At 48.9% G+C, this 72,089-nt stretch overlaps 1 protein-coding gene across 1 annotated transcript; it reads left to right on the forward strand.

Annotated features, from left to right (window-relative positions):
• The first annotated feature begins 4,568 nt into the window (after positions 1-4,568).
• On the forward strand, positions 4,569-17,031 carry LOC149360983 (membrane metallo-endopeptidase-like 1). Its single transcript, XM_089567967.1, has 3 exons — positions 4,569-4,941; positions 13,735-13,856; positions 14,926-17,031. Exons 1-3 carry the CDS (start codon positions 4,569-4,571, stop codon positions 17,029-17,031), a joined length of 2,601 nt encoding a protein of 866 aa, XP_089424093.1.
• The last annotated feature ends 55,058 nt before the right edge of the window (positions 17,032-72,089 follow it).

Consider the following 72,089-nt stretch of genomic DNA (forward strand, 5'->3'; position numbering starts at 1 on the left):
AATGCTTGTAGTGTGATGGGTGAATAAAATTCGTTGCCGGCGCGAATGGCCGGCGTGCTCAAACACCGCGATGAACCCACGAGCTCCATCCCATCTCCCCTTCGTTGCACACGTATGGATTCGTCCGTGTCTGTCATCAGAGCCGTTGGCCGCCGCCGCTGGCTTGCGGGCACTTCATTTTGAAAGCTGGGTAAAGGTCGGCTCGACAAGAGGTGGCTTACATTTAGTTCCGAGTGGTTCGTTCATGAATCCCGCTCACGCGTGCACAGATTTCTAGAATACCATTTGCGCGAGAGGCAAAGTATGTGTTTCTGATTTCAGACTGCTACGTTACGACAGCGCCGATGTGACTCGCCGCTTATTTGCGCCTAAAATTAAATTAAGCTCTCGTGTTATTACAGCTGCGCCTTTTGAAGGCGTTAATTATTTCATTGAAGTACTTCTACTTTGAGCACGTTCAATGTTTTCGCTGATTTTTCTAGCAGCGTTGGGTTAGGCTGCCTCCATGCAAGAAACACACCTCTTTACTGTGCTGTTGGAGCTGCACTTGAAGGAAAAACTAAGTGAATTTTAGACGGTATTCTATCGTGACAGTAATTTGCTGTCTCAACCTCGCGACTGCTTTTGAAACGGCGCAGCTGCAGCCTCTGTGTGCTGTATTAATTTTCTGAATAATGAGCGCGGCATGGAAGCGCTGCGACCCGCTTGTTTCTAAGAGCGCGCGCAGATGTACGAGTATGCTCTTCCGTCTTCGTGCTTCAAGTTATAGGCGCAAATCTGTGGTGAACTGGTTGCTTCTGCCTGCTGGTTTTGTATAGCTTGTGCCCGTTTGAGTATCGGCTTACGTACACTCGGCCAAATCTTTAACTGGCTTAGGTGTTGCATCGCTAAATGCACCTTGTAAAAAGGTGCCTTTTCGCTACACTGCTGGCATATTCATGTTGTAATTTGACGCGTGAGATGGCATTTCATAGTTTCTTTTTGTTAATATAATGTTTGAGTGGAGTACTTGCATGTTTAGATCAAAGTTATCAGAAATATTCATCGTCTGCCGCTACGAAGAGCCGAAACAAGCGGAATACGCAGCAATGGTTCTGGTGGCGCATTTGCACTAATCTGGGTAAACGACTTCTCCGCCATGAAAGGAGTGGTACTTTACCCAGAGGATGAGGCCATATTGTCCAGATCCATTGCTGCGTATGCCGCTTGTTTCAGCTGTTCGTAGTGGCAGACGAATGTTTCTGATAACGTTGATCTAAACACGCAAGTACTGCACTCAAACATTATATGAAAAAAAAAGGAACCACGAAATGACATTTCACTCGTTAAATTACAGCATGAATATGCCAGCAGTGTAGCCGAAAGGCACCCTTTTTCCAAGGTGCATTTAGCGATGCACACCCGAGCCAGTTAAAAATTTGGCCGGGTGTACCAGGCTTAATTCACACAGGGTATTCTGAAGCGCTTGTTCTATTGCGGTTATAAGAATAAATGCTGCAATATTCTCCTTTTTGGATCCCTCTGTAAGGTGCACTGAATCTGTATTTTATGGAGGTGGCATTCTTAACAGCTCCTTGCGAGTGAATGCAGATATGTGGCACAATTGTTCGAAGTCTTCTGTTACAAATAGTGTAAAAGGATTGCCACAAAGAGATCAATATTGGCTGTAACAGTATTGCCATACAGAAATCAATATCAGTACTGGATTCAGAGTAGAGTGCTCCAGGGATTAGGACTCTGTTACAATGTTTTATGACGACACTTATAATCTGACGTGTATTTACTGAAATGATTGAGCCGGCGTGATAGCTCAGTGGCTGTCATGTTCGTATGGCGACCTGAAAGATGCAGGTTCGATTCCGGCCTAAGAGGTCGCATGTTAATAGAGGCAAAATGCTAAAGGCCTGTGTACTCTGCACAGGTGACCGAAATTATTCCCCAGCCTTTCACTTCAGCGTCTCGTAGCCTGTGTCGCCTTGGGTCTTTGAACCCCATAAAACCAAACCAAAAGATCAAGATTGCCTTTCTAGAATGGCATAGCCAGGATATGCCTTACATTGTAAAGCACATGTGTAGAGATGGAATGGGAATTTTTTTTTCAGTTATTCTTATATTATTTTTTTCATTTGTGCTGTACAGGTGAACATGCCCGGATGATTTACTGCAGACAACAGGCCACAAGAATGCTTCTGAGGAAACTAGCCGGACTGTTACTTTCAACTTTTATATTACTGTGGTGCATTCGTATGGTGCATGTACTGCATGGATAGCTGGGAAATAAACTAAATTTGTAAGTATATTGATTTTTTCATGTGTGAACTCTGTCTGGCGACCTTTTTCAATGATTGTGGACAGTCTATAGGCAGTCTATAGATAATGATCTACTAATAGTTTAGTAGACAGAGGTCTATAGACTGTCTATAGACAAAGATCTATAGCACTGCCAGGCCACACACCTATGGAATGTCTATAGACAGTCTATAGACATATGTCTACTGGACCAGTACTTTTGTCTGTAGACTGTCTATAGACAGTATTCTACAGGAAGTCTATGGCCATAAGTCTATAGGTCGCATATAGTCCGTCTATAGACAAGTGTCTATAGACTGTCTATAGACGGCTCTATAGGAAATGTATGACCATAAGTCTATAGATCGTCTATAGACTGTCTATAGACCTGTGTCTATAGACTTCCTATAGACCTATAGACTTTCAGTAGACATTTGTCTATAGACTGTCTATAGACAAAAGTCTACTAAACGTGTATGGCCATAAATCTATAGACTGTCTATAGACCAGTCTAAAGGATTTGTCTGTAGACAGTCTATAGACTTCATAGACTAAAGTCTATAGACAGTCTATGGACTGTCTATAGAAATTTTTATAAGGGACAGCACTCCTGGCGTAGAGTGGCAGGAGGCCTTTGACTGCGCACGGCGGTGGCGTAGGTCATGGCCTGGGGTTCTGTGGCCATTGGAGTGGGGGTGCGAAGTTCCTGGTGCACTCGTTCCCGTACCACATTCATGAGAATCGCTGCGTGCTGCTGTGGGCAGGATGGTAGCAATCATCGTAGCTCTTCGTGGACTATCTCATGAATGTTCTCCCGTAGGCTGTCATTTGTGGTCGTTGAGGTGTCCGCATGGCTCATTCAGAAGGCTAGTTGGTGGTGTCTGGTCGTACGGTCGAGCCCGGATATCGAGGCTCTTCCCGATTGCAGACACTTCGGCTGCGAACTTGGCAACGGCCTTGGGTGGGTTTCGGACTAATCCGGAGTAAAATTCCTCTCTTATACCGCGCATCTAGAAGCTTACCTCCTTCTCCTTTGTCATGTGAGGGAGAGCGCATTGAATCAGACGGCAGATCGACATACGCAAGAGCAGTTTGATTTGACAGCTGGATGTGCGTTCAAGCAGTACTTCGGGCTTTTATTTGCGAACAATGCGTGGGAATTTTTTCTCAAGTTCCTTCCTAAATTGTTTCCACGTTCTCAGGGGAAACCTCGTGATTCTCGTACCAGGTGCTAACTAGGCCGTTGAGGAAGAAAAAGACGGACCGTAGTTGTGCTCAGTCGTCCCATGCGTTGAATGTCACCACCTGCTCAAACTGGTCCAACCATTCCTCGGCGCATTCCTGGGGTAGACCACCGAATAGAGGAGGATGACGTGGCTGCTGGAGAACCAGCGGTGAGGATGCAGCGTTGCCCTCCACCTTCAGGAGCGTTACAGGTTCACATTACCCAGCACCTCCAGCAGGTGTTACGTAGTGATGACGGCAGTCCAGGCAATGAGGAAGACAGCGAAAAAGTTCTGTCGGTCATTGGGCTAAAATTTATAGGGTTAACCTGCGCCCACAATGGACTGAAGAATTCGGCGGCGACGAAAGCGACAAGCGTGCTCTGCGGTCGTCGTCGAATAGAATGCCCGCCGCCCTCGGCTGAAAGGTGATAGCGAACTTTCTAGATACGGCGCGCAAAGTTACCGCAACAGTCTGGAACAAGGTAGAATCGGCTTCGCCTGGATGCGATCAATCGAGATAAATTCGGTCTCGTCTTGCGTCACAAACAAAGCGATAAAGCTGCGCGCCGGCAGTTTTGAAGAATGAACAAACTGTACAAAGATTCGCGGCAATATTTTTACTATACATTAACGAGGAGTTCTATATACACAGCTCTATAGAAATCGCAGCATCGACCTAGTTGAGATGTGCATCTTATTATCGCTTGACATCCTAGGAATGCAAAGGACAGGACTGAATATCCGCGCCACCCAGTAAAGGATTTTGCAGGGAATTAAGCATCGAAACAACCTCAGTAAGTGCCGAGAATGGCGCGTGAGTAGTGCCCGCCAGTGTTATTCACTGGGCGCGCAAGCATGGCCATCCTCTTTGTGGCACTGTACTTGCTTTACAGATTCACATTCTACAGTACAGTGTTTTCTACACTGTTCTACAGTAGAGAGAGCGGCCCATTAGAGCGGCAGGCGCGGAAAAAAACGACGTGCGTCGGTGCTCTCCTGCGCACACGCCACGTGCGATAGAGAAGAAGTCTCCAGAAGCAGAGCTACACGGCGATGGCGTCGAGTCCACCCAGCTCAGCCATTTCCAGCCCCTCCGGCCACAAGTCGCGCTCCAAGGGCGAACGCAAGTCGAGGCGCAAGACAGCAGCCAAGACTCCGGAACGTCCCGAGAACGCCCGGCCTGCGCACAGAGAAGACAAGCAGGGCTACTGGCGTCAAGAGGCCGCGCCGTTGCAGCCCGAGGCAGATGCTCTGGGTGGCCCGGTGGCGCTGTCCTCGGTGACCGACCGCGGTGCCTCTTCTCCCGAAGTGGTCCTTGGAAGCGCCGTTCACCCATCCAGCTCGGATCCGAAGCCTACCGGCTCAAAGCAACGACCCTCGACGGCGCTGCAGTCGAGCGCACCTCCAACGCGAGCACAGGTTTCGCGTGAGTTCGCCGTTTTGACCAGATATGCGACCTTCCGCAAATGGATTGACTTTTGACAATTTCAGTTCAGCTATTTCTGCCCACCGCGCATAAATATTAGGAGCTTTATCGCACGGATATTGCGCTTGGCCCTTCGTGAAAAGGAAGTTTCGTAACACGCCCCTCTAGGGTACAGTTATTGAACTCGCTTGAGCAACTAACGCGTAACAAGTGGACATGTTTGTGAGGGAATGGATACTTCGTCGCAAGAGCAACACCGGTAATAAGAGAGGCGGCAGGCATCGCACTCGACCAACTGCGCACATATGGATTGCTTTTAAACGCTGGCTGGTACTTATGCATGCAAAGTAATGGCATGGCATGTGTGCAACCACAGAAAAAAACTGGCTGTGGTTTGACCAATGGCCATCCTGAGTAGAATTGCGGAGGCAACGGCGCGGTACTCGCAGCGGCGGCGGCATCTCACGGGGCACTTTGACAATCTAAAGTGCGTAAAGGCGTAAACATTTCCGCACTACTTTGTTTGCCTCTGTGGCACTGGAGACGTCACCACCTGATGACGTCACACATAATTAAGTACTAATTACTAAGTAATCACAAGTTACTAATTAATGGCTAATTACTGATTAGTGACTGAATACTACTTAACTGCTAATTAATGGCGCTTAAGCTTCGCCTTTAGGAGAGGAACGCCACAGCGTGTTGTAGCCCTGCGAGGGAGTCCACGGAACGCCGCCACCCGTTCAGCGCGATGCCTTGCCGTTTAAATGCAAAGCTTTTAGAGGAAAGGAAATGCCACAGTAATTCTCTGTCATCTCAGTGGACACCTGAACGAGGAAGTCGAAGTGAAAGAAGAAAGAGGGACCGTAATGAAGGAAATGAAAATTGTATTTTAGGAAAGGAAATTAGGCAATAAATGTCTCACACTCGCTCGTCGCGCATGCGCAATTGGGGCTCTCTGGGGCTCCGCGAAATCTCACACCTAGCGTAGTGTTGCTTCCGCAGTAAAAGAAAGCTCAGTCGTGGAGTCAAGGATGCGGCTTTTCGACGGTCATGACCCACATTGGTAGCTCAGTGGTTCTGGTGCTGCGCACGAGGTCACTGCACGGGATCTCAGCCGTTGCAGCTGGATTGGAATGAGAGTTCACGCAAACGTGTCAATGTGTTGTGCGATGACACTGAGCTTAAAGAACCTCAGTTTGTCGAAATAACTTAGACCGACCACGGCGCGCAATTTTTCTACCTCCTTTCACTCCCTCCTTGAGCGTTTCCCCACCGCGCGGTTCAAGTGGCCTCTGAGGGTGAGAGGGTTACCTCGTCTTTTCTGTTCTTCACAAAACATTTGCATTGTAATATTCGCTCAACGCACAAAGTGCCCATGTACCGCACAGCTAACACCATCTTCAGTTATGTCTTCGCTCTGGGAAATTCCGCGAGTCAGCATACACATTTCTTACAAAACAGCCGTTATCCGACTATTCTAGTACAACGTCAGAAACTCTATTCACCACTACATTCCCATTGCTATAGCTTTCTTTTCGAAAGCAATCAGTAAAGCAGCTACGAGTGTGGCCCGTGCACACTTGTTCGAACTACCGTGGAAACTGCTGCGCACCTGATACTTTTTTCCGGGTAATTGTCGCTGTGGCTAATTATCATAAGCATCTCTTTCTAAGGCTCCACCGTTCGCATCGAGTCTTTTAGCGGTAAATGCATAGGGACGCATCCCGAATGGCGTCACTTCGGGAAAGTAGCGGGGTAAAGCAGGACGCATTGTACTTCATCCAGTCGGCTGGCCTTCACAACGCGGACGAGTGAAACTAGGTGGAAGCAATCTGAGAGAGAGAGAGAGAGAGAGAGAGAGAAAACTTTATTACAACAGGAATTCGGGGCACGCCCCAGGGTCCCCGCACGACCCCACTCCACTCAAGTGTTTATGTTCCTGAGGTCCATAACACTGGCAGCCCGGCCGGTGGCGATGGTCTCTGCACGGCCGGGTCCTCCGAGCGCAGCATGGTCTCCCAGTCCTCCCAGGTCTTCAGGTTCTCTAGGTCCCGCGGTGGAGGGTCCGCCGGGCAGAGGGAAAGGATGTGGAGGGAAGATGCGAAGGGTTCTGGGCTTAGGGCGCATGCCGGAGTAGGGAAGGAGGGATGATAGTGGGCTAGGGTAAGGGGCGCGGGGAGAGTGTGTGTCTGTAATCTGCGCCAGAGTGTTGCGTGTCTGTTATCTAGGGAGGGGTGGGGCGGAGGGTAGAGCTGGCGTGAGGCTCTGTATACCTGGGTCAGCTCACTGAATGAGTGCATGCGCTCCTTCGTGAATCCCGCATCCGAGGCCACCTGAGCCCGGTTTAAAGAACATCGGGCTAAAAGGTTGGCGGCCTCGTTTCCGGGATTCCCGGAGTGCGCAGGCACCCATATCAGCTCCACTTGGCGGGGCGGGGGTGCATCGGGCGAGTACAGTATGCCAAAAGCAGGGACATGGATTCGGCCTCGAGCAAAATTTAGAATCGCAGTTTTTGAATCACTGAAAATGTACCGGGCTTCCGTGCGGGTGATTGCGAGTGCAATGGCGGCTTCCTCTGCAGCCTCTGGGGAGGTGTTGGGAGGGAGAGGTAGTGTGATGAGGGCAGATAAAGAGGAGTCCACCACAGCTGCTGTCGCTTCATCACCCGTGCAGGCAGCGTCCACCCATACGGCGTCCGGCTCGGAGCCGTACGCTCGATGGAGTGCCTTCGCACGGGCTCTGCGGCGCTGCTCATGGTGGAACGGGTGCTTCCCTTTAGCCTTAATCGAACGCAATAGGCCGTTACTATCACAGCAAGTTGCTGCTAAAATCTGCACATTTACTTTAACTGGGAAGCAGGTCCTCGTCGCACTAGGAAAGCGGTACGACCACCTGCTCATTCTTGCTTCTTCTTGCGCACATATATTAATAATTATCTGGTTCTAATCTTCATCGGAAAAAAAAGAAGACGACCTTTTGCTAGCATTCGCAGTATAGGAGTACATGGTGTTCCTTTACTCTTTAACATTGCCCTAGCGCCACTAGCAAAGGCCCTTGCTGCTGTCCCAGGGCTCCACACAGCCATATACGCAGGTGATATAACCCTCTGGACAACGGGAGGATCCCTTGGAACAGCCCAGGATATCCTGCAATCTGCCATAGACATCACCACCACTCATTTAGCAAACACAGGCCTCCGTTGCTCTCCAAATAAATCGGAACTCCTGCAGCTGAAACCCCTCCCCAGTGACCCCCCGATTGAACTGCACATGTACGGGAATCCAGTGCCCATTGTGCCTCAGGTGAAGATTCTCGGCCTTCTAATTAACAACACACTCGATGCAACCGCCACCCTTCAGCTCTTGCAGAGACAGACCAAACAGGTCGCTGCACTTATCAGGCGGGTTTCAGCACGCAATCATGGGCTGTCTGAACGCGAGACCCTCAATATGACAAATGCACTAATCATTAGCCGCATTACATATCACATTCCATACCACATACTCACTCAGCGGCAAAGACAACAGGCAGACATCCTAATACGCACGGCTGTCACCTCTGCCTTACGTCTTCCACGGACGGTTAGCACGAAACGTCTCCTGGCCACTGGTACCCACAATACAGTGATGGAATTAATAGAGGCTCAGAGCACCAACCAATTAGTCCGCCTGAGTCGCACGGAAACAGGACAATGCCTACTGCGACAGCTACGTCTCAATCCACCAATTCCCACCCCAACAAGTCCTACACCTTACATGATTTCTCTGCGCACGCAGGATCACATATATCAGAAGCCCCTACCGCGTCTCCATCACGGTAGGCGACAGGCACGAGCGAGCTATTACACGAAAACATACAGCAACCGCTCCGATATCCTTTATGTCGACGCGGCACAAAATTCTAAACCAGGATATTTCACGGCAGTCGAAGCCTATGAAGACGGCACAGTGGGGGCCGCTGCCACTATTCGAACTAATTCGCCTGCAGAGGCGGAAGGAGCCGCCATCGCACTTGCTCTGGCCCACTCCATCATTGACAAAAACATAACAGAAATTTGCACAGATTCACAGGCCGCGTACCGCCACTACCTACAGGGCGTGGCGACTACGGCAACACACCGTATTCTTACCACGGCCACCTCTCTCGACCGAACGGTTACTCTGTCGTGGGTCCCTGGGCATGCCTCGATCCCCGGTAATGAGCGCGTTCATGCGCTGGCCCGAGAACTCTCCTCCCGGACCCCGGAGGATCAGGCACCCAACCCTGCGCAAGAAGCCCCTTCGGTCCTCTCTACATATCACCAAATTACCACATTTTACAAATTCAGCCGCATGACACTGCCACCACCCCACAGTACCTTGTCGCCCTTATCCAGCGCCACATGGCGGCAATTACAGACAGGCTGCTTTATTTCACCCCACCGCCTCTCATGCTTTCATCCCACCTTTCCTCCTGATTGTAACACCTGTGGCGTGCCCAAATCCACACTTTTCCATTACCTTTGGGAATGTCCTTCCCCAAAGGCAGTATCCCCCATCCCCAATCCTACTCATTCTTCCTGGGAGGCTGCTTTACGGACCGCTCAGCCCGCCGGCCAGATATGGCTAGTGGATCGGGCTTTACGTGAAGCACTAGCCCGTGGACTCCTGGACCAGTAGGGGACCACCCTGGAAGATTTTTTTTTTGTGTAATAAAGTTGTTTCCATCCATCCTACAGGGTGTTTTATTTTAGGAGAGTAACACTAAGAAAGCGGAGACCGCCAAAAGGTATATGACACTTTAAGTTGCAACCTACCATGCTGCATTTAAAGTACTAAAAAAGTCCTTAAGGATAAAACAATTTACTTGTTTGCTTTCTGGCCTAAGTTCACGGGTGCATGATTCGTTGTTTATCTTTGATGAGCATGTGTCACGCGGCGGTTGAATTTCTTTGGAGGAGAAATTCTAGAGGCCCGTGTACTGTGCGATGTCAGTGCACGTTAAAGAACCCCAGGTGGTCGAAATTTCCGGAGCCCTCCACTACGGCGTCTCGCATAGCCTTAGTCGCTTTGGGACGTTAAACCCCATAAACCAAACCAACCAATCACAAGCTTAGCGATCATGTTGATGTTAGAGTCACAGCGCTCAGGACAATCATCAGCTTATGTCCTTCGCGAGACAAAAGCCTGCTTTTTCCGACTGCTGTTTTTTCTGCTTTCTATGCCTGTTTTTTTCTGGCTGCTGTCGCGGACACGCACACTAAGTAAACTCATCGGTCCCTTTACCTGACTCTCTGCATGCCGTCGGTCCCCGATACGCTTGCCTTACCGTGGTATCTACTCCGTTACCTTGAATGAAGGTCGCTTTTCTTCCTTTCGCATTACATTGACTTCCCATGATAATTTCTTGTCGACTTCATCAAGGATGCGATACTCGCCTTTCTTCTGTGACCTACTCTGCTCTCTTCCTGTCTCTCCGCGTTACATGCATCATTTCACTTCCCACAGCTCGCTACGCTGCGCACACCTTAGTTTGAAGCCTTCCCCTTAATCTCCACGTGTCTGGCTGCGAGTTGAGTACTGGTAAGGTACGCAGTAGTATAGGCTTTCTCTTCATTGATACTGGTAAGCTGCTATTTGCCACCTAAGAATACCTGCTAAATGAACTCCAGCGCATTCTTCTTCTCCTTACTATTGCACTCTTGTAGTCACGAACTGCGATCACTCCTTGGCCTCGGAAATGCCCTTACCAGCTGGAATGCTTCGCCGACTGTCTTAAACTGTTGATCCCTGCTTTGACTGTTTGACATTGCTTTAGTTTTATTTATGTCAGTGTTTTTACCCACCGCTGCTTTTTGCTTCTTTAGGTCATGAATCATGCTTCACACTTTTTCTCTCAGATACTAGTATGGCACAGTCACCGTCAGTTAGGAGATCACTATTGTGTTCTTCATTATCTTTCGCCGGCCGCGGCGGCTGAATTTCTTTGGAGGAGAAATTCTAGAGGCCCGTGTACTGTGCGATGTCAGTGCACGTTAAAGAACCCCAGGTGGTCGAAATTTCCGGAGCCCTCCACTACGGCGTCTCTCATAGCCTTAGTCGCTTTGGGACGTTAAACCCCATAAACCAAAACAAACCATCATTATCTTTCGCCTCCAACTCGTCCCATTCTCTATTCCGCGCCGAACGTCGCCGCAGTGACCTTTTTGTTGTGATTGAGAGAACGATGAAAAGAGAATTGCACGAGCCTGCCTACTGGCTCCAGCCGAGCCACCACCGCTGCCACGTGCAGATAGAGGAGAGTTAAAAGATCAGAGGAAAGAAAAAAAAAGAAAGAAAAGACGCGCATCGCAGCAACAACTGCGTCCGCCGGAGCGGACGCTGCTGAAAACAGATAAGCGGCAAAAGCCGCGCTCGGCGAAGCGAGGACAGATCGACGTTACATCCATGGCGCGCCAGTATATGGCTTTGAACACATTATTGGGCATCACATTCTCATGCGGCGTCAAGTGAAAAAGGAACGACAACAGGACAAGATTAACAATAATTTGATGGCCGCGTGTCTACGAGTGCTCCGTCCACCGCGATTCGTTATTTCGTCGCCCTCTTCGTAGCTACAAGGAGCCAAAGAATAGTCGTCCCAATCGACTGCTTGAAATTTGAGGGATCACTGCAGGTGGTGGTGGTGAAAAAAATTTATGGGCAGTTAAATTTTTACAGAAAGGTGATTGGGGTAGGACCCTATTGGCCCTTTCCCTTACACTACTAGGTGGAGCCCCTATTCTGGTGCCCCATTGGCAAGCAACGCCGCCCGCGTCCGTTGAACCAAGGCCTTTCGCTGCTTAGGTCTTGACAGCCGAGAAGGGCCGTAAGCGTTTGCCGCGACGTTGGTAGCTCCTAGTCGCCGCCTAGGAGCACTGACTACTGACCCAGGTCCACTGGTCCAGGGAACCATTATGCCACTTTCTTTCCTTAAAATGATCGGAGTGTAAAACGTGGTCAATGCCAACGCCAATGAACACAACCAACGCCGACGGCCTATGGCTTCAGCGCCGCGTTTCTGGCACAACGTTGTCAATGCCAACGCATGAAGCGCACACCTGTCCCTACCGCCACTTAGCTTTCCTTTTTCTCTTTCCTCTGCTCTTTTAACTCTCCTCTATCTGCACGTGGCAGCGGTGGTGGCTTGGCTCGAGCCAGTAGCAGGCCCCTGCAATTTCCTTTTCATCCTTCTCTCAGTCACAACAACAACAACAGCAGCATAGTTGAGGTGTCCACTGTTCCAAGTGGGCAGTTATGCGCCTTCCCTCTGGTTCAGGTGCCCACCGAGATGTGGACATCTCAGCCTCAGAAGAGAGCACAAACGGGCTGGTTGGTACTACATGTTTGAAGAATTGGATAAAAAATTGGCAGAGGCTTAGCTTGCTTAAATCTGGACCACCTGGTGTTCTTTAACGTGCACTGACATTGCACAGTACACGGGTGTCTACAATTTCGTCTCCATCTAAATTAGGCTTGCTTGTTACCTTCTCTGTTACCTGTTCATTGTTATGAGCATTACCTTCCGCATTATTCCGGTCGCGATGATCTGCTTAGGGCTTAACGTTCCTCTCTTGCTTCAAGAACTGTTTCCCAGCGTGCTCGGATTGACATAAACTGACTTGAAGTGCAACACTTCCGTCTTGAAACAAAAACTCTGGCTTCAAACTATGCCTGTCTTGAACTCGCAGCCCTAAGGCGATGATAGCGTTAAATCCCAGCATGTCTGCGCCTTCCGTGGAAAAAAAAAGTAGAAAAGCGCAGCAGAGTGATTCGTGGTTGGTACAGCAGTCACGAACCACCCTACGTCTTGATTGTTTCTGCAGTAATAAAAAAAAACAGCAGTAGCTGGATGTCAAGGTGCCGGAAGTACTTGCGAGGTGTATGTTGTGGCGGACAAAATTGACACCGCCGACCATATATCCACCAGGAACGACACTGTTCTTCGGTGCAAAGCCACGATAATATGTACGCTGGTGCCCCTATAGGGCGGTCCATAAGCAGTACGCGTAGCTCGGCCTGATCTATGGAGCTGTCCATTTCCTGGACAAGAGCTCCTTGCCTGACAGATCTTTGTGGACTTCACCAAATACGCTTGAAATGGCCTATCTTACCATAGTTTTGAATTTTGTTGTTCCTTGCCACGCAAATAGCAGTCATGTGTTTTGTCAAACCACAGCGGTAGTAACTCTTCTGCAGATCCGAGGGACGCGTGTCGCCGTCAGACGCAGATGACTCTTTGGCCTGGCGGGAGGCTTCTTGCAGACTCCTGGCAATGGTGAATGCTCGGTCCGGGGTAAACACAGAACCTTCGATCAAAATGCTCTCTGTGTGGGCATTGCTAGATGTTTTCCGCACGCCCTGACCCGGGGAGAAATCCCGTTGCGAATGCATCCACCGAATCTCCTGGGAGGCGAACTATTGGTTCAAATCAATGGCGTTCGATGACGGCGTTCTTTGAAGCAGTGTAGTGCGCGACCAGCGTCGCCATTGCCGCGTCAAACTCGTCGCTGCGCTGAACCGAAACAGAGTAGCAGCAGTGCCTTCCGCAACGCAGGAGAGTAGATATCAGACCCGGTGGCCAGCAAGGAATTCTCAAACATGCGCACCCTTTGCTTGCATGAGTAGACGGCTTGCCAGGCGCTTCTAAGATGGGCGGCGATGGATGCCAACTCATGATCGTCCACGTTTGTCTCAGCATTTTGCTAGCAAAAACCCACCACTCTTAGCAGCAGCATGCGTAATATGCGTCCACGCTCTTTTTACATACCAGTGGACGCATCCCCAGAACGCGCATCTCCGGTCGCCGGGAGATCCTCGCCAAGGAGACGCGTGCCATCCCCACGCCACACTCTGGCCGAAGAGATCCAGGCCATCATCGAGCTGCGGGAGCTGGTGAGCGTGCGGATTTGCTTCGCAGCCCGTGCAGCTGGGCATGCTTTCTGGGTGTAATTGGGAGCCCTGGACTCGAGCACCGTGTTGGTCGGATGCTTTGCGCATCTCCAAAACTGAGTTCCCACTTGACCCCCAGCTGCGCCTGTAGAGTGAACTTGAGGAGACCTGTTGTTACGCGTGGTTCGCGGTATGGCAGGTTTGGGTCACCAGTAAACACGCGTTGCTGGAGCGGCCACAGCACCTGGCTATTGTTGGTCAAACCTGCCCTGGCATCTTTAGAACAACAAAAGAAAGGAACACATAGAGAGCGTTTTGATAAGATGTATAATGCAGGTTGGCTCGTTGATATAGATTACCACTGGCGAAGTGCAAAAGGATCGTGCAGAATGAAAGATGGCGCTGAGTTGAAACCGGATTTTATCAATCGCTGGGCAACATACTCTATACGCAGAAAGCAAAAGTTGGAGAACGTATGCACTTGATCCGCAGATAGCGAGATCAGTGATATCTAGGGCAATTACACGGCACTGCGAAGAAACATAGAAACGGCACAAGAAGAAGGATAAGTTGTCCAGAAAATGAAAACAATGCAAGCAGACGAAGAAATATTGCAATAACTATGAAACTTTTAAACAAAAGCAACCAAATTACGAACAAATTAGTTGTGAACAAGATGTGTTTAGATTAGCAAATTAACACCAGCAAGCAACTTGGCAGAGAACAAATACTATGTAACTAAGTACTTTTCTGGCGTAGTAATCGTAAAACGATAAAGTGAATTGTAAACCTTGTCAATGTTATTATTTTCAGTTTGAATAACGGCATCTTTTATACAGCCAGGTCAGATCGACATTCGATAAGCTTTGTTCATAGTTCATACCCTAAATGTTGAGCGCTCTTTTGATGCATCATTGTTTTTCGAAAATGATCCAATCGACAAAGCTCCTCAGCCGTGGTCTCCAGAGTAACATTTAATCGTCAGTGGCTGCGGTTGCCACCATAACCATTGAAGCTGCGCAATGAATAGCGTTTGCGTTACCTAAACCGAGTGTTGTAAATGCTTTCGCAGGCCGAGGCAGGAACGCTGTCCATTGAATCACCGTACCGGAGCAAGGAGCAGTATACACCTGCCACTACCAGGTGCACCGTGATCGCGGGCGTGGTGATAGCCGTCTTTACCGCGGTCGTCGGCAGCCTCGTTATCCGATTGCTCCTTCCGAGTCTTGGAGAAAACAAAACCAGCCCAGGCGTCTGCAGTTCGACAGCGTGCGAGACGCACCGCATCATCATCGGCGTCGACCGGCACCCTCAGGGCCAGAAGCCATGCGACGACTTTGGCAGGTTCGTCTGCGGCGGCTGGAAGAACACACAGCCTCTGCTGGCTGACACAGTGCACGCGGAAAGAGTCACCGCCTGGCTCTTGCAGCTGTCTGTGCCAGGCACATACAGCGACCCGAAGTACACCGTGCTGAGAAGGGTTGCGCAGATGGCTGCCGACTGTAAGGACCAGGCTCGCGGTCACGATGCCGAAGCTGTAACTGCGCTCGTCGAGTTCATGACACGGCAGTTCTTCCCATGGCTAGTGGATGAGTCTGACACCACCATTCCAAATCCGGACGACTACTTCGCAACGCTGCGCACGTTGTTCGAGCTTGCAGTCAAGTGGTCGCTGCCTATGTGGTTCGATATTTACCTCTTCGTTCCACCTGCAAAAGAGGAGACCACCTCGAACCGCTCAATTTCAATCAGGCCTTGTCCCATGGGCGTCATGTGGAAGCGAATACACGAAGTTGTATTGAGTTATAAAGGCTTCTACTCAACGTACCTTAATATGTTCATGCACAATGTATACTACAGAAATAACGTGAAATCCCGGCTCTATCTCTCGTTCTTGGCTAACAGCTCAACTATACAAAGCCACATTTTCGATAACCTCAGCCATGCATACTTGACTGGCTACACCAGGCCTGTGATTGCTGAAGCTGGTGACTTACCATCTTTCGGGAAAAATTTATCGGCAGATCAATGGATAGAATTGCTGCAGTCCTCTTACAGCTTCAAGCCACCCATCACCAAGAGGAACGTAGCCTTCGCAAGCAATGATGCCATCATAACTTCTATGACCCAACTGCTGAAAACCTACTCGGCTCGTGATGTAACCTTCCACACAGCGTGGTGGCTGACCCAGATTCTGGCCACCCACACCAGCAAAGAAGTAGGCCACGACATCAACCGCGACAAAGAGGGCAGCCTGTTCTACGCGCTGTCTTGCGGGGTTTTAATGTCTGCGAGTTACCACGTTCTCATCGCGAGTATCAATCTTAGCGGTCTTACAGCTAAGGAGCAAACCTCTGTGTTGGCTTTACTGAAGAATGTATACAACTCGGGACTACATGGGCTCCGTTCCGCACAGCGAATCGACAGCCGGACACGGGACAGCCTGACGACCATGTTAGCAGAGACGAGCACGGTTATCTGGCCCGACGAGCGACATCAAAGCGACGAAAGCCTGCTGCGCCTCTACGGGGACGAGTACAACACCACGCTTGGCTTCTTCGGCCACTGGCGTACAAGCCGAGTGCAGCTGCAGCGCTCAGTGGGAAGCCCTGCGTACGCCATTGGAGAGACGCTCTTCAAGCTAGACTCTCGTTTGTTGGCCACGTATAATCCGCTTTCCAAAGTGATCACTGTTGCCGAGGCGGCTCTGCATTCGCCCTTCTTTTACCCGAAAGCCACGAGTGCCATCCTCTACGGCGGTCTGGGATTCGTGTACGCGAAACAGGTCGTTAGGAGCTTGCACACCATGGCTGTCTACGCGAGCAGGAGGGATCCTCTGAACCGCACCGTCAGCTTCTGGGACCTCCTGTTCTGCCCCGAAGCTGCCGACGCGCGTGCGCTCTTCCCTGAGCTGCCTGCCCTTGAGATCGCTCATGCAGCTTACAAGAAGTTTCGCAGCGATGCCGAGGACCTGCGTCTCAAGGGAATGGAGCAGTACAGCGCCGAGCAGGTGTTCTTCCTCACCGCCTGCCACGGAACGTGCGAGCTAGCTGCAAACGGCCAGCTGCAGTCCGAGCCGTGCAACCGCATGATGCGGAACTTCCGGCCATTTTCTGATGCGTTTTCGTGCCCGCCTGGATCGGCAATGAATCCAGAGGAAAAGTGTCACTACCTGTAACGCCCAAGAAACTCGACTGTAGCTTCGGTGCTGGTATTGCAGCCTCTTGAGCTGAAATAGTGGGATACCGAACTTTTGATTCACTTTAGACACTAGTGTCTTTGAATGACTGAATCTTGTTTTCTTGGATTTTTTTCGGAGTATCGCATATTTGAAGCACTACTGTGTTTAATGTTCAGGCAAGATCACACCTTTGTTGTAGTTTTTTCCTCAGGGTGCCAAGTTGCGTTGTGGCACTTGTGGAACTCATCGCTCCTTATAGTGGCCTCGTGCAATAAACAACAGTTTGCCCCCTTCGCTAGCCATGCACAGCTGGCTAGTACAAATAAGGTTAATTCCGAATAAAAGAAGGTGCTCAGCCTATAGCACCATCATAGCCATGTGGGTCGACTGGTATCACACTCTTTTTGCTTCACGGACAGAAGTTTTTCGCTTTCTTTTAAGCATCTGGACGATTCCTCCTTAGTTCACGCTCTTAATGCCGCGTCTCAGTTGTTCCTTTTAAATAATACTATGCAGTCTGTGAGGAGGCCTCCTAAACGTTTAATTCGCTTGTGTACACCCTCCCACTTTTGTAACCTGAACGGACGGGCGTCGACCGCCGAGTCGATAAGCGCCGTACGACGGAGCACAGCGGCGAAACGAGCGAGAATACGCGCATGCGCGCAATGAGCATTCCGGTGCAGCTGTCCTTTGCCAGGCTGTTACGGGAAGCGGATCTAACCCTACCTGCTTTTTTGTGCATTATCGCATTTCCTTCTGTTTTATGCATGCCGGTGGGAATAGATTAGACAAGGCGACCTGGTATCGTCTGCTTTCCTGTATGAGAGGAAGGTGTGAATTGATAAACGAAGTAACTGTTGTATCGTCTAAGTTTCGGTTTCGCTTTCACTTTGTCCGTACCGTGTTTCAGTTTCGCTTTCACTTTGTCCGTACCGTGGCGCCAGTGTCTTGTGTATAAAATGCTTTTGTAGATGTTATAAAAACAGTTCGTCTGAGACCACAGCAGCCTCCTGACTCTCTTCGGCGCTCTCCCGGGCCCGCCACACAAAGAAGCCAGAACACTACAGTAACTCCGTCAGATGTCGTTGCCATCGCGTTTCATGATAACGCCTTTCATCCGTTTTATTCGGGAGTGTGCTTCGCATAGCGTGGGTGATGCCGCCTCGGGTTCTAGAGGAAGAGAGAGTAGCTGCGGTACGCATGTCTTTGAGCGGCGCATCCCGAAGAGAGATCGCGAGCACTTTAGATTTACAGCTAGCTACGGTTAACATGATAATTTGCGCGTTTAGAGATGAATGGCGCATAGGTGACGCAGCAAGGAACTGCGTTCGGAAGACGACCGAAGAAGAGGATGCCGCCTTGGTTCTTGTTGCCGAGAACAATCCCTTCATGACGGCCGGCCAGGTTAGAGATGCGGTTGGCCTGGATGTCATCGAAAACTTGGTGAGAAGACGCCTTTTGGAAGAAGGCCTGAAGAGTCGAAGTGCTGCCCAAAAGCCGCTTCTTTAGGACGCCGCAAAGGCAAAAAGACTGGATTTTGCCCAGGCTCATCTTCATTGGACAGCATGTGATTGGCACAATGTCGTTTTTAGCGACGGGTCCATGTTCTGCACGCAATGGAACCAAAAGCGCAAAGTGTACACACCAGACCTAACCAGGTTCGGTTTTCCATACTCTAAATATTTAGTTAGCTTCTGCCTGTTCCTGTTTTTCATGTAATTTTACTTGTTTTTTTTCTGGATTACAGAAACCGGAGCAAAGGTAAAATGCAATAAGCCTTACAAAGGCCTTTGCTTCATATGCAGTTCGGCACACAGGGATTACATTACAAACATGCTTAACCATTATTGCAAACAATTCACTTGAAATTATTCATCATTAATTATTTCTGTAATGCATGACAAATGATATCGGATCTTTGTTACAAAACATCTCATAAAAATTGAGTAATTTTCATCTCTTATAGGTATGACCCCCGATACGTCCAGCAAGTAAGAGCCAGTGGACGCAGAAGTGTGAACGTTAGGGGGATGGTAACAAAAGGGGGTCTCGGAGCACTACACAGAATGGAGGGCCGATTTTGTGCCAACTCCTTCATTAGTATTATAGAACAAGAGCTCCTTCCTCATGTCCTCGACGGTCCTTTTGGTGACGGCTGCTTCATTTTACAACAGGATTTGTCCCCCGTGCACACGTCTCACGCTGCCAAAGGCCGCCTGGAAGAACTCTGTATCATGACCATTGCCTGGCCGCCACTGGGAGCAGACATGAATATCATTGAAAACGTGTGGGGCACAATGAAAACTGACCTGTCCAAAATGGGGCTTCAAAACGCCAGCTGCGATGAATTGTGGCGCGAAGTTCAAGACGAAAGGGAGCTTTTGAAAATGGACCGCGACCTCATACCAGCGCTGTACGACTCTCTTCCGCGACGCATTGCCGCGGTTGTTCAATCTGGTGGAGCTTTTTGCAGCTACTGAAGGACAACCGGAAGCCCATAGTTTGTCAAGCAGCTGTATTAGGAAAATCTCTAATACCCCTTAGTGCTAGTGCGAGCAGAGGTATCTTATCTCTGCATTTCTTTCTTTTTTTTGTTCTCGAAAAAGCAATAGATTTAGTACCGTTATGACATTGACAATGCGTCTGCGCTTTTCTTTCCAAGATAGAAGTTCCTGTTCAGCAGGACTTCGAGTGGCAGATACCTTTAATTTGCCGCAGGAAAGTGCTACGTGACCCATAGCAAAAAGAAACAAAATGCTGATAAGCATGTAGCATAATCAGCGGGCGTATATCGCATTCCATCCGGCGCTAGCGCTACCACCTGACCGCTTATTTATAACTTGATGGAAGTGTTCAGAAAAGAAAAGGGATGATAACGATAACGGTGCTCAAACTAAGCAGGGGTGAGATGCCGTTCGAGAACTGCCTGGCAGAGGACAGCTGCACCAGAGTGCTTATTGCGCGCACCCGCGTATTCTCGCTCATTTCGCCGCTGTGCTCCGTCGTACGGCGCTTATCGACTCGACGGTGGACGCTCGTGTGTTCAAGTTAAAAAAGTGGGAGGGTGTACAAAACTATCTTGCCTCTGTCTAGCCTTTCAAACTGGTGCCTAACTGAAGCCAGCAACACTCTTGCGGGGGGCACAGGTGCTGCGCCTGTGCTGAGCTTTGAGTTCAGTCAGGGCGCGGAGCTAGGCGCTCGCCAATCTCACGCTGCCCAACAGCGACACAGCGGGAGCGCCTACGTGAAGCAGCCTGAGCCTAGTGCGCTTGAAAACAGAACCGCGGACCTGAGCTGCACAGCGGGCAGTTTAACAGCTCGCGCTGAATGATGCGCAAGGCAGCTAAGGTTATCACTGCTCAATTTTTTATCTTACGAAATGACGTTATGCACGTAAATGCTGCTTTGTGATCCTAGCTTTCATGAACGACTATAAATGGTGTTATACTTCCTAAGAACAAGTAATTGGCTTAATATTGATAATAACAATAGCAGGTTCGCCATCAGAACTCCACCAAACCTCAATGTTTTTTTTTTAAATTAAGAGAGCAAGAATTTTTGAGTGTATTTTCGAGAGATCTGCTCGAAATATGGAGGCTGGAAGGCATAGGTATTTTATTGTCTTGTTCCTTTTTGGCTCTACTTCGCGCCCTAATACTAGAACGCGCATTCAATGCAATATTTTTTTTTTTTTTGGGGGGGGGGGGGGGAAGGGGCGAGAAAACACTTTCGAAAAAAAAAAAGGCTGCTAATGGATGGAAATATTGGAAACAAGCATCCATAACCGTGATGGATTGTTGCAATGAAAAAGAAGTTGAGAACACTTGGCACGCTGTATGTTCGGCCGATCGGGCATGTTGGATGTTGAGATCATTGGTCATATTAGATATTAGCATAATCGGGCATGTTCAATGTTGGGCCGTCCAGCATTGTGAATGATCGTACAGCGAGAACGCTTGATGTCGGCACGCTCGATATTGGAAAGTCAAGCCTGTACATGTTGGTAATGTTAGCAGCCAGGCAAAAGGGATGGGAACCTTACAATGGAAGTATCGTTAATTAACTTTGGGAAACTGAACATCTTCTGTAGCTGGCATTAGACTGAATGTTTGTTAGAAAAAGAAATCGTCGAGTTTGAATCACTCAGAGTGGGGCCTCTTTTTCTGGAATGCACCTCTAGAGACGACTGAAGCCGACTTGTTCATTAATTAGGCCACTTTGCTGGTATGATTGGGTCGATTGCCCAGTAGTGATGCTTGGTATGAAGTGCAGCTGCGGTGTCTTAACACTTGATATCAATATATGCATGTGACCTATTCAAGTTGCCCAAAATTGGAAGAACGCAGACCTCTATTGCTTCGAAGGTTTGGTATATCAAGAACGCGCCTGTTGAAGATGTCCACTTTTATGAATCCAGAAAGTCATCAACATACTTAAATATGCGAAGGTTAAGGTCACTGAGCTTCGCTTTTGTATTTATGTCAATACGGCTCAGAAAAATATCACAGAGTGGGCGCAACAGAAGAGCCAATGCATACACCAGGTCTTTGAACATGGAAGTTATTGCACCAGCCCACAAAGGTTTACCGCGGATAGAAAGACACTAATTCAACGAAACGGTCAACCGACGTGCCACAGTTTGAACTAAAATTGATTTCATCATTGTCCTCAACTATGCAGCGCTGTGCGCATTCCAGCAGGGCATTGTGTGGGAGAGAATAAAATACCTCTTCAATGTCTGTGTTAAAGGCGAGACATCAACCATGGTTTTTATCTTTTAGGAACTGCACAACGTGCTCCGAATTCCGCACAAGAATGGGGTCAAACAATTGCGGCGAGGAGAGCTGCCGCTTACAGTACCTGGACACGCAGTGCTGCTACGTTCCGCCCTCCGAGACGATGGCGCGAAAGGCATTTCGGATTTATGAGTCTTAATCGTGCGGAGTGCCGAATGAGCATTTGTAAGTCCTCAAAAAGGGCACACAATTTTCCTGTGATCCATCGCTTTCTGACCTCGATAAGCTTGCCATGGCCAGAAATGTCGCCCATTTGGTGACCTATGGAAAAGGAGAGATTTGTGTCTCGGAATGTGTCAGCGTTTTGCGCCGGCCTGAAGGTAGGCCCCAAAATTCTAAATGATTAGGCCCATGCTTAATTACCTTGTTTCCAACGATCTCCATGTAATCACTACTGACAAAGAAGGGATTTTAGTTATAATGCCTGCTGTTTTTTTCTCTAATAAGGCCTGTACAGCTGTTAGGGAAAACTTCAAGGCTGTGTTTGTTCAGCCTGACAAGGTAAAAGTACGTGGCGTAGACCTGTTAAAAGATTTCGACTTCGTCTCGTTGTCGCGTGCCGTTAGCAAGACAAAAGGTGAACATTTGCAATTTTTTTCCGCTATTAAAACGCTCAATTAAATCCGAAATTCCTTTCTGCGACATCGTGTCAGAGCGCGGAACATGGCAGCACTCCGTGTCCAGCTACCTTCAGCGGCAGCTTTCCTCGCTGCAATTGATTGACCCCTTTCATGTGCGGAATTCAGAGCACGTTGTGCAGCTCCTTAAAGGATCAAAACCCTGGTGGCTGTCTCGCCTTTAACACAGACATTGACGATGTATTTTATTCTCTCCCCCACAATGCTCTGCTGAAATGCATCCAGCACTGCATCGTGGAGGACAGTGATGAAATGAATTGCAGGTGAAGTTTTGGCACGTCGATTGAACATTTCCTTGAATTACTCTCTTTTTATCTGCGGTCAACCTTTATGGATTGGTGCAGTAACTTCTATGTTCAATGTTCTGGTGTATGTGTTGATTTGTTTTTAGTAAAAACTGATTCTCTGCTTCTTTGTCACCATGTTAACATCTGTTCAGCAGGGAAAGGCACCTTATCGCCAAGAAAAGTTTTGGATTTAAAAAACCTTCCGCCCCGTCAAATCAAACTGTTGACGTCCTTACTGAGACGGACGGAGTGCCATCATATTGAAAACAGAACCGCGGACCTGAGCTGCACAGCGGGCAGTTTAACAGCTCGCGCTGAATGATGCGCAAGGCAGCTAAGGTTATCACTGCTGAATTTTTTATCTTACGAAATGACGTTATGCACGTAAATGCTGCTTTGTGATCCTAGCTTTCATGAACGACTATAAATGGTGTTATACTTCCTAAGAACAAGTAATTGGCTTAATATTGATAATAACAATAGCAGGTTCGCCATCAGAACTCCACCAAACCTCAATGTTTTTTTTTTTTAAATTAAGAGAGCAAGAATTTTTGAGTGTATTTTCGAGAGATCTGCTCGAAATATGGAGGCTGGAAGGCATAGGTATTTTATTGTCTTGTTCCTTTTTGGCTCTACTTCGCGCCCTAATACTAGAACGCGCATTCAATGCAATATTTTTTTTTTTTTTTGGGGGGGGGGGAAGGGGCGAGAAAACACTTTCGAAAAAAAAAAAGGCTGCTAATGGATGGAAATATTGGAAACAAGCATCCATAACCGTGATGGATTGTTGCAATGAAAAAGAAGTTGAGAACACTTGGCACGCTGTATGTTCGGCCGATCGGGCATGTTGGATGTTGAGATCATTGGTCATATTAGATATTAGCATAATCGGGCATGTTCAATGTTGGGCCGTCCAGCATTGTGAATGATCGTACAGCGAGAACGCTTGATGTCGGCACGCTCGATATTGAAAAGTCAAGCCTGTACATGTTGGTAATGTTAGCAGCCAGGCAAAAGGGATGGGAACCTTACAATGGAAGTATCGTTAATTAACTTTGGGAAACTGAACATCTTCTGTAGCTGGCATTAGACTGAATGTTTGTTAGAAAAAGAAATCGTCGAGTTTGAATCACTCAGAGTGGGGCCTCTTTTTCTGGAATGCACCTCTAGAGACGACTGAAGCCGACTTGTTCATTAATTAGGCCACTTTGCTGGTATGATTGGGTCGATTGCCCAGTAGTGATGCTTGGTATGAAGTGCAGCTGCGGTGTCTTAACACTTGATATCAATATATGCATGTGACCTATTCAAGTTGCCCAAAATTGGAAGAACGCAGACCTCTATTGCTTCGAAGGTTTGGTATATCAAGAACGCGCCTGTTGAAGATGTCCACTTTTATGAATCCAGAAAGTCATCAACATACTTAAATATGCGAAGGTTAAGGTCACTGAGCTTCGCTTTTGTATTTCTGTCAATACGGCTCAGAAAAATATCACAGAGTGGGCGCAACAGAAGAGCCAATGCATACACCAGGTCTTTGAACATGGAAGTTATTGCACCAGCCCACAAAGGTTTACCGCGGATAGAAAGACACTAATTCAACGAAACGGTCAACCGACGTGCCACAGTTTGAACTAAAATTGATTTCATCATTGTCCTCAACTATGCAGCGCTGTGCGCATTTCAGCAGGGCATTGTGTGGGAGAGAATAAAATACCTCTTCAATGTCTGTGTTAAAGGCGAGACATCAACCATGGTTTTTATCTTTTAGGAACTGCACAACGTGCTCCGAATTCCGCACAAGAATGGGGTCAAACAATTGCGGCGAGGAGAGCTGCCGCTTACAGTACCTGGACACGCAGTGCTGCTACGTTCCGCCCTCCGAGACGATGGCGCGAAAGGCATTTCGGATTTATGAGTCTTAATCGTGCGGAGTGCCGAATGAGCATTTGTAAGTCCTCAAAAAGGGCACACAATTTTCCTGTGATCCATCGCTTTCTGACCTCGATAAGCTTGCCATGGCCAGAAATGTCGCCCATTTGGTGACCTATGGAAAAGGAGAGATTTGTGTCTCGGAATGTGTCAGCGTTTTGCGCCGGCCTGAAGGTAGGCCCCAAAATTCTAAATGATTAGGCCCATGCTTAATTACCTTGTTTCCAACGATCTCCATGTAATCACTACTGACAAAGAAGGGATTTTAGTTATAATGCCTGCTGTTTTTTTCTCTAATAAGGCCTGTACAGCTGTTAGGGAAAACTTCAAGGCTGTGTTTGTTCAGCCTGACAAGGTAAAAGTACGTGGCGTAGACCTGTTAAAAGATTTCGACTTCGTCTCGTTGTCGCGTGCCGTTAGCAAGACAAAAGGTGAACATTTGCAATTTTTTTCCGCTATTAAAACGCTCAATTAAATCCGAAATTCCTTTCCGCGACATCGTGTCTGAGCGCGGAACATGGCAGCACTCCGTGTCCAGCTACCTTCAGCGGCAGCTTTCCTCGCTGCAATTGATTGACCCCTTTCATGTGCGGAATTCAGAGCACGTTGTGCAGCTCCTTAAAGGATCAAAACCCTGGTGGCTGTCTCGCCTTTAACACAGACATTGACGATGTATTTTATTCTCTCCCCCACAATGCTCTGCTGAAATGCATCCAGCACTGCATCGTTGAGGACAGTGATGAAATGAATTGCAGGTGAAGTTTTGGCACGTCGATTGAACATTTCCTTGAATTACTCTCTATTTATCTGCGGTCAACCTTTATGGATTGGTGCAGTAACTTCTATGTTCAATGTTCTGGTGTATGTGTTGATTTGTTTTTAGTAAAAACTGATTCTCTGCTTCTTTGTCACCATGTTAACATCTGTTCAGCAGGGAAAGGCACCTTATCGCCAAGAAAATTTTTGGATTTAAAAAACCTTCCGCCCCGTCAAATCAAACTGTTGACGTCCTTACTGAGACGGACGGAGTGCCATCATATTGAAAACAGAACCGCGGACCTGAGCTGCACAGCGGGCAGTTTAACAGCTCGCGCTGAATGATGCGCAAGGCAGCTAAGGTTATCACTGCTCAATTTTTTATCTTACGAAATGACGTTATGCACGTAAATGCTGCTTTGTGATCCTAGCTTTCATGAACGACTATAAATGGTGTTATACTTCCTAAGAACAAGTAATTGGCTTAATATTGATAATAACAATAGCAGGTTCGCCATCAGAACTCCACCAAACCTCAATGTTTTTTTTTTAAATTAAGAGAGCAAGAATTTTTGAGTGTATTTTCGAGAGATCTGCTCGAAATATGGAGGCTGGAAGGCATAGGTATTTTATTGTCTTGTTCCTTTTTGGCTCTACTTCGCGCCCTAATACTAGAACGCGCATTCAATGCAATATATTTTTTTTTTTTGGGGGGGGGGGGGGGGAAGGGGCGAGAAAACACTTTCGAAAAAAAAAAGGCTGCTAATGGATGGAAATATTGGAAACAAGCATCCATAACCGTGATGGATTGTTGCAATGAAAAAGAAGTTGAGAACACTTGGCACGCTGTATGTTCGGCCGATCGGGCATGTTGGATGGTGAGATCATTGGTCATATTAGATATTAGCATAATCGGGCATGTTCAATGTTGGGCCGTCCAGCATTGTGAATGATCGTACAGCGAGAACGCTTGATGTCGGCACGCTCGATGTTGGAAAGTCAAGCCTGTACATGTTGGTAATGTTAGCAGCCAGGCAAAAGGGATGGGAACCTTACAATGGAAGTATCGTTAATTAACTTTGGGAAACTGAACATCTTCTGTAGCTGGCATTAGACTGAATGTTTGTTAGAAAAAGAAATCGTCGAGTTTGAATCACTCAGAGTGGGGCCTCTTTTTCTGGAATGCACCTCTAGAGACGACTGAAGCCGACTTGTTCATTAATTAGGCCACTTTGCTGGTATGATTGGGTCGATTGCCCAGTAGTGATGCTTGGTATGTAGTGCAGCTGCGGTGTCTTAACACTTGATATCAATATATGCATGTGACCTATTCAAGTTGCCCAAAATTGGAAGAACGCAGACCTCTATTGCTTCGAAGGTTTGGTATATCAAGAACGCGCCTGTTGAAGATGTCCACTTTTATGAATCCAGAAAGTCATCAACATACTTAAATATGCGAAGGTTAAGGTCACTGAGCTTCGCTTTTGTATTTCTGTCAATACGGCTCAGAAAAATATCACAGAGTGGGCGCAACAGAAGAGCCAATGCATACACCAGGTCTTTGAACATGGAAGTTATTGCACCAGCCCACAAAGGTTTACCGCGGATAGAAAGACACTAATTCAACGAAACGGTCAACCGACGTGCCACAGTTTGAACTAAAATTGATTTCATCATTGTCCTCAACTATGCAGCGCTGTGCGCATTCCAGCAGGGCATTGTGTGGGAGAGAATAAAATACCTCTTCAATGTCTGTGTTAAAGGCGAGACATCAACCATGGTTTTTATCTTTTAGGAACTGCACAACGTGCTCCGAATTCCGCACAAGAATGGGGTCAAACAATTGCGGCGAGGAGAGCTGCCGCTTACAGTACCTGGACACGCAGTGCTGCTACGTTCCGCCCTCCGAGACGATGGCGCGAAAGGCATTTCGGATTTATGAGTCTTAATCGTGCGGAGTGCCGAATGAGCATTTGTAAGTCCTCAAAAAGGGCACACAATTTTCCTGTGATCCATCGCTTTCTGACCTCGATAAGCTTGCCATGGCCAGAAATGTCGCCCATTTGGTGACCTATGGAAAAGGAGAGATTTGTGTCTCGGAATGTGTCAGCGTTTTGCGCCGGCCTGAAGGTAGGCCCCAAAATTCTAAATGATTAGGCCCATGCTTAATTACCTTGTTTCCAACGATCTCCATGTAATCACTACTGACAAAGAAGGGATTTTAGTTATAATGCCTGCTGTTTTTTTCTCTAATAAGGCCTGTACAGCTGTTAGGGAAAACTTCAAGGCTGTGTTTGTTCAGCCTGACAAGGTAAAAGTACGTGGCGTAGACCTGTTAAAAGATTTCGACTTCATCTCGTTGTCGCGTGCCGTTAGCAAGACAAAAGGTGAACATTTGCAATTTTTTTCCGCTATTAAAACGCTCAATTAAATCCGAAATTCCTTTTCGCGACATCGTGTCTGAGCGCGGAACATGGCAGCACTCCGTGTCCAGCTACCTTCAGCGGCAGCTTTCCTCGCTGCAATTGATTGACCCCTTTCATGTGCGGAATTCAGAGCACGTTGTGCAGCTCCTTAAAGGATCAAAACCCTGGTGGCTGTCTCGCCTTTAACACAGACATTGACGATGTATTTTATTCTCTCCCCCACAATGCTCTGCTGAAATGCATCCAGCACTGCATCGTTGAGGACAGTGATGAAATGAATTGCAGGTGAAGTTTTGGCACGTCGATTGAACATTTCCTTGAATTACTCTCTATTTATCTGCGGTCAACCTTTATGGATTGGTGCAGTAACTTCTATGTTCAATGTTCTGGTGTATGTGTTGATTTGTTTTTAGTAAAAACTGATTCTCTGCTTCTTTGTCACCATGTTAACATCTGTTCAGCAGGGAAAGGCACCTTATCGCCAAGAAAATTTTTGGATTTAAAAAACCTTCCGCCCCGTCAAATCAAACTGTTGACGTCCTTACTGAGACGGACGGAGTGCCATCATATTGAAGTGAATGGCGGCGTAGTTTAGCCTCTGGGATTCGCACTCAAAATTTGGTGTCAAAGCATGCATTTTACAGTCTAGCCATTAATAATGAACCTGGCGGTCACGCGGATTGCGTTCATTGTATCCGATGTTGAGACTAAGTGCCCCCCCCCCCCCCCCCCCCCCCCCGCGCTATTGCAGCCAGATATACTGCATCTGCCCAAAGCAGCCATTATTCCTCAAAAGCTGTGTACTATGCGTGTATTTCTCCCACTTTTGTAACCTGAACGGACGGGCGTCGACCGCCGAGTCGATAAGCGCCGTACGACGGAGCACAGCGGCGAAACGAGCGAGAATACGCGCATGCGCGCAATGAGCATTCCGGTGCAGCTGTCCTTTGCCAGGCTGTTACGGGAAGCGGATCTAACCCTACCTGCTTTTTTGTGCATTATCGCATTTCCTTCTGTTTTATGCATGCCGGTGGGAATAGATTAGACAAGGCGACCTGGTATCGTCTGCTTTCCTGTATGAGAGGAAGGTGTGAATTGATAAACGAAGTAACTGTTGTATCGTCTAAGTTTCGGTTTCGCTTTCACTTTGTCCGTACCGTGTTTCAGTTTCGCTTTCACTTTGTCCGTACCGTGGCGCCAGTGTCTTGTGTATAAAATGCTTTTGTAGATGTTATAAAAACAGTTCGTCTGAGACCACAGCAGCCTCCTGACTCTCTTCGGCGCTCTCCCGGGCCCGCCACACAAAGAAGCCAGAACACTACAGTAACTCCGTCAGATGTCGTTGCCATCGCGTTTCATGATAACGCCTTTCATCCGTTTTATTCGGGAGTGTGCTTCGCATAGCGTGGGTGATGCCGCCTCGGGTTCTAGAGGAAGAGAGAGTAGCTGCGGTACGCATGTCTTTGAGCGGCGCATCCCGAAGAGAGATCGCGAGCACTTTAGATTTACAGCTAGCTACGGTTAACATGATAATTTGCGCGTTTAGAGATGAATGGCGCATAGGTGACGCAGCAAGGAACTGCGTTCGGAAGACGACCGAAGAAGAGGATGCCGCCTTGGTTCTTGTTGCCGAGAACAATCCCTTCATGACGGCCGGCCAGGTTAGAGATGCGGTTGGCCTGGATGTCATCGAAAACTTGGTGAGAAGACGCCTTTTGGAAGAAGGCCTGAAGAGTCGAAGTGCTGCCCAAAAGCCGCTTCTTTAGGACGCCGCAAAGGCAAAAAGACTGGATTTTGCCCAGGCTCATCTTCATTGGACAGCATGTGATTGGCACAATGTCGTTTTTAGCGACGGGTCCATGTTCTGCACGCAATGGAACCAAAAGCGCAAAGTGTACACACCAGACCTAACCAGGTTCGGTTTTCCATACTCTAAATATTTAGTTAGCTTCTGCCTGTTCCTGTTTTTCATGTAATTTTACTTGTTTTTTTTCTGGATTACAGAAACCGGAGCAAAGGTAAAAGGCAATAAGCCTTACAAAGGCCTTTGCTTCATATGCAGTTCGGCACACAGGGATTACATTACAAACATGCTTAACCATTATTGCAAACAATTCACTTGAAATTATTCATCATTAATTATTTCTGTAATGCATGACAAATGATATCGGATCTTTGTTACAAAACACCTCATAAAAATTGAGTAATTTTCATCTCTTATAGGTATGACCCCCGATACGTCCAGCAAGTAAGAGCCAGTGGACGCAGAAGTGTGAACGTTAGGGGGATGGTAACAAAAGGGGGTCTCGGAGCACTACACAGAATGGAGGGCCGATTTTGTGCCAACTCCTTCATTAGTATTATAGAACAAGAGCTCCTTCCTCATGTCCTCGACGGTCCTTTTGGTGACGGCTGCTTCATTTTACAACAGGATTTGTCCCCCGTGCACACGTCTCACGCTGCCAAAGGCCGCCTGGAAGAACTCTGTATCATGACCATTGCCTGGCCGCCACTGGGAGCAGACATGAATATCATTGAAAACGTGTGGGGCACAATGAAAACTGACCTGTCCAAAATGGGGCTTCAAAACGCCAGCTGCGATGAATTGTGGCGCGAAGTTCAAGACGAAAGGGAGCTTTTGAAAATGGACCGCGACCTCATACCAGCGCTGTACGACTCTCTTCCGCGACGCATTGCCGCGGTTGTTCAATCTGGTGGAGCTTTTTGCAGCTACTGAAGGACAACCGGAAGCCCATAGTTTGTCAAGCAGCTGTATTAGGAAAATCTCTAATACCCCTTAGTGCTAGTGCGAGCAGAGGTATCTTATCTCTGCATTTCTTTCTTTTTTTGTTCTCGAAAAAGCAATAGATTTAGTACCGTTATGACATTGACAATGCGTCTGCGCTTTTCTTTCCAAGATAGAAGTTCCTGTTCAGCAGGACTTCGAGTGGCAGATACCTTTAATTTGCCGCAGGAAAGTGCTACGTGACCCATAGCAAAAATAAACAAAATGCTGATAAGCATGTAGCATAATCAGCGGGCGTATATCGCATTCCATCCGGCGCTAGCGCTACCACCTGACCGCTTATTTATAACTTGATGGAAGTGTTCAGAAAAGAAAAGGGATGATAACGATAACGGTGCTCAAACTAAGCAGGGGTGAGATGCCGTTCGAGAACTGCCTGGCAGAGGAGAGCTGCACCAGAGTGCTTATTGCGCGCACCCGCGTATTCTCGCTCATTTCGCCGCTGTGCTCCCTCGTACGGCGCTTATCGACTCGACGGTCGACGCTCGTGTGTTCAGGTTAAAAAAGTGGGAGGGTGTACAAAACTATCTTGCCTCTGTCTAGCCTTTCAAACTGGTGCCTAACTGAAGCCAGCAACACTCTTGCGGGGGGCACAGGTGCTGCGCCTGTGCTGAGCTTTGAGTTCAGTCAGGGCGCGGAGCTAGGCGCTCGCCAATCTCACGCTGCCCAACAGCGACACAGCGGGAGCGCCTACGTGAAGCAGCCTGAGCCTAGTGCGCTTGAAAACAGAACCGCGGACCTGAGCTGCACAGCGGGCAGTTTAACAGCTCGCGCTGAATGATGCGCAAGGCAGCTAAGGTTATCACTGCTCAATTTTTTATCTTACGAAATGACGTTATGCACGTAAATGCTGTTTGTGATCCTAGCTTTCATGAACGACTATAAATGGTGTTATACTTCCTAAGAACAAGTAATTGGCTTAATATTGATAATAACAATAGCAGGTTCGCCATCAGAACTCCACCAAACCTGAATGTTTTTTTTTTAAATTAAGAGAGCAAGAATTTTTGAGTGTATTTTCGAGAGATCTGCTCGAAATATGGAGGCTGGAAGGCATAGGTATTTTATTGTCTTGTTCCTTTTTGGCTCTACTTCGCGCCCTAATACTAGAACGCGCATTCAATGCAATATTTTTTTTTTTTTTGGGGGGGGGGGGGGGGGGAAGGGGCGAGAAAACACTTTCGAAAAAAAAAAAAGGCTGCTAATGGATGGAAATATTGGAAACAAGCATCCATAACCGTGATGGATTGTTGCAATGAAAAAGAAGTTGAGAACACTTGGCACGCTGTATGTTCGGCCGATCGGGCATGTTGGATGTTGAGATCATTGGTCATATTAGATATTAGCATAATCGGGCATGTTCAATGTTGGGCCGTCCAGCATTGTGAATGATCGTACAGCGAGAACGCTTGATGTCGGCACGCTCGATATTGGAAAGTCAAGCCTGTACATGTTGGTAATGTTAGCAGCCAGGCAAAAGGGATGGGAACCTTACAATGGAAGTATCGTTAATTAACTTTGGGAAACTGAACATCTTCTGTAGCTGGCATTAGACTGAATGTTTGTTAGAAAAAGAAATCGTCGAGTTTGAATCACTCAGAGTGGGGCCTCTTTTTCTGGAATGCACCTCTAGAGACGACTGAAGCCGACTTGTTCATTAATTAGGCCACTTTGCTGGTATGATTGGGTCGATTGCCCAGTAGTGATGCTTGGTATGAAGTGCAGCTGCGGTGTCTTAACACTTGATATCAATATATGCATGTGACCTATTCAAGTTGCCCAAAATTGGAAGAACGCAGACCTCTATTGCTTCGAAGGTTTGGTATATCAAGAACGCGCCTGTTGAAGATGTCCACTTTTATGAATCCAGAAAGTCATCAACATACTTAAATATGCGAAGGTTAAGGTCACTGAGCTTCGCTTTTGTATTTCTGTCAATACGGCTCAGAAAAATATCACAGAGTGGGCGCAACAGAAGAGCCAATGCATACACCAGGTCTTTGAACATGGAAGTTATTGCACCAGCCCACAAAGGTTTACCGCGGATAGAAAGACACTAATTCAACGAAACGGTCAACCGACGTGCCACAGTTTGAACTAAAATTGATTTCATCATTGTCCTCAACTATGCAGCGCTGTGCGCATTCCAGCAGGGCATTGTGTGGGAGAGAATAAAATACCTCTTCAATGTCTGTGTTAAAGGCGAGACATCAACCATGGTTTTTATCTTTTAGGAACTGCACAACGTGCTCCGAATTCCGCACAAGAATGGGGTCAAACAATTGCGGCGAGGAGAGCTGCCGCTTACAGTACCTGGACACGCAGTGCTGCTACGTTCCGCCCTCCGAGACGATGGCGCGAAAGGCATTTCGGATTTATGAGTCTTAATCGTGCGGAGTGCCGAATGAGCATTTGTAAGTCCTCAAAAAGGGCACACAATTTTCCTGTGATCCATCGCTTTCTGACCTCGATAAGCTTGCCATGGCCAGAAATGTCGCCCATTTGGTGACCTATGGAAAAGGAGAGATTTGTGTCTCGGAATGTGTCAGCGTTTTGCGCCGGCCTGAAGGTAGGCCCCAAAATTCTAAATGATTAGGCCCATGCTTAATTACCTTGTTTCCAACGATCTCCATGTAATCACTACTGACAAAGAAGGGATTTTAGTTATAATGCCTGCTGTTTTTTTCTCTAATAAGGCCTGTACAGCTGTTAGGGAAAACTTCAAGGCTGTGTTTGTTCAGCCTGACAAGGTAAAAGTACGTGGCGTAGACCTGTTAAAAGATTTCGACTTCGTCTCGTTGTCGCGTGCCGTTAGCAAGACAAAAGGTGAACATTTGCAATTTTTTTCCGCTATTAAAACGCTCAATTAAATCCGAAATTCCTTTCCGCGACATCGTGTCTGAGCGCGGAACATGGCAGCACTCCGTGTCCAGCTACCTTCAGCGGCAGCTTTCCTCGCTGCAATTGATTGACCCCTTTCATGTGCGGAATTCAGAGCACGTTGTGCAGCTCCTTAAAGGATCAAAACCCTGGTGGCTGTCTCGCCTTTAACACAGACATTGACGATGTATTTTATTCTCTCCCCCACAATGCTCTGCTGAAATGCATCCAGCACTGCATCGTTGAGGACAGTGATGAAATGAATTGCAGGTGAAGTTTTGGCACGTCGATTGAACATTTCCTTGAATTACTCTCTTTTTATCTGCGGTCAACCTTTATGGATTGGTGCAGTAACTTCTATGTTCAATGTTCTGGTGTATGTGTTGATTTGTTTTTAGTAAAAACTGATTCTCTGCTTCTTTGTCACCATGTTAACATCTGTTCAGCAGGGAAAGGCACCTTATCGCCAAGAAAATTTTTGGATTTAAAAAACCTTCCGCCCCGTCAAATCAAACTGTTGACGTCCTTACTGAGACGGACGGAGTGCCATCATATTGAAGTGAATGGCGGCGTAGTTTAGCCTCTGGGATTCGCACTCAAAATTTGGTGTCAAAGCATGCATTTTACAGTCTAGCCATTAATAATGATCCTGGCGGTCACGCGGATTGCGTTCATTGTATCCGATGTTGAGACTAAGTGCCCCCCCCCCCCCCCCCCCCCGCGCTATTGCAGCCAGATATACTGCATCTGCCCAAAGCAGCCATTATTCCTGAAAAGCTGTGTACTATGCGTGTATTTCTTGAAAGCACATCTGCCGTTGTGATTTCGTTCTTCATGCTGCCGTCAGTCGATCTTTGACCATGCGGAGTAGTTTCGCTTTCGACGCTGCGACGGTCTTACAACCACCACACATCTGCTTTCATTTGAGATGCTTCACCCAGCCAGCGCCCATGCAGGCAATGGCTGACGTTATCGGCCATCGATGCGTGCTTGGCCAGCAGTTACCTACACTCCGTTTCGTACACAGCCCGCAGGGGCATCTGCTTCATGCGGATGTTGGTGAGACTAACCTAAGCGAGACTGAACTGCTGGAAGGACTGAAAGACCAAAATGTTAGTAATGTCTTTAGGATGAAAATAAGACGCGACAACACGGAAACACTAACAAAGCACATTTTTCTCACCTTTGCCTGTTTGCCCGAATTCCGTGGAGGTAGGGTACGCAAAGCTCTAACTCAGACGATACATACCCAATGCAGGCCGACGCTTCAAATGCCAGAGCTACAGCCACGGTTCGCAGAGCTGCCCGGGCCAACAGACTCGCGCCAGATGAGCTTCTCATAACAATCCCGGTGAAAACTGTGAAGTGCAACCTCACCTTTGCGTAAACTGCGAGGGAAGCCATCCTGCTAGCCCACAGTCATGCCCAGCCTGGAAAAAAAAGAAACAGCAACACTAAAAGTTAAAGAAAACATATCATTCAGGGAAGCACGTAAACTACTCTCGATGGTACAAAATCCAAGGTACTCCACCGTGGTGCAGCAGGGTACAGCATTAGAGCGGCCTTCGGCACCAGATCACACACAGTGCGCTTGGAGCAGGGCGACCCGTGCCCATGGTGCAAGAGCTAGCGTTGTGCTACCACCCACAAAACAGGATATGCGGACCTCCAGGTCAGCGGGCCACAAGGCCCCTCCATAGGCGGAGAGGCCCAACACGAAGACAACCGTGCGTTCTGCACGGACATCCAGCGTATCCGGTCATGCAGTGGACAGAAGTCACAGCAGCCTTGTGCCTTCGACGTCGGAAGGACGGCAAGGCTCCGTAGACCAACAAAAAAAAAAAAAACAGACGGCCCGAATCAAGGCGCCCAAAAACACAACCTATTTTGTTTTCACTACCCGCATAATACAAGATGGCGTTCATACAGTGGAACTGCAGGGAACTCCTACATAACCTAAATGACATAAAAGACATACTAGCCACACATTCATCTGTGGCCTTGTGTTTGCAAGCGACAAAATTAGGCTCCAAAACACGAAAAGATTCTCAAACACTATCAGGTCTTCCGCCGCGACCGACAGCAGGCGAGCCGGCTTTCGGGTGGCGTTGCAGCTCGAGAACACAAAGTCAAATCTAGAAGCTGTGGCCGTCATCTTGCACTCGTTTAAAACCATTAGTGTTCTGAACATTGTAGCGCTGGCAGACGAGGGACGAAAAAAGGATGAGACTCTTAGCGCCCTGTGTGTCTCGTCCTCCCTTCGTCCCATCGTCCGCCTGCGCTGCATGTTCAGGATGTCATACCAACTTGCCCAGCAACACACCCTGCTCAATTACAGTGTGCTTCGTATATATAGATCCGCATCTTAGAATAACGATCCATGACCTAGAAGACCTCTTAGACCACTACAAAAACCGTTCTTGAGGGTCGAAAATTTGAACGCCCACTCCATCTTTTCGGGTAGTGATAAAACTGACACTAGAGTTCATCGAATTGAGGATTTTATACTCTGTAATAACCTTTGCCTACTAAACACTAGAAAACCAACTTATTGTTTTCCTAGCTCCGGGAAAATGGACTCTTTAGATTTATCTTTTAGTCCATTCTCTATTTTTACATACTTTAAATAGGATCTCTTCGATAAAACCTATGTAGGCGATCATCTATGTTGCACTTAGCAGACTGGGCACTGTTCCGAGAAATGTCATGGCCTGGATAAAATAGTTTCGGACAACTTGAGTGTAGAAAGACTTCGCGAACTGTTCACAAACTGTAATATTTCCGCCGCACGAAGATATACCTCAGTCCTCTGCATGGAGTAGTAAAACAAAATCACAAATATTGGTATAGAAAAGAATGTAAAGATGCAAATATGAAACAAAAAAATGACGGGCATTTCTCGTAGATATTCAACTCAAGAGACTTTCATCAATTTTACAAAGTAGGAACGAAAGCTCGCTATATCCGTCGTAGTCCCGAAAAATCCTCGTCTAAAATCTACGTGTCGCCGATAAACACCTCAATAACATCGAAACAAATGTAGGAAAAGAATAGAAAGTCAAACGACAGCTACTGTCAATTCATAGTTCCCCTTGTGATAGGCGCCGGTATACGGAGAAATATAGAAGCACAGGCAGAAAATTTGGTGAATATTTTTCAGCAGTTTCCAGTTCATCACACTTCACAGACTCTTAAAACCCGCAGCACAGAAGGAACGAACACAAGGAAGAGACACACAGACGTGGACGACTCTGTGCGTTTCTTCCTTGTGTCTGGTTCTTCTCTTTGCTGGTTTTAAGTGTTCATGCTCCAACTAGATCAACAATCCACCCTGTACGAAGACTCATTTCTAAAGCACAAAAGCACAGCAGAAAAGCAGAGCGTCGACATGTGGCAGCAAAAATGAACCTCATAATAATTTAGTTACACTTCAACGAATCCATACAGTACTTTTTACTGGTAAACATACTGAACCTGGCCTAGATAAAATACGTTATCAAATGCTAGCGCACCTCTCCGAACCTGCCATAGAGGCACTTTTAAGGTTTTTAACAAAGTTTAGGCATCGGGGAAAACACTCGAAGCCTGGCAAAGAGCTATTATTGTACCGTTTATCAAACCCGGGAAGCCACCAACCTCACCTAGCAGTTATAGACCCATAGCCCTAACCAGTTGCCTCGCCCAATCCTTTGAAAGTGTCCTGGATATAGGATTAGCTTTTGTCCTTAATCCTGTGAACTTCTTGACAGTCATAAGTGTGGTTTTAAAAAGGGACGCTGCAGTACAGATCCCCTAGTTCGCCTCGCCTTGGAATTACTGTACGACAAGCTTTTGTTATTAAAGAGCACTGTCTTGCTTTATTTGTCGATGCAGAGAAGGCATATGACACAACCTGGAGGTTCGGGTTTCTTCAAGACATTGCCGAGCTTGGCATCCGAGGCAGAATGTTGAACTGCTTAAAAGACTCCTCATCTAACCGTTCATTTCATATACGCTGAAGTTCAACCCTTTTCAAGAATTTCATACTGGAGAATGGGGTACCTTAGGCGTGTATTTTAAGCAGAACACTCTTTGTTGCAAAAATGAACTATCTAAGTAAAATAATCCCAAGATTCGTTATGTATTCAGTGTATGTAGATGACCTCCAGATTGCTCGCACTTCCTCATATCAACATGTGGAAGACAAATGCAGTTAACAATACATGAACTGGCAACATTTGGCAGGCAGAAATGGTTTCCGGTTTTCTTCTCATAAAACAATAGTAATTTTTTTCTTGCTCAAACGAGGTTTACAGGCAGATTCCACCCTACACCTGAACCAAATAGAATAAACAACGAACATAAGTTTCTAGGCTTAACATTTCACAGAAAACTCACTTTCCTGCCTCACATAAACGCACTGAAAAAGAAAGCTTCTCGAACCTTAAATATATTAAAAGTGCTGTCGTGAAAACACTGGGGGGCCAATAGGAAGAGTCTCTTAGAAATTTACCGCTCTGCATTGCACTCTTCCATGGATTATGGATGTATACTCTATGGGTCAGCGAGACCATCGTACCTGAAACGACTGGACGCAGTACATAATTCAGGTTTGCGTCTTTCCACTGGTGCATAGAGGACGCCACCCATTAACACTCTTTATGTAGAAACTAACGAACCATCACTTACAGACAGAAGAACCATGGTGACGGGTTCATACATTCTAAAAATCCGTACAGTACGTAAACACATCTGCTAGCAAACAGTCACAAATTGCCCTTCTAGAAAACTGTTTAACACCAAATCGCAAACTGCCAGGCCACTGGCCTTGCGTTTTGAAGAGATGTGCGAAAACCTCAGCATACTATACACATTACCTGGCATTGCTCGAAGACCAGATCCACTGCATCCATGGTACGATTTATTAAATACCGCGGACATGCTGTATGTCCAAGCAGGAGAGGGAAATACATACAGAGGAAAAAGCAAAGCAAGTACGATAGTACCGACTCATGCTTGGCGCATGATGGCCTCAGTTGCCTATGTACCATAAAACCCAACAAAGAATAAACAAACAGTACCGAATAATATCGATACCACAAAATAAGCAATGCAAAAGTACAATTGGAAATGCGGTTAAAGTATAGCTACTAAGCCAAAAGTGAAGACATCAAGAATGATTATAAAGCAACGGAGAGTTCTCCGGTAGAGCATTCCACTCAGAAACTGTTCCCGGAAAAAAAGAAAACTTGTATGTATTTGTGCGTGCAAAGATAGGTTTCAGGCTAAGGGCATGCTTATGGCGCGAGGCTCGTCTAGAATCATTATCGATGTAATTTCCGGGTCGAATACCAAGTCGAGAAAAGTATAATGAGTGAAGGAAGTTGAGACGCGCTCCCTTTCTTCTATGTGCAAGTGGTTCGAACTCTGCACATTTCAGCATTCCTGCAATTCCTGTAATCTGCGATTTCACTCTTGCACAATTCCGTAAAAAACAAACACCACAGCAGCAAATATCCCAACAGTTTCTTGAATTCGAAGGAAAGCACAGTACTTTGACAGCTTTTCATACTGATGGCTAAAAACAGATGCTTACTTTGGAAGCGCAGTGGTGCGAAGGACTGGAGTCAAATAGTAAGGCTTCCACAGTGTGCATCCATCTTCACTGCCGAATGCTACTAGTAAAAAACTAGTAAACGAGAACCTCACAAACAGTATTATTTACAAAGACTCCCTCAGTGTACTTACAGCTCTCCACTCTAGAAATGCAATCACTCCGATGCTTGGTGATATCATGAACATAACAAAAGCCATAGTATTAGGAAAAAGTAAGGAAAGTAAGGAAAAAATGGCAGTGCGCTTGGAAGAATAAAGCAAATAATAAACTACACTTTGTAAAACCAGTTTTAGGTGATGGAAGTCCTGCACCCACCAGCAACGTTTCGAGGAAGTGATTGTCTGCCATCTTTGTGTAGGGTGCACATACCTCACACATAATTTCCTACTGAGAAAACAAGAGAAGCCCCAATGTGAATTATGCGAAGATGGGCTAACAATGAACCATGTTTAGTTTTCATGCAGAAAATTCAAAACACTGAGGAAAAAAAACAATTTGCAGTTTTTTACAGAGGACATAAACCATTCAATCCAGCATTGGTCATAGTCGATGCACTTGCTACCTTTTCACAAGTTTTTAAGTTTTTAACCACACATTGTGTTTTAAACAAATTATAAATCTGATAATAAGTTGTAATTGATGACAACGAAAAAACTTTTTTAATCACACCTCAGCCAATTTCTAATTCCTGAGAAGAAGGCTGAGGTCTCTATTCGATTGGTTGGGAGCCTCGACGTCCTTGCGCGGGCAAGGATGCTTGGAGAGGTTAACCGACTTTCTGTGCAGCTTTTAATAGTGGCTATATTTAAAATACCTTTCCATTTGCTTCACTAAGTAGTAAAACAAACTTCTGAGGCCAATTACACCACCATTTACTTTTCACAGTTTTATAAAATTCTTCAGAAAACTTTTCCACACCATATGCTGGGCGCATGATGGCCTTAGCTGCCTATGGGCCATTAAACCCAACACAACACTCCGTTTTGTACATACCAGGCAACGCTCCGGAGGCTACGAAAATAGTGCGCCCACAAAACCACATTACTACACCATATATTTTTTCTCTTCGCAAAGCCTGGGTGACTGCTTGGACGGAAACGAAGAGCGGTATAAAACGAAATGGAAGCATTGAAAATCAAGGTCAAAGCTGTGAGGCGCTTATTGGTCGGGCCCTCTGGCTAAAATTTTCACCGAGTGTGGACTGCTTTTTGGCGCAGATCGAGTAAGAGCGATTCGCTACGGTGGGTGCAAAGAATCTCTGGCTTCGGACAGGCCGCCATAGGAAACTGAACTTGGCGACGCTTAACTGCTGGTCCTTAAGGGTAACGGAGTGGATTCCAAGAGAAGGCAAGCGTAGCAGGGGGCGGCAGAAAGTTAGGTGGACGGATAAGATTAAGAAGTTTGCGGGGACACGATGGCCGCAACTGACAAAGAACAGGGTTTTATGGACAGATATGGCAGAGGCCTTTGCCCTGCAGTGGGCGTGGTGAGGCTGCTGCTGCTGATGATGATGCCCTATGGGCCGCGTATCATACCGCTACATGTTATTCTTACTTCTCGAAGTCTCGATGAGTCGCAGGACGAAAATTTGGTAGGAGGCAAAACAAAGTGCATGAGGTTGCCTGTCAGACCACTTGGGATTCGCCGCGAACAGACGAAATGCATCTGTAGTCTCTGTAGTTGCATGGCGAACCACTTTTATGGCGCGAACAGGCACGCTAGCTTTGGCAGCGTTGCCTTCTAGGTACGAAATTGAATATAAAGTTTTAATTCTGCCTTTTTCTTGCTTTCTAGCGACGACATGCTTTTCCTGACAGCGCCCGGGGGCTGACACATACACTTCGGCCCCCGTGCTAAGCTTTAAGCGTGCGTTTTTGAACTTCGGAAGCGAGTTTACGTCGCCTCTTCATTCTGCGTAACCGAGTGATGCGGCCACTATAGTTCATCCTAATTTAACAGTACTGCATATTGGGCGAGTTGGTTGACATACATCTTGCATAATTTTAGCGCGAAAAACACCGACAGAAAGACTAGACGACACGACGAGTGTTTGCTGGGTGTATGCTCCAAAGGCGGGTAAGCCCATTCTAAATTTTCAGTCCCAGCATTCAAGACTTGTCAAAGACGGCATAGCAATGTCAGGTATGTCCACAGCCCTGAGGCAGTCGGTCCCCACCGACTTGAGGAGGTTTTTTTGAGGCAAGTGGCCAGTCTGCAAGAAGCTGGATACACTCAAAAGCATCTTGCCCGGCTTACGGAGCGACTCTTGCTAAATCTGAAGCGCGACGCTTCCCCTCGGTTCAGGCACCAGCGGACTGGCAACGCCAGAAGGTTGCTTGTATGCCATACATACACGGGGTGTCTCATCGACTACGGAAGATCGCAGCTAAGCATGACGTGCAGCTGGTGTTTTCAGCTGATCACAAGGTCGGGAGAGTGTGCGCGGCAGTTCGAAACAGGCGAGACAAGACAGCCTCGACAGGACCCGCGGAAGTGCAATGTCAGTCATGCCAGCGAGTTCACCGCCTGCGAAAAGGGGGTTGTGTACAAGGTGCCGTTGGTCTGCGGGAAGGTGTATTACGGTCAGACGGCCAGATGCATTAATGTGCGGCTGCAGGAGCACAAGAACTCAGTGGACTGCAGAAAACCGGTTTCTTCGAACCTTGTTTTGCACTGCCGTGAGTGCAAGGAACTCGGGACCTGCATGTGCTCGCCGGACCTTGACAACACTACAATTGTGTGCAAGCATGACAACGTGTTGTGTAGGGAAATTGTTGTTGTGTAGGCATACAGTATCGCTAAGGCTCATAACGGGCGTGGCCAAACCGTCTGTTGCTATACGGGAGAAAGAGGTAGCATATCTGGACAAGTGCTTTGCGCCTTAGTAGCAGGGGCTGGCGGTGATTGTTGTGTTTAGGTTTCTTCTTTTGGTTTTTGACCAACTTTTTTATCGCACCTTCTTCCTTTATAATTCTACGTGTTTTCGAATAAACTTCCATTTGTTAGTCAGTGCTCGTGTCGTGTACTCTTTCTGTCCGTGTTTTTCGCGCTAAAATTTTGCAAGAAAAAAGTTCATCCTACTTGAGACAATTTGCTATTCGTTCAAACAAGCGAGAGCTTATTTTATCTGTGGCCTTTAGAACCTCTCTTGCTGAAGCAAAAGAAGATCGCAGGAAGCCACGGGCATGGCGATCAGCGTCTTTTGAAGCCACTGAAACTTCCTAACACTTTGCACGATGAAGACGATGCAATCTTCACTTTCGGCAGATGCCATTTACCTAGGAAAAGCGCGAAATGGAAACTGCGCTACGGTAAGACACCTTTAGCATACCGTGTTACCTTTACCGTTACCGGAGTACCGGGTGCCCGCCCACCGCCGCTGAGCTTGCGCTGATTAGTCCCGATGCATACCGCGCGCGCGCAGCTGGCGGGTACGTGGCGCCATCTGGCGCCGTCAAGACGGTCTGCGCATGCGCAGTGGCTGCGTGCGGGCTCATGGCACTCCGGTAACGGTAACACGGTGCACGGTATGGTAAAGGTGTCTAATGTCACTCTATCCGCTATACTGTGCCAATAGTGGGTCACCGTCCTCTATGGTGCCTGTAGTGCTCTATGCAGTTCGCGTTTTGAGCCGTACCAGGCTGAAAAAGATAAGTCGGGTAGACCGTAGAGGCAAGGTGTTGGCCCTTTGTGCCGGTAGACGATGTTCGAGCCACCTAGCGCAGCTCTTGTCAACATATCGCGTCGTAGGTCTCAATTATGTGCAGTGATGTCACTAATGCTTGGCTTTTTCTCGCCAGCTCCCTACGACACGTCCCTCCTGCGCAGGCGTTGGGTCCTTTTTATGAGAACTAGCATTTGCGTAAACTTTTAAACCGGAATAAATTATGTTCCATACCTCCCCTTGATGACCCTCACATAAAGAGGAAGTATACAACGGACTTTGCACAGCCTCGGAACTTGCAAGAGAGGAGTAAGCCGGGCTAGTTGGTATTTTGTTTGCATAAAAATAGCGGCGCAGACGGGATCAAGAAGGGAAGACAAAAACACGGGCGCTGACTGTCAACTGAAAGAAATTTATTGGAGCAACGGCAACAGATAAAACCCACGCTGCGCCCCCATGATAAAACCATCAAAAACATTAAAACTAGGTAATAAGTTTCTTCTCATTCAGCCGTCGAGAAATCTGATTTCTTTTCAAGTTAATAGAAGGAGTGCTGACGCACTTCTCTCCTCGTCGATGAATGACATACGCTTCAAACAGTTCACGTTGCAGCTGGTTCTTGTAGCGTTTAATAACCTTTGTCCTCACCAAAGTGGCAGCGCACTGGCCAGTGGTCGCTTTATTCAGGTATGTTCTTTCTTGTCCCTTCTTATCTCTTTTATGCTCTCTGAGCATGCCATTCAAACAGCGCCCAGTTTGTCCAATGTATGATGATGCATAGGATAATGGAATATCGTAGACGACTTCGTTTGTGGAGTCAGCGAAAGCATTTTCATGTTTCTTTCCACACTCTTTTGGCAATGTATCTACTCGGTTGACCACCTTCCCTAGAAGCACAGTATGTTACTACAACGTTGCAACAACATTGCCAATGTTGTACTATGTTGCGATAATATTCTTCAACATTAGATAATGTTGCTGCAATGTTACCAAGCAACATGCTGATAACGTTGCTCTAAAGTGGTATTTTCACATTGCAGCAATATTGTCAAATGATGAATAAATGTTGAACCACATACGACGGCATTGCTACAACATTCATGCTATAGGTTAACTGTCTGCCCTCTCGGGCTATTTCTGAAGCCCAAATAGAAAAGCCGGTACAAGATCACTTCTCCTCACCATGACAGTATTAATTCATTAATTAGTTTATTTTTATTTCGAGTGCAAGTTTGCATGTGGTGTGTATGCAAATGGTGAGCAGTGCAAGTGTACTTGCACTCTGTTGCACTAAGGTAGAAAGATATATTTCTATCTAAAACATTTTTAAACAGCTGTAGTTGCTTTGTTTTTCAATTAAACACGCGACAAAATTAAAACTGCCGAAGAAATTTAGTTCTGGTTTCACTGACGCCCCGCAGTCTAATGGCCATGGAGATCACTATCACAAATCCAAATCCAAACCGCGACTACTCGCGGCCGCGCCGAGAGCCAATCCTGCGACGCGCGCTCATCCAAGTACCCGCGTGTCAGCGGCAGTCGTGGCAAGATCTTCACTATTTTTGTTCTTCTAGTACAGTTTTTTTGCGGTCGCCGTGCTTGCGCTGCTGTGTTTCGTTGTGGTTTCACTGGAATTCTGCTGAAACAACAAAGGCTTGCCCAGAGGATGACCTCAATGGTGAGTGATTTCTAGACTTCCATTGTTGTGCTGTGACCTGTGTTGGTGGGCACAAGTGTATATATGTTACCCATGCCCTTCGTGATAGTTTGAGAAAGGGCGACATTTGTTGTATCATGAAGAGAATGAAGTGTTCGCTAAGCGAGGTGTCCATTCGGCAACGACGCCGAAGAACAGCAGAGGCTGTTCACGGCGAACTAGAGAACTGTTTGGCAGTTGTCAGTCTTGATAATGGTCATGGCAGCAGATTGTGCGCAACAGGAGCAGAACAGTATCAAAATGCCTTTTCATCGCACAATGTTATTTTATCCTCTTTATCAGCGCCAGCCGAGGACGCAGTTGAAAGCCGCAGTTTTCACTTGTCGGATTTTAGCACCGCTAGCAGCATCTCTGACATAGAAAGTGCAACGTAAGAGTTGTCGCGGATTTCTGACAATGAGCAGTTGGTGGTTTATGAAGATAGGATGACACTTAAGTCTGGTTCCGCTACTCAATGTCTAGAGCACGACTTGTGCGTGTGGGCAATTAATAGGCAATTGCCTGATTCTCACCTGCATTCCCTGTTTAAAGTGCTGAAGCCATACCATCCAGAGTTACCCACGGATGCTAGAAAATTACTAGAGACGCAGAGGCATACTGATCCAGCAGTGATGACCGATGGTCATTACCACTACTTTGGAATTTTTCGCTCTCTGGAAGAACATGTTGTGCATGTTCCTTAACGCCTACACTTTGTGCGAGGGCATTGCACCAGCTCTCGTGCATTCTACTGGAACATAGCATAAATCCAGCGGCATTGTAAGCAAGGAACCAGAGTTTATTCTTTCACTCGAAACTGACGCTGCTGCATCATGCCAGTAGTTTAGTCTTTGACCTCCCATTCCCAATCAGATGTATGCTCTTATAGCCAACGTTTATGGGACTGTGCAGCGATTTGCGCCAACGGTAAAAAAGTGAAATATTCATTGGTATTCAATCATCCTTCATCATCATCAGCCGGACTATACTCACTGCAGGGTGACAGCCTCTCCCTTATTCCCCAAATTAGCCCTTTCGTGTGCTAGCTGCATCCACTTGGCCCCTGCACCCAACATCATCCCACAAAAGTTTGTGATCCAGCTTATGTAGCCCAGGAAGAATCGGCCGTTAGCAACTTTGCCTTTCAAATTGTGCACAGCAGTGAGGCTGAAAAAGACTCTAGGCTGGGCCTGCCCTCTTCGCTCGGTTTACTTTGTCGGCCACCCGCCATGGCACAATTGAGGGAAGACACAGGGAGTGATGTGCCACCACTTCCAGCCGGCTACGCCTTCATCTACAAACGCCCTTGTGGTTTTAAGCAATTGAATGGCCGTCCCCATGTCTGACACCAGCAGGTCCGCTTGTAAGGCAGGATTCAAGCGAGACAGCAGCACTGGCGATCGCTTTGAGGTGCGGGAATGGGAATTTTTGTTTGTAAATTATTTGCTTGCTTTTGAGGAATTTTAGGTGGCATGAATAGTCGATGTATTTTATGTAATGAATGCGTTTTTTAGCCACTTTCAGAACAATTTGTTGCTCAGGCCGTTAAAATATGCTCGCGGTGCCAGGGAAAGGCGTTTTTTTTCTCACTATTTTGGTTTAGGCAAGTCACTGGGCATAAATTCTTTGTACAGAGCTGTCGAATGTCTGTGTTCATTGAGGAGTGTAAAAGATTTGTTATTAGATGTGTGCCCACCAAGATGCTTATATTATGAAATTTTTGGTTCTTTTTTTTGCAGGGATGCAGCTTCGCGTGTGACATCATGAATTAGAAGAGACCATCATCGTGAGCAGCTGGAGGCTACCAGAAGACAAGCATATTTTAGACGTGCTTAATTGTTCAGGCAAATGTTGACAGTACTTTAAATTTGTAGTTTTCCAGTGCAAGGGTGCATGACCAAAGAAGGGAAGAAGGATACAGTTGAGCTCCCTACCATAATTTCCCTCAGACTGCCGGCACATAGAACGAACTTTCCAGACAAGGTAACAGGTAAGATACAAAGGTTTAACACATGATTAAAGGTGAGACAAGAAGGAAAGTAGGTAGACAAGGTTACAAGGTTGAAGAAAAAAGCCTCTTTCCATGCCGAACAGCGGCTTAAATAGGGTGTCCTGTCCCCAGGTCCCTAGTTGGGGAATTCGGTTAATAAAAAATGCATCCAATCACTGCGAATTGGGTCACGTGTCCATTTGTAGTGTTCCGCCCACAAGGACGTCCCCCAGTTCACCCTCACCACTTCCTCGAAGATGCTGTCCGGCCGATCCCTCGCAGCAACGATGACAAGCCGTTAAGGTCGAGCCATTCGTCAGCCGAAACACAAGTCTGACACCTGCACTTCACAGCGAGCCGCGGGGACGGAGGGCCGGCGTCGCACTTGCGCCGAAAGGTTCCAGGAAGACCGGAAGCCGTTACCGAAGCGCGAGCACGCCAGCACCCGCGCTGGCCACAAACAACACAGAACAGCCGCCGACACACCATGCCGGTGCGTTGCGTCTGGGTTTGGCACCGCTAATGGGAGTTGAGCCGAAGACCGTTCCCGTGCAGCGGATGTCCCCCCATAAACCACCAGGGGGTCCCCTTGTTGACGCCGCTCCCTGCTTTCGGGGTGCCGGGGCCGCCACGCCGACGCCTCTCCGAAGTCCTGTCTATTGACAGTTTCCAGATGTCTGTAGATTCCTTGTAGGCTGGCGCTTCCAGTCTTTAACACATAGTAGCAACAGCCCCAAGGAGCCGCCCCGATGCTTCGGAGTTTTAGCGGAAGGAGTCGAGCGTAACACCTCCGCACCAACTGTGTTGCATGGTTTTCCTAGCGTGCAACACAACACACCAGAATAGCTCGACAAGCCCGAGCCCCGGCGGCCGGGAGTTCCCGAAGGCCTCCCGCGCCGCGTGAAAAGTCAAAGCCTTCTCCCACTTATCTCCCAATACCGCAAAAAAGAGAGAGAGAGAGAGAAAGAAAAAAAAAGAAAACCCCCCTCGACCCCTCCCCCGCACACACAGGGATCTCGCTGGAGATTAGCCGGCACCCACAAGTCTCGACATGGCGTCGGCGTTGGCATTTTGGACCATTTTTTTGTGTTCTATTGTGAGGTTGTACTTTTGCAGAGCCAACGACCATCGAGTGAGCTTAGCACTATGTGGACTGCAAAGGGTGGGGTAGCGAAGAGGATTATGGTTGGTGATCACTCGCACCTTAGTGCCGAACACCCACTCCTCGAGTTTCTCTAGGGCCCAAATGATGGCGTAAGCCTCCTTCTCAATGGTGGCCCAACGGGCCTGGGCCGGACTCAGTTTCCTGCTCAGGAAGGCTACGGGGCACTCCGTACCCTCCTCCTCGAGTTGCGCCAGACACGCGCCGACGGCGAAGTCGGACGCGTCTGTGGCGAGGACATATTCTCGCGTGGGATCCGGTGCGCGTAGCGCTGTCGCAGACTTTAGCCTAGCCTTGACCTCGTCGAATGCCTTTTGGGCCTCGTCTCCCCAGGGGAGTTGTTGCGGTGTCCGCCTCGTAGTGAGGTTTGTCAGTGCAAGCACCACCTGCGCGTAGTGAGGCACATACTGGCGGTAGTAGTTGGCAAGCCCTAAGAAACTTCTCAATTGCCTCTTCATCTGGGGCACGGGAATTTCATCGATTGCCTTCACCTTGTCTGGGTCGACGCGGTGGCTATTCGATCCCACAATGTGTCCCAAGAACCGCACCTCCTTCTTTGCGAAGCGGCACTTACTCGCATTGACGGTGAACCCCGCTGCTCCGATCGCAGCCAATACCTTTTCTAAGTGCTCGAGATGATCTTCCCACGTTTCGGAAAATAGTGCGAGGTCGTCAATGTATGCACAGGCGTACTCGCGGTGGGGAGCTAGCACTTCGTTAATTATGCGCTGAAAAGTTGAGCCGGAGTTTCTGAGACCAAACGGCATAACCCGCCACGCGTACTGGCCGTGCGGCGTCACGAATGCGGTGAGAGCCTGCGCCTCCTCGTCCAGCCGTATCTGCCAGTATCCCTTCAGCATATCTATCAAGGTGATGTACTCCGCCTTCGCCACTCTCAGCAGGAGCTCGGCAGGTATACTCATGGGGTAAGCGTCCGGCTCGGTGATGCTATTGAGTTTGCGGTAGTCGCAGCATAGTCTCACTCCTCCATCCCGCTTTGCCACGCAGACCACCGGATGGGCGTATTGGTTTTCCACGGGATAAACCAGGCCCCATTCCCTAAGCTCGGAAACTTGCCTCTCCACCTCCTTTCTAAAGGCCATCGGCACCTTGTACGGATAGACCGGTTGCCTCTCCGCGCCTGCCTTGAGCTTGATTCGGTGCACTCCTATGTTGCAAGTACCTGGCCTGTCTCCGAAAACGTGACAGTTTCGGGCCACCAACGCGTCGACCTCCGAGCGTTGTGACGCGTTCAGATGACTTAATGCGTCGGGCGGCAGCTCATTGATTGGGTCCGCAGGGGTATGAAATGTCGGCACGTGTCCGAACTCCTCATCACCCTCAAATATTAACCCGACCGCATTTACGCGCGCGTGGTACGGCCGCAGCTTATTTGCGTGCACCGAACGATGCGACCCGTCTTCTAGCTCAATGACGTAAGTGTAGGGCCGCAGCTGCCTAACGACCCTGACCGGCCCCACCCACTTCTCCGTTAACTTGTTCCCGCCTTGCTTCTCGAGCCACAATACCTGCTCGTCCTCCATGAACCCCTTGTCTGTTGCTCTGAGATTGTAGCGGCTGGTATAAGTGGGCTGAGCTGCTTCTAAGTTTTCGTCGGCTGCTGCACTGGCCTCAGCCATCGTTTCCCGTAGTCTTTGCATGTACTGCGCCGCGGGGACTCCCAATGAGTCTGGAACTGCCCATTCCCCCGTCCAAGATTTTTGTAGGATGGTGAGTGGCCCCACCGGCAGCCTTCCGTACATCAGCTCGAACGGCGACCTCCCCGTGCTAGCGTTGGGCACCTCGCGGTAGGCCCACAGGAGGAACGGAACGAATTTGTCCCACTCTCTCCCGTGTTCGTTAATGGTGTGGTGCAGCATGGACTTGAATGTCCCATTCCACCTCTCGACTAACCCGTTGCTCTGCGGGTGGTCCGGCGTAGTGAAACGAGGACATGCGCCTAGTTTTGCAAGGAGCTCCTGAGTCAACTTAGCCGTGAAATTTGTGCCCTGATCGCAGCAGATCGTCTCTGGGACACCTAGTCTCGCAAATATCTGTAGTAACCCGTCGCAAGTAGCCCTCGCAGTCAAGGCCTTCAAACATATTACTTCTGGCCACCTTGAATGGACGTCCACTACACATAAAGCATAACGGTGTCCTCTAGTGGAAGGCGGCTCGAGCGGGCCTACACAGTCCATGTTTACCACCTGGAATGCGACGCCCGGTCTAGCTAAAGGTCAGATCGGCACGCGGTCCTGTGTTCGCATAGGGGCTCTCATCTGACAATCATGGCACGTGCGGCAGTGCTGCTTCACATCGCGGGCTACCCCTGGCCAGTAGAATGACGCCTTAATGCGCTGTACAGTTTTCCGCTCGCCAAGGTGTCCTGCCCATGCGAAATCATGGGCCATTTCTAGGACTTCCTTGCGGCGTTCTGGTGGCAGAACGAGCTGGCAGCACTCGTGCCCGGCGACGTGCTCTCGGTGATAAAGCAGCTCGTCGCGCACGAGCATGCCATGCGTGCCTTCCTTCGTCTGTGCCCATGCTTCTCTCAGCGTTTCGTCCATCCGTTGCGCCTCACGGAATGTCTGCCGCGTCGTTTGCGCTGCCTCTTGTGAGGTGCTCTCGACGGTCACTTCGCATGCGCGCACTACTTCCTCGCTCTCGCTCTCGCACGATTCCTGCCCTGGGTCTAAGTTCTCATCCTCGCTTTCAGGCTCGCCGATAGGTGGTGTTGCCACTCTGTCCTCCAAGAGCTGCTCGTAATCATTAGGGGCTATCAGCGCGTCTATGCCCTTTTCCAACTTGTCGGTGATTGCACACAGTATGCCCTTCTCCGAGGGGTAAAATGAGACACCTGGAGCGCCCTCCGTAGTCGACATCGGCACGTATGCCAGCTCGGCAACTACCTGCTCCCCAAACGCGCCTGTCAGTTTGATAGTCGACCCTGCGCTGTCGTACCTTGGGCATAGTGATTTGCAAATGACGGTCAAGTCCGCCCCAGAGTCTATTCGCGCGTCGAAAGTTTGACCTGCACTCTTTAGCGTAACCGTGCTGGCCCCGCCGACTTCTGTTACTCGCACTGGCGCGTCCCCCGCCTCAAGTGGCGCGGCTTCCCGAGCAACGACCTCTCTGTTCTCACTAAGATTTTTCTTTGTCGCCTCCCTCGCTGATAATGCGCCCTGCGGGCATTCCTTTGCTACGTGCCCGTAGCTGTAGCAATTAAAACATAGTTTCCTGCGCCGCGATTGGGGGCTAGCGTTTTCTGAAGGCCGCGCTGTCGGTGTCCCTTCAGCTTTCTGTTTTTCGTTCGCACTTGATGTCCTTCCCGCTGTTAGTCTGCCCCTGACACTCTCCTCGAATGCCTGTGCTATCGTAGCAACATCTTCGGGTTTAAGGAATCCTCGCCTTTGGCTTTGATTTAGCACAATGTGTGCTCTTGCGTCTGCGCTGAGACAATCCTTCAGACGGTCTGAGACTACGAGCTGTTTAATTTTCTCTAACGAGTTTGCTTCACTGCTTTCGACATAGTACTCCCAATAATTCTCTAATCTGACCGCGAATTGCTCCCACGACTCTTCCGGTCTCCTGCTGGATGATTGGAAAAGGCGTTTGTACTCCGCAACTGATAATCTGAGTCCCTGCAGAATTTTGCTTTTCAGAATTGCGTACTCTCGCCTTTCATCTGAAGACAAACGTGTAAGGAGTCCCCGCGCCCTCTCACTGAGTCGCGGCAACACAAGTCCGGCCCACCACTCTGTTGGTACATCGTAGGATTCCAAGGTTGCCTCGATGTCTTCAAACCAACCCGGCACTAGCGCTTCTTGAGTAGGCATTGTCGCGAGTACCCCCTTCAACAGGCAAGCGAATTTTAGTTTCCGGTCCTCCTCTGACCGCGTATCCGCACCTGAGCAGCTGCTCCCCTCGACGGACGCGACTCCGCTCTGCGATTGCGAACGTACTGTTTCTAGGACCCTTTCAGCAATTTTTAATTGTAATTCCAGCAGCCTTTCTTGCTGCTCCGACGCCGTCTGTGGCGAGGCGTTACTACGGCCTTCTACCATTTCACTTGTTAGTGCCGGCACCTCTCCTCCCGTCCCATCTACACCCGGGTTCGCCATTACTGTTTCTTTAGCAATGTCACTCCTCAAAACCCAAGGCTTTGACATTACACGCAAACACGAGAAACCAAACGGGTACTCGCCTAGCTACCGAAGCGTCGCTGTCGGTGCCCCGGCTGGGTCAGATGAGCCTGGAGGTCTGGTGGGTCTCCCTGGTAGCTCGGTCGCTCCCTCCGCCACTCTCGTCGTCGTTCTCGCTTGTCCCCGGTGAAATTCTTCCGCTCAGCCTAAGCAGGTCTGTCGACTGCGCCAGTTGAGCTCCCTACCATAATTTCCCTCAGACTGCCGGCACATAGAACGAACTTCCCAGACAAGGTAACAGGTAAAATACAAAGGTTTAATACATGATTAAAGGTGAGACAAGAAGGAAAGTAGGTAGACAAGGTTACAAGGTTGAAGAAAAAAGCCTCTTTCCATGCCGAACAGCGGCTTAAATAGGGTGTCCTGTCCCCAGGTCCCTAGTTGGGGAATTCGGTTAATAAAAAATGCATCCAATCACTGCGAATTGGGTCACGTGTCCATTTGTAGTGTGCCGCCCACAAGGACGTCCCTCAGTTCACCCTCGCCACTTCCTCGAAGATGCTGTCCGGCCGATCCCTCGCAGCAACGATGACAAGCCGTTAAGGTCGAGCCATTCGTCAGCCGAAACACAAGTCTGACACCTGCACTTCACAGCGAGCCGCGGGGACGGAGGGCCGGCGTCGCACTTGCGCCGAAAGGTTCCAGGAAGACCGGAAGCCGTTACCGAAGCGCGAGCACGCCAGCACCCGCGCTGGCCACAAACAACACAGAACAGCCGCCGACACACCATGCCGTTGCGTTGCGTCTGGGTTTGGCACCGCTAATGGGAGTTGAGCCGAAGACCGTTCCCGTGCAGCGGATGTCCCCCCATAAACCACCAGGGGGTCCCCTTGTTGACGCCGCTCCCTGCTTTCGGGGTGCCGGGGCCGCCACGCCGACGCCTCTCCGAAATCCTTTCTATTGACAGTTTCCAGATGTCTGTAGATTCCTTGAGGCTGGCGCTTCCAGTCTTTAACACATAGTAGCAACAGCCCCAAGGAGCCGCCCCGATGCTTCGGAGTTTTAGCGGAAGGAGTCGAGCGTAACAGATACCTGAAGAAAACAGCGCAGCAACAGGGACAAGAGAGAAGATGAGGCAGGTGCTGACTAGCACTTGAAGGTTTATTGAAAAGGAACGCATAAAATGTACTCTCTTCACAAACAAGAGTGCGCATGAGCTGCACAAACAACACTGATAACCTGTCAACTTCAGTCATGGTGGTCAGGATACAATAGTTCACAATCATGAACAAGGACGGACCGTTGTTCATGACTGTGAACTGTTGAATCTTGACCACCATGACCATGCGCGCTCTTGGTTGTAAAGTGAGTATATTTTCCGTGTTCCTTTTCAATAAACCTTCAGTTGCTAGTCAGCACCTGTCCCATCTTCTCTCTTGTGCCTGTTGCTGCACTGTTTTCTTCAGGTATGTACCAACTTGCCGTTTTACTGATGTTGGGAAGAAGGATAAAACACAGCACTCACTAACAACGGGTTATTTAATGCCGCAGACACTGCTTAAATGCCCTCAGAGCAGCGCAGCAGGAAAAAAACAAACTTATCATAAAAACGATCAAAGAAACATCATTTCTGCGTTATATGATACAATCGAAGTACTGCTCGCACATTGTGAACCAGCTTTTTGAATATGATGCGTCTCTGTCGCTTCACATGTGGTTTGTGGTCTGTTTCTGCTAAGGATCTTCACACTTGAAAATCTCTGTACAATCACTGCAGTGCTCGACAAGTTTGGAACCTGTCCTCATTCTTTAGATCTCTTGCGCGCAGATTGCATTTACGGGCCTCTAGCATTTTGCCTCCATCGAAATGCAACCATCGCGGCCGGGATAGAACCCATGTCTTAACAGGCCAGCAGCCGAGCAACATAACCACTGTACCACCGCGGCGGCTCATGTACCTTTGTGTGTGTGTTCCGTACGGCTGGAAAACTATGAACTTAAATCAGTGATGTTAACCAGCCCAACAACTAACTCTGCTGTTCATAATACCTCTGCTCCTTGTTTCTGAATGGCCAACTAGGTTGCACTGCTACTTTGTTTATTTGTTGCAATTTTGTGCACGAAATGAATGTCTTATGTTTGGGAAATACAAAGTCCAGGTGGTGCATGTTTTAAAGGCGTGCTATTGTTCTGTAAATAGTTTACTGAAGTGTTTTGTATTTATAAAATGCAAGTTGAGGGGTGTACGTTTTCATGATATGATAATGGGCCTAGAGAGAGAGAGAGAAAAGGACGGAAAGGCAGGGAGGTTAACCAGGCGATGCCCAGTTGGCTACCCTACACTTGGGGAGGGGAACAAAGGGGAAAAAAGGAAAAAGAGCGGCAAGGAAATGAGTCTTGTAACTGTTTAAAACATTGGCTCTGGTTCTTGTTCGTGAGTAGCTCACATGTGTGCTGTTTTTTAGATTTGTTTCAAGTTTCTTTATAAAGCAATTAAATAAATCACATCTGTGAAAATGTGAGCCCATGTGGTTCATTTTTCAAACTATGCCAATGTGTTTGTGTAAATGTTGAGTGTCTGCTTCCTTTTTCTAAATGCTGCTGAAAGTTTCTGAAACATTATGGCAGCATTGCAGAAATATTGCAGTAACATTGTCGTGGGAATGTTGCATGTATGCAAATAAAAAGTTTTATCAACATTGAGAAAACGTTGTAGCAATGTTGCATTAATATTGTCTTCAGAAGTTGCTTTAACATTAACTGAAAGTTGATGTAACATTGGGGCAGTATTGTCTCAACATTGTCTTATGTATGTTGCGTTAACGTGGCAAAAAGAGGACGCTAGCCACGTTAAGGCAATGTTAGAAGCTAACGTTGTGGCCAAACTGAGGCGATAAAGTGTTCTACTAGGGTTGCAAAGTTTTTTCAGTTTCTTTGGCGCAGAGAAAACCAATTTGACGTCGTGACCGCCCGAAGGCTTTTGCCTGACCACGTGACCACTTGCCAGGATTAAGCCACCGCATGCCTGTAGTGCCGCCGTGTCCACTGTCAGCCATATATACTGTGGCGCTGGTAGCATTCCGCATGTGCAGTGGTCTGCGCACGTCTCCCAGAAGCGGCGTCAACGCGTCTGGCACGTGGAAGTTTGCGCTCCTGGATGCCTGGTTCAAAGCATGTTCCTCGGGCAGGCTGCTGGTGCTAGCGCCGGTTTGAAACAGCTGCGATGACAATCTGCACAATAAAGGCAAAAGGATTAAGCCACTGCATGCCGCTAGTGCCGCCGTGCCCAGTTAACGTGGTTTAATATGCTTTCCAGCGGAAAACAGGTTGGTTAGAACTGTGCGATGTCAGTGCACGTTAAAGAACCCCAGGTGGTCGAAATTTCCGGAGCCCTTCACTACAGCGTCTTTCATAGCCTTAGTCGCTTTGGGACGTTAAACCCCATAAACCAACCAACTTTTTTTTATGGCAGTGCACTCAAAACACCATCGAATATTGACAAATTGTTTTTTATAATACTTACGGAAAGCACTTTCGTGCAGGAAAAGCAGCTTGCCGGTAAAAAACAATGCCTTCGGTGAAGCTGTGATATCGAATATATATTGTGGTGTGTTGTAGACGCACTTCAAATATTCCTGTCAGCAATTTTGAGAGCTATAATGGAATGAAATGCAATGTACGTCATGCATTTCGTTTACCTGGCTAGTGGCGTTGACCTTGGAATGGAGCTTGATAGTGTCACCGACAAACAGGTGAAGAAATAGCCCAGGTTCTAATTAGACGAGGTGGGCTTGCCAGCCAGCAGGCAGCTCGAGCGAGGAAGAAGACGATCTTCGAGCACCTCGAATGCCCAAGGCTTGGCAAGTCCCAGCTTAAACAGTTCGGCCGCGGTACGGCGCCACTGATTGGTTCATACGGTGGCATTGCTCCCCCTCTCTGAAGGGCACCGACTCGGTGCCGCAGATGTGGGCAGCACGAAGAAAAGGGACGCTGCATTTGTCCGGCGGCAGGTGTAGACACGCCTGAAGCGCTAGCGGGCGTGGTATGGCTTCATCCGTGCGACATGGACAACTTCGGAGGTCGGCCGTTTGGAGGGGCGAACTGTTCCTTGGGGAAGAACTTCATAGTTCACCTCACTTACTTGGCGGAGTACCTCGTAGGGGCCGAAATATCGGCGCAGAAGCTTTTCGGAGCGTCCACGCATGCGGATTGGGCTCCAAACCCAGACTTGTTCGCCGAGCTGGTAACTAACAGCTCTGTGGCGGAGGCTATAGCGGCGAGCGTCGTGGGTTTGCTGGTGCTAGATGCGCTGTCGAGCGAGTTGGCGGGCGGCCTCGGCGTGACGAACGAAGTGGTCAGCACCCACAACAGTTGAGGTAGTACTAGTCGGAAGCAACATTGCGTCCAACATGGTGGTGGCTTCGCGACCATGCACTAAACGAAATGGAGTGAAACGCGTCGTTTTTTGTAGTGCAGTGTTATAGGCGAAAGTGACGTAAGGGAGTATGGCATCTCAGTTCCGGTGGTCTGCGTCAACATACATGGAGATCATGTCGGCGATCGTCTTGCTGAGCCGTTCGGTGAGTCCGTTCGTTTGAGGGTGGTAAGCGGTTGTTTTTCGGTGATTCGTGCCGCTAAGGCGCATAACCTCCTGTGTGTGGGCCGAGGTGAACGCCGTTCCCCTGTCAGTGATAACGACGATGGGGGCACCATTACGAAGCACAATGTTTTGAACGATAAAGTTCGCAATTTCGTCAGCGGTACCACGGCGGAGAGCTTTAGTTTCACAGTACCGGCTGAGGTAGTCGGTGGCCACCACAATGTAGCGGTTACCCAGCGAGGACTGCGGAAAGGGGCCGTGTAAGTCCATGCCGACTTGGTGGAAGGGGTCTTGTATCGGATCAATTGGCTGTAGTAGTCCGGCTGGCTTAGTCGGTGGCGTCTTGCGACGTTGGCACTCGCGGCAAGTTCGGACGTAACGCTGTACAACTGCAGCAACCCTGGGCCAGTAGTACTTTTGGCGTATCCGCGCCAAAGTGCGAGAAAAACCCAGGTGGCCAGAAGATGGGTCATCATGGCACGCCTGCAGGACTTCTTCGCGCAAAGCCGCAGGCACGACGAGCAGATAGACAGCTTCCGTCGGGCGGTAGTTTTTCTTATACAGAACGCCATCGCGCAAACAGAATGACGACAGACCACGTGAGAAGAGTCGCGGGGGCGACTCTGCGCTTCCTTCAAGATACTCAATGAGAGGCCGTAGTTCACTGTCGTCTCTTTTGTGTTGAGTGAGGACGGACGTGGAGATGGCGCCGAGAAAAACAAAATCGGTGTCGGGATCAGCTCGGTTGTCCTCGACAGGGCACGAGACAGACAGTCGGCATCACTGTGCTTCCTACCGGACTTATAAACGATGGTGACATCAAACTGTTAAAGGTGCACTGAAGAGGAATCTCTACTTGTCTTTTTGCCGCGGGAACTCGATCTACACGTTCCGAGCTTTCTTAGAAACTGCGATTTATTGGCCTGTGTGGCCGATTTCCGTAATTAAATCGAATTAACGTCCGACTCCCGCCTTTTTTTTAATTCTCCCGCGTACGGTGGGCGGAGTCGACCAACGCGTGGAGAGCCTTTCACCCAGTCCCGTGGCGGCTTGCCGCTCTGCCTTCGGCGGAGTAATACGTAGTAGTCCGTAGTAGCAAATAGTCCGCGCGTATTTTTATTTCTGCGGGCTGACTTTGCGGCTATATTATCTGCGAATGAAACTATTTATTCATGGAAACCTAAAAAACAAAACAAAACGAAAGCAAAGCCTCCACGGATCTGGCTGAAAGGCACTTCACGCGTTGGTGGACTCCGCCCACCGTACGCGGAGAATTCAATAAATAAAGGCGGGAGCCGGACGTTAATTCGATTTAATTAGGGAAATCGACCACACAGGGCAATAAGTCGCAGTTTCTAAGAATGCTAGGAACGTGTAGATCGAGATCCCGCGGCAAAAAGACAAGTTTGGAATCCTCTTCAGTTCACCTTTAAAGACGAAGGATCCAGCGTGCAAGCCGCCCCGAGGGATCTTTCAGGTTCGCTAGCCAACACAGCGAATGGTGATCACTGACAACTCTAAACGGGCGGCCGTATTAATACGGGCGAAATTTGGTCACTGCGCACACAATTGCCAGGCATTCTTTTTCAGTAGTGGAATAATTGGCCTCCGAGCGTGACAAGGTGCGGCTTGCGTATGCGATTACGCGTTCGAGACCATCCTGCCACTGCACAAGGACCGCACCGAGGCCGATGTTGCTGGCGTCTGTGTGTAGTTCAGTGTCAGCTGACTCGTCGAAGTGGCCAAGGATGGGCGACCTTTGGAGACGAGTGCGGAGGTCTTCAAAGGCCTGTTGTTGCTCTTGGCCACAGAAGAACGGTTCGGCATCTTTCGTGAGGCGGATAAGGGGCTCAGCGATCTGGGAGAAGTCCTGCACAAAACGCCGATAATAGGCGCAAATACCCAGAAAGCGGCACACACTGCGCTTATCGGTTGGCACAGGAAAAGCAGCGACAGCGACCGTCTTATCGGGGTCAGGGCTAACTCCTTTAGCGCTCACGATGTGACCCAGAAACTTCAGCTCCTGGAAGGCGAAGTGACACTTTTCGGGCTTGAGGGAAAGACCGGCAGAACGAATGGCGGCAAACACAGCCCGCAGGCGCCTCAGGTGCTCTTCGAACGTGGCGGAAAAGATTACAACGTCATCCAGGTAGACGAGGCAAGACTGCCATTTTAGGTCGGCAAGCACGGTGTCCATCATCCGCTGGAAGGTGGCAGGAGCCGAGCACAGGCGGAAAGGGAGCACCCGGAATTCGTACAGACCATCCGGTGTAATAAATGCGGTCTTTTCCCTGTCGCGTTCGTCCACCTCGATTTGCCAATAGCTACTGCGTAGATGTAGTGACAAGAAGTACGTGGCGTGGCGTAGCCGGTCCAGGGAGTCATCAATGCGCGGCAGAGGATAAACGTCTTCTTTGGTGACTTTGTTTAGACGCCTGTAATCAACACAGAACCGTAGGGTTCCATCCTTCTTCGCCACTAGAACGACAGGCGATGCCCATGGGCTCGTCGACGGCTGTATCACGTCGTCCTGGAGCATTTCTTGAACTTGTAGGCGAATGGCATCACGTTCCTTCGAAGAGATCCGATAAGGCGGCTGGTTTAAGGGTCGCTGGTTTGCGTCAACTATAATGCGATTCTTTGTGAGTGGAGTCTGCCTAACCTTGGAGGTCGAGGCGAAACAGTCGCGGAACGATTCGATAATGCTCTCTAGGCAGCGTTTCTGATTAGACAGGAGGTTCGGGTTCACGTCGGTTTTTATGGGAGTGGTCGGTGCCTCCACTGATGTCGGGATTTCGGACAACGCGTGCTGTCCAGAGAATTCAGCAAGTTCTTCGAAATACGCAATAGCTGTTTTACCAGGCAAACACTGAGGTTCAGAACCAAAATTGGTCACCAAAAGTTCAGTTCGCCCACTGTTGAATTCAATAATTCCACGAGCTACACAGACTTGCCGACCAAGGAGCAGCGAGGTGTTGGTTTCAGCGATGCCACGAGTGCTTGGGCTGTTATCGCACTCTACAAACATGCTGGATCTTGACGGGATTAGTACCTGGTCGTCAGAGACGCATAGCTTAGCCCTGCGTGGCTCGGTATCGTCATCGACAGGGCCTTGGGTGGAAAACGACACGATTAGCTCCTGTAGATTGATAACGGCACCGTACTCTCGAAGAAAATCTAAACCCAGTATGAGGTCCTTGGAGCACTCGGGTAACACAGCAAAGCAACCAGGGAAAGTAACTCCGCGGATCTGGATTCGCGAAGTGCATACACCGATCGGAGTTACGACGTGGCCACCAGCTGTCCGGATCTGCGGCCCAGACCAAGGGGTCAGTACCTTCCTCAGGGCCGTGGCTAACCGACTGCTCATTACAGAAAAATCGGCGCCGGTATCCACCAGTGCAGTAACGGCGTGGTTATCAGCGGATACCGGAATTTCGGCAGAAACCAGTCGGTCGCAGCGCGTCGTTGAGGTCGTCGGGTCAGGTCGTCGTCGGACGGAGCGCCGCGGCGAATCTTCTTCGAATGGAGGCTCTTGACACGGTCCAGTAGCGGCGGCCCTACCCCCGGAGGACGCCGTCTTCAGTTTTCCCGGTGTGGGGACGCACCTCTGAACTCGCCAGAGGACGATGGGCGGCCGGGCGAAGAGAACCGCCTTGGGGATGGCGATCGGGACTGGCGCCGCTGCGGGGTCGAGGACTGCACGGTATCAGCCATGGGTACAGCTCGATATCCCGTGGTCTTTCACCGTAGCGCGGTCGAGGTGCGTCAGGTGAAAACCCCCTTAAACCCATTCTGCGGTAGGGGCAGTGGAAGGCGGATGTGGCCGGGCTCCGCGCAGTGGTAACAGAGCGGACGATTGTTTGGCGTACGCCACACGTGCGCTTTGCTCATGGGGGGCCTGTACTCCTGTGGCACAGATGGTACTGCTGCACTCGGGTACTGCAGAGATGGCACTGGCATGGGAACGACGGGGGAAAAGGCTTGCATCGCTGGCCCAGGACTTAGTGCCTCGCTGTACGTCATAACAGAGGGCGCCGGGTGTGGAGCTGGGGGCGGCTGCACAGCTCGTCGGATTTCGTCACGGACCACGTCCGTTAGGGCAGCGACACTGGCCTGTGGAGCTTCCAAGCGAAGTTTCGCCAATTCCTCGCGCACAACGCTTCTCACAAGCTCCCGAAGCTCCTCGCCGGGCAGCGACGTAGGCGTGTACTGGGAAGCGGGTGCTACAGTAGCCTCACGTCCGTAGTGCGCGCCCCGTTCCTGCAGTGAACGCTCGATACTCGTTGCCTTCCTTGTGAAGTCTGCCACTGTTCTTGGCGGGTCGCGGACCAGTACGGCAAATAGCTGCTCTTTTACGCCGCGCATTAGGTGGCGCACCTTCTTGGCCTCTGGCATAGCAGGGTCGGCCCGATTGAACAGTCGCGCCATGTCCTCGATGAACATCGCGAAGCTCTCATTTGACTGCTGTGACCTCGAGTGCAGGGCGATTTCAGCCTTTTCTTTTCTTTCGCTGGTGGTAAACGTCGCTAGCAGTTCTCGTCGAAACCCTTCCCAGGTGGTAAAGGAGACTTCGTGATTTTCGAACCATGTTTTAAGGCGAAAGCCTTTAATGTCTCATCGTTGTAAGCAGCAGTTGTCGACAGAAATGTCACGCTTTTCAGTTGGTCCAAACGGTCGTGACGTCACAGTGCGCGAATTTCAAACGGGGCCAATTGTACTTTGGCTAGTAACCAGGCAACCAATTGAAGGGATCGTATAGTGATGCTCCAAGTAAGTGGGACTGAGCTTAGTTAATTGCTTAATAACTCAATTAGCCTAATTAACTTTTCTAGTCAGGCCATATAAATAAATAAAACCGAGTAAGAAATTGGTCGAGCTCGGGAATCGAACCCCGGTCTTCGGAGTGTGAGACGAGCATGCTATCCGCTCCGCCATGACAGCTCGATGGTTTGGGAAGAACAAAGGTGCGTCTAGTGAATACGGTGTCTTCGCTCACTCCCATCCTCCTCCCTTCCCTTCCGGCGAGGTTTAGGGGTCCACCGAGATATGAGAGACAGATACATTTCCTTTCCTCGAAAACCAATTTACCGACGAGCGAGGCATAGAACCGAATGGGCGATGGCGTTCTATGGACTCCTGGAAGCGTTGCAAGACCCTGTCGCGTTCCACTCTTAGAGGCGAAGCTTAACATCTCACCAAACATCAGTGACCGCACGTTAGGTCAAAAAAGTGCCCCCTTGAATTTTGACGGGTGTCCACCGAGATATGTGAGACAGTTACTGCGTAATTTCCTTTCCTCAAATACAATTTTCATTTTCTTCATTACGGGCCATCTTTCTTCTTTCACTCACACTTCCTCCCTTTCTGTACGGTGCGGCTCAGGTGTCCACCGAGATGACAGAGAATTACAGCGCCATTTCCTTTCCTCAAAAAGCGTTGCGTTGAAAAGGCAACGCATAGCGCCGAACGGGTGGTGGCGTTCCTTGGACTCCGTGGCAGCGCTACAACACGCTGTCGCGTTCCACTCCTAAAGGCGAAGCTTAAGCGTCATTAATTGGCAGTTAATTAATGCACCAACAAAATGTGCAGTGAACAATCGCGTAGTAGAATGCAGCACTCAGGCTTTCGCCTTTCAGCACTTTAGCCGCTAAAGTTCCTCGTAATTTTTGGCTGAGTCCTGCAGCGCAAAGTAGACGTTGCGCAATTTGCGCTCGCCGTCCCATTCGTTGAAGCCCGCCACTCGGTCAAAGCTGGCCAACCAGTCTTCTACGTCCTCGAACCTGTCCCCGTGGAACGGCGGCGGCGACCGAGGTGCGTGAAGGACGAATGGCGGGGCATTCCCGGAATGCTGAGTTGTCTGGCTAGCCACGGTTGATGTCAGTGCTCTTACCGCTCTTACCGGCGCTGTCAGTTGGCTGAACTCCGGTTGTAGCCCTCGCAGACGGCGGCTCGCTTTGTGGACGGGTGTTGTGTCCACGCGTGGAGAACAGGTGTCGAGAGTGTCCTCGCAATCCGAGTACATGGGACGCTACCCAGCGACTCCACCAAATATGTCACCGACAAACGGGTAAAGAAATAGCCCAGGTTCTAATTAGACGAGGTGGGCGTGCCAGCCATAGGTGCCAGCCAGCAGGCAGCCCGAGCGAGGAAGAAGACGATCTTCGAGCACCTCGAATGCCCAAGGCTTGGCAAGTCCCAGCTTAAACAGTTCGGCCGCAGTACGGCGCCACTGATTGGTTCGGACAGTGGCAATAGTCTTATATCTTGGAGTTTAAATAAATAGGTTCCCCCCTGCAGCCTTTAGAATTAATAAGCGATTGCCGTTGTTGGTGTTTTAAGAAATTTGTCATATGCAGACTTGAACCCAAATTTTGTCCGCTCAAATCTTAAAATTTTAAAGCGTCATCGCATATTGAGGGTACCATCCCGAATTACTGCCTGAAATTTTAAAGATTTTATGGTTGATAAGCCGCGGTGTAACACGTTCATGTTTGGTAAGTGTGGCTGCATTTTTCTGGTTTTGGGATCATGACAATGTGTAATGTTCTCCATTCTTCTAGATGAGAGCCCATGATCCTCCCCATGAATCGAACACAACAGTAAAAAAACTAACGCCCTGCTACAACTCGCCCTACTGGGCAGACAGGTACTAGAGGTAACATTGTGCACAGTATTCGGACTCATAATACATGACGACCACAATGCGCACTCTAGCGTTGTACAATTTCAAAAAGGCTGCCCAAATCTCGCACACCTAACCCGATGGATCCTTAGGAAAGAGCACGGGCTTAGAGAGGAACACGTAAAGCAGCTTGTCACTGCAGTCGTGTAGAGCAGACTCGTGTGCACCAGCCACTATGTAACGCTAACACAAAATAGAAAATTCCAATCTTCATTTAACACCCTTCCCAAGGCTGTTCTGGGTCTATCCACGTATAACTCAATTTAGCGACTTCAGCGCACTGGCCTCTTTCTCACTCTCGCCGAGCATAACAACATAGAGACAGCTAAGTAGCGCGCGTGTCTTGTGCGGAGCAGGGATGCGACGTCTCGAACCGAGCAGGCATCGCCTCCATCAGACTAACCCCAGTTAGGCAAAGGCCTCAGCTCAGCATCGTATTTCCAAACATACCAAAAAACACGGCGCCACCCCTCTGTGACAGTCAACGTCAAGCACATGCAAACCATCATCTCAGAGAAAGGACATGTGTAACAATATACACGGACTCGACACGGTATTGTATGAGGTCATACGCGTGTGCAGTATATGCACCTTTAGGGACATAACCAACCACAAGCACAGCTGGACCAATTTCCAACCCTCCCAACACAACCACTCCAGAAACCACTGCGACAATATATGCTGTATAGGAAGCATCTTTGCTCACTAGACACCAGACTATTAACATCAACATCTATACCAGCTCCAGCAAAGTCATCCGCAGTATACAACCCTCCTACGTGATAATCTAGTGTAGAATCCTATAACAGCAATCGCAACATTACAATAACCCTGCGTTGGATACCCGGTCGTGCTGAGATCGAGGGAAATTGGTTCATCGACATGCCCGCGAAATCAACGTCGGGGCTCCTTGACCCCCTGGCCAAATCAGACGTCAGGAAGGCGCCGCAACATACAAAGAGCAAATAGATGAACACTACCAGAAGAGCAGGGAAAATCGCACAATTTTATCCAACCCCGACTCTTCACTGAACACGGACCAGGCACACGTCCTTCGCAAAAAGTTGAAACTAACGCTCTCCTCACCCCACTCAGGCTCTACAACTACGGATGGCGTGACAGACCTCACTGTCCAGGAATCAAAGCAGGCAGAAAACACATTCTCTACTCATGTAACACGGTCACTGTGTCTCCTTGTTTCCCTCCCACTCCTTCCTGGAGTGGTTGGCTTCACTCGGGCTTGGCAGATTATCAGCCTGCCTTGGCGGAGCAAGAGCTCTTCTTCACTGGAACTTATTGCTGGCCTCCAACAAAGTTGTTTTCCTCTTCCTTTCACATAAAATATTTGAAATATAACCGGAATAGTCTTCTTGGTACGCGTATGGGGATCATAATTGGACATAAAACAGCTTAAATGAACGGAAATATTGTTTCCTTTATTTTGCTGATATTTGTATCTGGAGCGCGATTTATTTATTTAGGTAGGACTTTAAAAGGCTGCACTTAAGTTCCGCTTATTAACTGCAAACAATGTATAACCACATTAGATTGTAACACACTAACTGCTAAGCCGTAAAGGACTAATGGCTATCGCAATATTTGGTTTATCAGGGTTTAACATCCCAAAGTGACTCAGGCGATGAGAGTCGCCGTAGTGAAGGGCTCCGGAAATTTCGACCACCTGGGGTTCTTGAACGTGCACTGAAATCGCACAGTACACAGGCCTCGTAATGCACTTCGCCCAGAAAGGAATAACTGTTCGTCGAAAAATGACTAAATAACGCTTTGCGCGTGCGAAGCCAGAGCGGAGGACTTAAAGGGGCTGCGAAACACTGCCTGGGGGAATACCGGCTATACTTCAGGTGGGTTCTTTATGTCACACAGATGCTGACTTAAAAAGAATTACAGGAATCGATGCACAGGAAGGGGAGTTATTCAGCGAAGAAATTTCAAAATACAAGCAAACAAAACGCTGCCCTCAACTCGATTTTGGCGGGGCTTCCCACTCCTATTTCGCTCTCCCAATGACGGCACCTGGCGCAACCAATCAAAACAGCCAGCCAGAGCACGTCGCGGAAGTTTGTACTCCATGGTTGCCTGCTCTTTGTAACTCGTTCTTGCTGAGACTGGCAGTACAGTGAACTAGAATATTGGGTAGTGTGCTCACTCCGCGCCGGCTCAATGGGGGAGCGGTGGCCCAGCGAATGTCGACAGGTTTCTGTTTCGCGGCGCCGACACGAGGTGGCGCCACAGTAGACTTCACGGTAGGATTTGCCGTCGCCGTCAGTGCGCCGTGTGTATTTGTGGGCTCGTTGTTGTTCTGTTGTGCGGTTTTGCACTGGTTTGAGCGCTTCTCGGGGGGTCATTTCACGTTTTTGTTCACGTATGGTGCCAGTGCTTGTTCAAGCTTGCCCAGATAAGCGGCCTTCAAATGCAGGGCCCTCCATATTCAAACTTGGGTGCCTGCGCATGACCACGATGAGCACGTAGGTAGAAGTGACTGTAGACTTGTTTTCTACGTAATAGGGTACGTTGCACGGAAGTGTGTACTGGAGACAAATTGCCAAATGTGCATTACCTTGCTTACAATGCAGTCTCCCAATGAAAACTGTTTTCCTGCGAGGCTGACAAAATACCGCGACCATGGAGGACTGCTCTACCCACCGGCGCAGCTTTATGGATTTGTGTTGAAGCTTGAAAACCTCTCCACAGAAAACCTCACAGAACCAACTTCTTTTTGAAGTCTGCTTCTAACCACTTCCAACATATGAAGAATGCTTTCGGAATGTAATTCATTGCAGCGAAGAAAAACTCGAACGGGCGAAGCACCTTAAACTGAGCCGTTGCTGACGCTGCTCTGAAGTGCTAGAAAAAGTTGAACGAAAAAGAGGCGAAGTGGTTTAGTTTACGGGGTTTTATCGTCTCTGAGCGACTCAGGCTATGCGGGACGCTATAGTGAAGGGCTCCGGAAATTTCCACCACATGGGTACAACTCACTGTAACCTGGGGTTCTTCAACGTGCACTGACATCATACAGTACGTGGGCCTCTATAATTTCGCCTCCATCGAAATTCGACAGCCGTGGCCGGGTTCGAACCAAGGTTCGAACCCATGTCTTTCGGATCAGCAGCCGAGCGCCATCTGAGCCACCGCTGCCAGAGGCGAAATGAGCGAGCATAAATGCATGCAGTGATGACAAATATCTGCCTCATTCTTTATTTTTTTAAATAGCAGTGGATGCTGCATGGCTGTTCAAAAAAATGTGAAGTCAGTTACTGTTGTGTCGAAATTGTTTCGGTACGCGTGCCTCGATCGTATTTAGCGCAAAGCGCTAATTTTAAATAATGTATATGCCCCCCTCCCCCCTTCCTTGTACTTTCGCTCACTTATGTGTCTCCCTTCTACTTCCCTGCCCCTCTGTGTTATGTGTGCTGCAGCTTAATTGGCTCCTTGCGAATAGAAATAACTGCTGCCGCCGACACACTCTCCATTCCGCGTTTGTCCCTGGCATATAATCAAATTCCGCCACACCACATGCTACTACTATTAACTTTAAGTATTAAGACAAAAAGCTGTATGACCCCTCGGTACGCAGTGCGTTGTAACTGCAGGGAAACATTGCAGGCACGAGTGACAATACGTGATCATCCCTGCGTGCCAAGCGTATACTGATAAAAGTTGCTCATGTAACCCCTCATGCAATGTCCCTTGTGGAACTTTGAGAAATAAATAAACATGTGCACATGCCAGAAATTAAGTTCCATTCAAGATCTGCCGAGCCATTTCGATGACACACACGCGAATGTTGCGATAATAATTCAATTTGTCGGCGCGGCTACCACGGCTACTGCGACGCCAGCCGAATGCGCCACTCGCTTTCACCCGTGAGGACGCGTGCAGCGCCACCACGCGCCACCGCGCCCTGTCGACACCGGCGGGGTCACCCCGAGCGGGCCTGTGAGCACACTACCCAATATTCTAGTTCACTGTACTGGCAGCGTTGTTTCCATGCCAGAGCGCCCCTGGTGGTGTATTTTTATTTTACTTGCTTTACAGGGCTTTTATTTAAGACAAATTGTTTTTGTTGATCTAATATAAAACGCAGACAGGTGACAAAATGTGTCTCTATTTATTCACACAATTTGCAGTATATATACTGTTTGTCCGGTCATCAAGCTCGCGCCAGGTGATGTCATATCCGCTGCTAAAAACCCGCCACTGTGTGGCGACACCATCAGAGCCATGAAGTTGTTTTTGGGAGGACATTAAAATATTAAAAAACGGAATGTACGCGGTATTACCGACGCTAATAGCACCATTATAACTCACTGTATGCAATCAACAGGCAAAACAGTTAACTAAGATTGTGTTTCTGGGCCCCTTTAAGACTCACGCCGCTCGTAAAGCCTTTTACATGCAAGTCTGCATTGAAACCACCTCAATAAGTAATGCGACTGGCGCGTGAGTTCATTTCTGTAGTGTTATTAGCAGCTTCACCTGCTGTCCAAGCATGACCATCCACTTTTTTGGCACGTCCCTCCTTTACTGATTCACGCTGCAATGTTCCAGTTTCTTTAGAGAGCGCCGCATTGTATCGGCAGGCGCACAAAAAAAAACGTAGGTCGGTGCGCCTCGTGCGCACGCGCCACGGGCGAACCACAGAAGACGACGTCCAAGAGCAGAGCTAGGTGGCCATGGCGTCGAGTCCGCCCAGCTCAGCCGCTCCCAGCCCCTCCCGCCACAAGTCGCGCTCCAAGGGTGCACGCACGCCGAAGGGCAAGTCAGCCAACAAGGCTTCCGAAAGGCCCGACAACGCCCGGCCTGCGCACAGCGAAGACAGGCAGGGCAAGCCGCGGCAAGAGCCCGTGCCGTTGCAGCCCGAGGCGGAGGCGTTGGACGTTCGGGCGACGCTGTCTACGGGGGTCGACCGCGGTGCCTCGCCAGCCGCAGTTGCCCTTGGAAGCCCCGTTCCCTCATCCAGCTCGGTTCCGAAGCTCAGTGACTCGAATGAGCGACCCTCGGCGGCGCTGCAGTCGGGCGCACCCGGGACGAGAGCACAGGCCTCACGTGAGTGCGCCGTCTTGGCCAGATTTGCGCCTCCTGACCTGCAATGGCCCTGTGTTGCTTTTTCTCCGAGTCAGGAGTTTGAGCATCCGCTGTAGCTGATCGCTGTGTGCAGATTAGTGTGAAGAGAGAGTGCTGTGGCAAATGTCCACGGGAGGCAACTAATAAACATTCCGGAAACGATTTAACTTGAGGTGATATTCTGGTATCTATTTGGGCCTAATTATTAGAAGCGTTCTGGCAATAATATTGCGCGGTGGGCCGTTCGTAACACATCCTCCTGAAGGAAGCTATTGGACTCGTTTCAGTGACGCACTCTCTGCAAACGGCCATGTTTGTGAGTGATATGATGCTGCCTCGCAAGCAGAGGCAGCACATGTCGCGCTCGACGAAGTACACATGTACGGCAGACTGCGAACGAACAGAGGCTCCTACTTATGTCAGCAATTTCATGGCAACGTATTTGTGTGCCGCCGCGGTGGCTCAGCGGTTATAGTGCTCGGCTGCTGACCCAAAAGACGCGGGTTCGATCCCGGCCGCGGCGGCTGGAATTTCTCCAATTCTAGAGGTCCGTGTACTGTGCGATGTCAGTGCACGTTAAAGAACCCCAGGTGGTTGAAATTTCCAGAGCCCTCCACTACGGCGTCTCTCATAGCCTTAGTCGCTTTGGGACGTTAAACCCCATAAACCAAACCAAACCGTATTTGTGTAACTACTGAAAAAAAGAGCACAGTCATCGTGCACTCAAGGAGGCTTAAATGGATGTGTTGTGCTATATCAGTGCACTTTACAGAACCTCAAATCGTCGAAATAAATTCGAAACGCCCATCTACGCCGCGTTATTTTATCTGCCTCCTTTCATATTCGCTTGCCGCGATGCAAGTGTCCCCCGTGGATAAGAAGGTCACTTCGCCTTTCCTTTTCTTGACCAACTTTTGCACTGTAATATTCACGCAGCGCGCTCAGTGCCTCGGAACCGCGTAGCTATTGTAATCCACAGCTGCCTTTGGACGCTAAAATATTCTGCAAGTCAGTTGTACACGCTTTTTTGTCGAATTTGGGCAGATCAAAATGTATTATTATCCGTCCTTATCGATATTTAGCCATAAAACTTACTCACCCATCCTTATTGGTGTTTAGCCATCAAACTTACTCACCAATACATTAACTGACCCGCCGCGGCGGTCCAGTGGTTAAGACGCTCGTGTAATGAGCAGGAGCACCCGGGTTTGATCCCGGCCGCGGTGGCGGCGTTTCCAGAGAACGATCCCCAGGTGGTCGCAATTATACCGGAGACCTCCACTACGGCACCTCTTTCTTTTTTCTTTCACTCCCGTCCCTATGCGTTTCCTTATGGCGCTGTTAGTGTGTCCACCGGGATATGTGAAACAGTTACTGCGTCGTTTCCTTACCTCAAAACCAATTTTTATTATATACTAATGCGAAATCATTTCTTCCCTCATGAGTGGCGTGTATATGACCGATGTCATCCAATGCCATCCGTGTTCACGATAGGTGATGATTTCAGTTTCAAAGGTAATATAGAAAACGAAGTGCTTGTTTGTTACGCCAAAAATACATTGATGCACTAGTAACCGAGCAAATCTCCTTGTAATAAAGTACACGCCGCTGATCATGAGATCTCTTGACTTTTGTCACTACTCTCTTTGCGCCGCTCCAAAGCCCATTCTTCACCGGTTATCGCTATCCCGAAAACAGAAGAAAATGCATGTGGCCGGTCTTTTTCGATCATTCGGGCCATTCCACTCCGCAATGACTCGATGGCATTGAGAAAAACGGCATCACTACACGACACCAAATCCTGCACCACGCCGCCAGCAGCGCAATGTATTGCAAACCACACCAGGACACGCCCCCTGGCGTACGCCGGGAGAGGTCCATTCAGTGGTCTTTTGTTGCCAAAGCAGTGCTAATGCCACAATGCGAAAAATCCTGCGTATATCTGTGCGTCGGGTCTCTATCCCCGGCGAGTGAATACTCCACCCTCCACGCCACTCACCAGCCATCTCCGAACCGCTCCTCCCCCGCCTCCCAGCGAGGGGGATGCCCACTGTAACCCTCAGCCTTCCTCTGCCAACCTTTACCGCCTATACGCCCCCCCCCCCCCCCCGCCACCACTCCACCTATCTCCACCCACAGCAGCCAACGCCCCCAGCAGGAGAGCAAAAAATTGGAAATGGTTTAGTTCTGCTTAAACCTGGAGGATTGCGAAAGCAACGAGGAGAGAGAGGCGATGGAGAGGGCGCGGCAGCGGCGGCGGCACTACAGCTGTGCGCTTTGTGACGTCACTGCTCCTCGCGCATGCGCAGTACGGTCTTGCCTCAGCTTCGCGAAATGGCTCGGGGACTCACGTAGTGTTGCTTTCGCAACAAAAGCGACGGCGAAATGAAATTCAAAGGCGTAGTGCGAAAACCAGCTGAACCCCAGAAGCATCAGCCAATTCCTCATTCTACCAACTAAGAGGGGGGCTGGGCAACTGCCCTCCACCATACCTGACCCATAATTCTATTCGGCCGCATCGATGATCTGGTTGTGTACACAGATTGCAACTTGAAGTAGATGCTAGGAATCTGTAAGCAGCGCAACCTAGATATTGAAAATTAAAAACCTGATTGTGAAGGGAAATCATATCGCAATTACTGAGCAGGCAGGAGACCATTGACTGCTACCTACTGTCGCTGGGCGTCTGTCGCAAGCTCGCAAAAATGGAGGAGAACAGCTTGGGAAGTGATCATGAACGTGTTTTCTGCAGAAGGCGCACTTGGTGAAAACGCGACGCTGTCCACGGGGATCGACCGCGGTGCCGCTTCTCTCGGACTTAGCCTTGGAAGCGCCCTTCGCCCACCTAGCTCAGTGCCGAAGATCGACTCAAACGAGCGGCCCTCGACTGCGCAGCAGTCCAGCGCTCCTGGGCCGAGGGCACAGGCCTCATGTGAGTGTGCAGTCTTGGTCAGATATGGGCTTCCTGACCTGCAATGGCCCTGTGTCGCTTTTTCCCCATTTAGGAGTTCGTGCATCAGCATTAGCTTACGATTGTATGCAGATTAGTGTCAAGAGAGTCTTCTGGGGCAGACGCCCACGGGAGGCCACTAAGCATCACTCCGCAAACGATAACTTTAAGTGATGTTTTATTCAGATATTTCGGCGTATCGATGATTAACGGTTAGCAGCTTCATTGCACCAATATTAAGCGGTGTGCTGTGTGAAAGGCACGGCTGGTAATACGCCCCTTTTGAGTGCAGCTATTGAACGCGTTTCAGTAACGCACTCGCTCCACGCAGACATGTTTGTGAGTGAAGTGATGCTTCGCCGCGAGCACAATTCCTGTAAGAGAGTTTTAGTTTCACGTACGTAAAGAGTTTACGTGCGCAAACGTGAGAAGTGTAGCCAACGCGCATGTCATTTCAAACCCTACGGGTACGACACGCATGCCTCGCGTTGTTTCAACGCCATCTACTAACATACAGACACTGCTGTAGCCACTATAATACAAGAAGAGTCAAAACCAAGCTAGTCGATCTCGGTTGGAGATTTGCTATGGCGACAAAAACGCTACTTCGTCTGGTTTAAAAGCTGAAGAATCGGCACTTCTACCTGAGAAAAAAAAAGCTATTTGTCACTTGAAACTTTGTGCTAGGGCAGGGATGGGAATATTGTAGGCGAAGACAATAGTTTAGAACACGATATCGCGTCGAGGGATTAGCGACAAAACTGTTATCGCTGTGAAACGGGCCGGTAGGGCGCCGCGATGTTGTCAGCGCTACGTACACAAGCGACGCAAAGACCGGAACGTAAAATTCCGTATCTCGCGTATGTCCGTGAGACTCACGCATACCGTTTGCTTTATGCGCCTGCGCACTTCTCACCCTTGAGAGCTGTACGAAAAATATGAGAGGGAACAAGCTTCACGCAGA

The sequence above is a fragment of the Amblyomma mixtum genome, chromosome 2 (genome assembly GCF_055824585.1).
Source record: "Amblyomma mixtum isolate Tamu chromosome 2, ASM5582458v1, whole genome shotgun sequence".
Lineage (NCBI taxonomy): Eukaryota > Metazoa > Arthropoda > Arachnida > Ixodida > Ixodidae > Amblyomma > Amblyomma mixtum.

Bases quoted from the DNA above. Each gene is read 5' to 3' on its own strand.
- LOC149360983 (XM_089567967.1), top strand. From the start codon at position 4,569: ATGGCGTCGAGTCCACCCAGCTCAGCCATTTCCAGCCCCTCCGGCCAC. The intron at 4,942-13,734 runs GTGAGTTCGCCG...TTTACATACCAG, and splicing joins AACGCGAGCACAGGTTTCGC to TGGACGCATCCCCAGAACGC. The intron at 13,857-14,925 runs GTGAGCGTGCGG...ATGCTTTCGCAG, and splicing joins TCATCGAGCTGCGGGAGCTG to GCCGAGGCAGGAACGCTGTC.